The sequence below is a fragment of the Miscanthus floridulus genome, chromosome 10 (assembly GCF_019320115.1).
Source record: "Miscanthus floridulus cultivar M001 chromosome 10, ASM1932011v1, whole genome shotgun sequence".
Lineage (NCBI taxonomy): Eukaryota > Viridiplantae > Streptophyta > Magnoliopsida > Poales > Poaceae > Miscanthus > Miscanthus floridulus.
This window is the reverse complement of record NC_089589.1, coordinates 136,889,695-136,961,783: the sequence shown is the minus strand read 5'-3', so window position 1 is coordinate 136,961,783 and position 72,089 is coordinate 136,889,695. Positions and strand designations below refer to the sequence as shown.

Genomic DNA, 72,089 nt, shown 5'->3' with positions numbered 1-72,089 from the left:
TCGATGTCCTGGTCCTTGGGGGTGAGCGACAGGAGGTCCTGGACGGGGAGGTAGGCGCGGCCGATGAGCACGGCGTCGATGGGCAGCCGCGCCTTGATGGAGAAGACGACGTCCGTGCTGTAGTGCGCGCAGTAGATGTGGAACGATTCGTTCCACCGTGGATTGTCGGGGTTGCTGTCGTCGATCCGGGTGCGGCCCACGCGTGCATTGTTGAGGTCCACCGTTGCGTACATCTGTGGCAGCCCAGTGGGCCGGCCCTCGATGTGTGGCACCAGCCCCTGCAGAAACTGGACACAAAGCAAATACATTATTATACCACATCCTGTGAGGCTGTGTTTAGTTCCTGAATTTTAGGAATTTGGTTACTGCAGTACTTTCGTTTTTATTTGGTAATTAGTATTCAATCATGGACTAATTAGGCTCAAAACGTTCGTCTCGCAATTTCCAACCAAACTGTGCAATTAGTTTTTTTCGGTCTACATTTAATGCTCCATGCACGTATCGTAAGATTCGATGTGATGGCTACTGTAGCACTTTTTAGAAATTTTTTTGGGAACTAAACAAGCACGGAGACTGGTGAGCATATCACTCCCATCTGTCAAACAAGACCCATCAAATATTGCACACGAGTAGTATAACTGAATACAAATAATATTCGTTAGAGCATCTCTAGGTGTCTTGTAAAACAACTCCCTAATTTAATATTTTAGTAAAAAGAGAAAAAAAAGTGTCCTTCAACAGTTTTATAAAATAAAAGAGCTCTTTAAAAATAAAAAGTTATCAAATATCCTCTCTAAATTCTAAGTTTCTGCAGTTAAAAGAAGCTACGTATCTGCTCTCCATCTAGCCTTTTTTTGGGGGTTCGAAGTAAATTGGACGCTTGTGTAAATTAAGAAAACAAAGGATTAAAGATGAGAAATTAAAGCGGTAAGAGACAAAGAAACTATTAGAAGAGATTTGATTGGTTAGAATGAAACTACATGAAATTATTAATGTGATAATAATATCATTAGATTTGTCATACATAATATATATATTTTTAAAAGAAGATGGAGTGCCGGTTGAATCTAAGAAAGAAGAGGAGGTTAAGTGCGAAATGTGCTTGGCTGTCCGTGCTGACCAGGTCATTGCAGACTTGGCCTGCCACATGGCGCGCTGTAGTTGGCTGAAGTTTGTGAACTGGTGGTTGATTCAGACAGTGGACCGGTTCACGGTGGGCTAATTTCACAGATTGAAAGAGTATGACATCAGGGTCTTTGATCTACAGATGAACTTTAGCTTCAGCCTGCCTAGAATAAAAATGGGAGAGAAGGATATTTTGACAGCATATACTGGAACCAATTACCAAACATAGTACATTGTATTAAATAAAATATCCAATGCCTGTTAGAGTCTACTGAATATATGGATCTGTGTTTCTGATTCTTCAGGTAATTTTTATGATTTACTCAATCCCTGTCACTGTCACGTGTCATGAGGATTATCGTGAGGCTTCAAAAGGAGTCTCTACATAGTAATCGTAAGATATTAACTTGGCAAATAAAAACATTGTCGCACCAAAACGTGTAGGGTGTAGTTTTCACAAGCTGAAAAACATGCATGGCACAATAATGATAGTAGCAGTAGTAGTAGTAGTAGTAAGATATTAACTTGGCAAATAAAAACATTTTCGCACCAAAACGTGTAGGGTGTAGTTTTCACAAGCTGAAAAACATGCATGGCACAATAATGATAGTAGTAGTAGTACTAGTACTAGCACGAGTACTAGTAACAGTAACAGTAACAGTAGTAATAATAATAGTAGTAATAATAACAGTAGTAATAATAATAATAATAATAATAATAATAATAATAATAATAATAATAATAATGTGGCCGGTGTTTCGGTTTCATAAATAAAGAAATTACAGCTTCTAAATAAGTTGGGTAATTAACAAAGTGAGATTCTAGCAAAGGACGTGCGTATGCATACATGGGATGTACAGGCGTGAGGGATTAACTGAGCTCACCTTGCTAACTTGGTTGCTGTTGTTGAATTTGGCCTCGAAGATGGTAGCATCGAGGGTTCCATGCAGCAGTGGCATTGCATCAGCCATTGCTAGCTACCTCCTCCTCTCTGGTACTTCCACGACAGATCAAGATCAGGTGAGGAACGGTTGTAGTGAGCACTGCTACTACTGAAGCTTGTGGTGTGCTCGGTAGCAGGGATGGCTTGCCAATTTATAGTGACACGTACGGCGCCTGGTGATGATTCAGAGGAAGCTGCATGCCTTCACATACACTTGCAGTCAGGGAGCAAAATGATCTCATGTTTCTCGTCCGGCAAGCCGTGTAGCAAAAGGATCGAGATAAGGGAGTTGACATGGATCTAGTGGTCTGCACGTGCTATATACATGTGGATCTAAAAGCCACTTGCACCCACGCATACGGAAAGGTATCTACTGGCATTATTGAGATTGATGCTCTTCCTCTGAATTGCATCTGCCATTTGAGTTTTAAAAATTAACAAGTACTGGGGAGACTCAAATCAGCCAACTTTTTTTTCCTAACAATCATCATGCAACTTGGACAGCATATAAAAAATTATGATTGGCATTCCCATGGATCTGTCTGCAGCTGCACCTCTAGATTGCTGCCAAGCAATTGAGAATATTACAAGTTGCCTATTGAAATCTAGCAAGAGATATTCCAAACGGCAAGGCTACACAAGTTGCCATATTTTTTTAATTTCAGGATAAGGATTCTACACGTGAAAAATGCTCTGGATGAAATGAAAGGGACAATTTAGGGCTCGTTCGGTCCTCCCGAAATCCAGGTAGGAATTGTTCGAGAGAATGGTTCCCTAGGAACCGATCGAGCCCTTAAGCGAAATCCTCCCCATCCGACTGGTGGGATAGGAGTCTCCCGCTTATCAGCGCGCACGATTAGAGCATCTTCAAGAGATAAGCCAAAAAGACTAGCCAAATTTGTTGATTTAGCTACTCTCTAAACTAAATTTGACAAAAAAAATACTAGAGTATTCCAACAGACTCTGTAAAACTAAGAGGCTGGATGGCTAGTGAGGTACACTATCCAAAATTAGAGAGCGAATAAGATGAGATAGAGAGCTACTAAATTTGGAGAGTCGTTTACAGCTGTTGAAGAGATTTTTCTCTTTAATAATAGCCAAATTTACCTTTAGAAAACAATTTGGCTAATCTCTTGGAGATACTCTACGAAACAATTTGGCTAATCTCTTGGAGATACTCTACGGATGTACTCTTGGGCCTTATCTTGACAAGGGCCCAGCCTGTTGATGGCCTCAATGAAGACTCGCTTGAACGTGTGGGGCTCCTCCGCGGCCACGCCACAATGTGCTTTTTTTTTCTTCTTCCTTGCTTCTATTTCTTTTTAATTTTCTTTGGTGTTTTCTCATATTTTACTTCATTTTTTTTATTTAGTCTAATTAATTATTTTCTTTGTTTTATATTTTATTTGATGTTATTTTTTGTTTACCTTTATTTTCTTCTATTTTTTCCTTTATCTTTTGTTTTATGTTTCCTGTAGATTTTCTTATTTTCAAATTTTCCACCTTTTTACTCCAATTATTTTTTCTTTTTTTTATCATTGTCATGTTTTAATTTTTATTTTCTGTATTTGATGAGATACACATGATATTCACACATTGTATAGGAGATGATTTATGTTGTATTTTTGTTTATTCACAATATTTCTTTTTTGCATTTCTTCTTTGTCGATAGAATATCGTCGGCAGTCCTCCGAGGGATATCCCACGAAGGTAGATTGATCGGCAGAGAAGCGTGTGATTAAGAACAAGAAGGCAACAGAGACACACGAGTTAGACAGGTTCAGGCCGTCAGTATGACGTAATACCCTACTCCTGTGGTCTGTTGGTTTGTATTAGCTATCGTATGATGTTGCGTGAGTTTGGAGGGGGTCCCTGCCTGCCTTATATAGTCCAAGGAGCAGGGTTACAAGTCGGTTAGATCTAAGAGATAACCAAAAAGTAATAACAGATTACAGGAATCTTGGGATCATAGGTATCCTAACAGATCTCATAGTATCTTTAGGATATCTTCCCGGTGCCTTGCAGGAGGCGCCGAGCAGAGTCGTGCCCCGCAAGGCTTCGTCTTGTGGGCTGGGCCGCCCCTGGGGGCGCAACCCATGTGGTCTGCAGTGGGTATCTGGGGTCGTACCCCCCACAGCTAGTCCTCGAGCACCTTGTACCCGTTGTGCAACGCCGTCTTGAGCTTGTCCGAGCAGGTACGAACAAAGCTGAGCAGTTAGACTCATGGTCCGACCACCGTGATGAGTTGCCGAGCAGTTGGGACACTGGTAGAGAACCGTGCTTTGCTCCCGGTGGAGAACCCCCTCTAGTCCCGGTTCCCCACCCGGGAGCAAGCATCCGGGACTAAAGGGGGTCCTTTAGCCCCGGGTCAGGAACCGGGACTAAAGGAGGACCTTTAGTCCCGGTGGGTAACACCAACCGGGACTAAAGGTGCCTCCTGACATGCCACGATGGCCGGCACCTTTAGTCCCGGTTGGTAATGCGAACCGGGACTAAAGGAGGACCTTTAGTCCCGGTGGGTAACACCAACCGGGACTAAAGGTGCCTCCTGACATGCCACGATGGCCGGCACCTTTAGTCCCGGTTGGTAATGCGAACCGGGACTAAAGGTTTTTTTCTTTTTTCTTTTCTTTTCATTTTTTTGTTTTCTTTTCAAAATAGATTTTCGAAGTCGTATTGTACGCTGCTAATTATACATTTATACGCGCGTATAGTATGTTTCGGTTCAAGCACAATGAACGTATTAAATCACACAAATATATATTTACATGCATGCATGCATATGCATATTTTACATTATATTATTTCATGTGCATATATTACAAAAAGATTGCATTACAGTTGTTGTGATATAACAAGTTTCCTCTCATCCTCTAGCTCGGCTTCCATGGCAGTGTTGGGTCGAAGTAGAACTCGCCCTTGGAATCGATGACCTGCTCATTAAAAAATCCGGCTATAGACTCTTGAATTGCTTTGATTTGGTCTTGCCGTATGACCTTTTCCTCCAACCATCGAGTCTACAGGTTTGAATTAAAGGAAAATAAATTAATATATGTACATATATATATAAAGACATAGTAACACAATCAATAATAATAATTAAATGAATATATAGTGTATTTTTAACGTACTTTGAGTCTCTCTGTAGGAGTTCTTTGGGAGACCACCTTGATAAACTTGCAAACATAGTAACCACAGTAGTTGTTCCCTTGTTCCTGCCTCAGACACCACTTTACGAGAAAAAGATTTGTCATCCAATCTGGTGATCCGGTGAAAGCTATATGTTTAATTAATAAAGATGATACGGTTCAGGGGACTTACTTTCAAAGGGATTACATTCAGTGGCGCTTTGCATTTTTCCATGTGTTGCTTCTCAATAAAGGTTTTCCAAACACTACCCAATAAAAAATTTGCCACGTCATTAGATACAGTTAATCATCATGTTTGTGTGTATATATAGTTGCTAGAGATCCCGAAATTACTTCTGGATAATATCTATCATATCTTGGTAGTCTTGTTGTGGTTTTCTCATCGAGTCATAGATTATCAAGTGACTTTTCACCAGATCGATGTCCATCAATATCCAATGATTGCTGCATGTGTTTATAGGATATAACCCATAACACTCATTAATTAACTAGAATCAACATATGAGCCATTAAGGATGATCGATGTTATTAACACTCACTTAAAGTTATAGGGAAAGAGTATATCCTTCTTGTGGTGTTGGTTCACTAAGAAGTTCATGAGGTTACTCTCTGACTCAGACTTCCAATTTGTCTGCATCCTCTTGCACGTTATTTTTAGCACCATCATCGCCGGCAACTTGAGTGCCAGTGTTGATCAAATTCATCATCAACTCCTCCTCATCCATGTTTCTCGGGTCGGCCATCTAGCTTCAAAAAAACAAAACCAATATATAGTACGTCAAATCTTTGCTTACATGCGTAAAATCTATGAACAATATGCATTATTAAATCTTGCCCCTCGGTCACGGACGCAATTCGCCACACATGGGTGAACGAGGGCGGCGGTGCTCCGCCGTATACATAGAAACGCATGGGCGAATGAGGGCGGCGATGCTCCGCGACATATATATACATGCATATGAATACAAATGACGTATATATACGTGTCGGTGCGATGGCCGGTGTGCTGACGACGACGACGTGAGGCGGGCCGGCGTGCTGACTACGACGACGTGAGGCGGGCCGGGGCTGTGTCGGTGCGTGATGTTGTGATCCTATGTACCATGTGAACCATGTAGTCATTCATCATATGAGAAAATTCTATGCTGATAATGTAAGTATAAGTCATTATGAAATGTAAGTATATGTGTCTTATTGCTAATATAACCATTACTATTTCCGAAATGATAAGAATTTATCTTCTTTTTGGACTTTTCTTTCTTGTGGCCCAAATTGTCTTTAGCCATGCATGCAAGTCCAACCAAAACTGCTTACATCATCACATGTGATATTTTTTATAAACTAAAAAACGCTTAGTTTACAAACTGGGTATCCAAATTGAGTTCCTATTTGACCATTATATATCCTACAACAAATCCTTCAAAAAAAAGACCCTACATGAATATATTTGGATAAAATTTCGTTAACAAACATTGATCTATGAAGATAGAAAAAATTCTTGTATTGAGCAAAGGCAATGTTCTAGATTCATGAAACAATGTTCTACTTTCAAAAGAGAAATGTTTTCAGTTTAGGAGAACAAATTTCTACGTTTCAGATCTATTCGGTATCACAGCAAGAATGTACATTTTAAAATTGAATTTGAAAAACTAAAAAATTTAAAGCATAATTTTGGGGCCATATACTATTTTAATTGAAAATATCATCAAGTAAAGGTTGTACATGTCTTCTAGCTCAACAACTTCAATAGAAAGTTCTTAATCTAACTTGAAAGGGTTATGAACTTCATTGCGCTGTATTTCTTTTTGAGACCAGTCACATTATTACCAACTATGTCTACAAATCGATTTCAGGGTGATATACCCACCGTCTTTATAAATCGATTTATGGTGGTAACTTGAAACATCAATCGTAATATCTGTAACTATTTTTAAAGATAAATGGTGACTAGCCACTGTATCGTCGTACGCTTAATTTGCCGTTTTCGTTGGTGTCGCTGGATGACACGCGTCGGTTATGCAAGCTAATGACGAAGACTACGCTTGTCGTCGTCGTTAAGGAATGGCCTGGTGGCCGACAACAGCTGCTTGTGCACACTCACGGACGACGAACTTAACATTTTTACAACATAGTACACATCCAAGCAGCGAGGTCGTATCAGCAGCAGCAGAGCAGCGAGGTCGTCGGCGCGCGATACACATTTTTACAACACCAAGCAGCGGCTGGCGAGGTCGTCGGCGCTAATGACGAAACACATTCAAGATCGCATCAGCAGCGAGGTCGTCGGCGCTAATGATGAAACACATTCAAGATCGCATCAGCAGCGAGGTCGTCGGCGCTAATGACGAAATTAACTTACCAAAACTTACCAAGCAGCGGCTGGCGTGCGTTGGGCCGGGGCGGGCAGCAGCAGCGAGGTCGTCGGCGTGCGGGGTGGCATGGGGACCACGGACGCGCGCGAGGCGGTGGTGACGACCGGGGTCGGGCGGGGTGGCGGCGGCGTCCTCGGTGTGGCATGGGCGCAGGGGAGAGGAATCGGCGAAGAACGCAAGGAAGAAGATGGCCCTGGTATATATAGGCTATACCCCTTTACTCCCGGTGCCATCCCCCCACCGGGAGTAAAGGTCCTTTACCCCCGGTGCATATTACCAACCGGGAGTAAAGGTATACCTTCGGTTGGTAACACGCACCGGGAGTAAAGGGTTTTTTTGGCGGGCCACGAAACTGCAGCCCACCTTTACTCCCGGGTGGGCTTCCCACCCGGGAGTAAAGGTGGCCTGCAGTTTCGTTTCCCGCCTGTTTTAAGCAATAGTCTTGTTAAATACAATAGAAATGCAATAGTTTTTGTTAAATACATAGTAAATTAAATAAAAGTCATAAAATTATTTTGTTAAAAATATGGATTTTCTTTTTCTTTATTGCACATAGGAAAAAATCTATAACCTAACTTTTTTTATTTTTTGTTACAATTATAAAACATAATGTAACTAATATTTATTATTTCGTTAATGCAAAAATGTAGTGTTTAATTAAAATTATTAAAACTATTGGTTTTGGACAGGAAATTTGTTTTCACATCATTTTAACGTTAATATTTTAATTTTTCATCACTCAATATCCTAATTTACCTTTTTGAGAGAGAAATCCCACCAAATCAAACATTGATTTAATTTGAAACATGACATAATAAACATCTGAATTCACAATTATTACATAATATCTCAAACACACACTACATTAAATCACTATATCATCAAGTGGGCACAACAGTGAACTTCTTCTTTACGTATGTCTCTTGGTTATGATCGCGTCGTAACCATGGAGTGTCCTCATCATTTACCAAGATGCTAGGGTCTTTGTTCACTTTGAATGGCGGAATTCGGTCATCCTTTTCATAATCTTCTGACATGTCCGACTTGTCCTCAATTCCCACGATGACTCTTTTCCCTGAAAGAACTATGTGGCGCTTTGGCTCTTTGGTTGAGTCATTATCGTTTTTCCCTCTTTTTGGTTTGGTAGACATATCATTGACATAGAACACCTAATTCACATCCTTGGCAAGGACGAATGGTTCGTCTTTGTACCCAATATTACTAAGGTCTACTGTTGTCATTCCATACTCGTTGTCTACTGTTACCCCGCCTCCGGTCACCTTGACCCATTGGCACTTGAACAATGGGATCTTCAAAGTAGGTGCATATTCTAGTTCCTATATTTCATCTATGCGTCCATAATATGTCTGCTTATTCCCATTCGGGTCTGTGGCATCTATGCGGACACCACTGTTTTGGTTGGTACTCCTTTTATCTTGGGCTACTGTGTAGAATATGTTCCTATTTATCTCGTACCCTTTGTATGTGACGATATGCCATGATGGTTGCATAGCCAATAAATACAGTTGCTCATGGATGCTCTCATCACCTTGACATTTTTTTCGCAACCTACCGCCGAAAGTTTCCATGTGCTTATGCGTAATCCAAGCTTCAGTCTTCCCTGGAAACTCGGATCGTAAGAGATCCTTGTGTGTCTCAATATACGGATCTACCAAAGAGGAGTTCTGTAGAACTGTGTAGTGCGCTTTATTGAAATAATCATCATCCGTACCAATATATGTTTTCCTCCCTAGTGTCCCCTTTCCGCTTAGTCTCCCTTCATGTCTCGATTCAGGAACACCAATCGAGTCAAGGTTGGGAATAAAGTCAACATAGAACTCAATGACCTCTTCTGTTCCATAGCCCTTGGCGATGCTTCCTTCTGGGCGAGCATGGTTGTGAACATATTTCTTCAGGACTCTCATGAATCTCTCTAAGGGGAACATGTTGTGTAGGAACATAGGACCGAGAGTGAAAATCTCCTTGACTAGGTGAACTAGGAGGTGTGTCATAATATCAAAGAAGGAAGGAGGGAACACCAACTCAAAGCTGATGAGACATTGAACCACATCATTCTGTAGTTTAGCTAGATCAGTTGGATCAATTGCCTTCTAAGAAATTGCATTGAGGAATGCACATAGCTTCACGGTGGCTAGACGTACATTTGGAGGTAGAATTCCTCTTAATGCAACTGGAAGTAATTGCGTCATGAGAACGTGACAGTCATGGGACTTTAAGTTATAGAATTTCTTCTCTGACACATTTATAATACCCTTTATATTCGAGGAGAATCCAGATGGTACCTTGATGTTGTTTAAGCATTCAAACATGATTTCCTTCTCCTCTTTGCTTAGAGTGTAGCTAGCAGGACGTAAGTAATGGCGTCCATCATCTGTCTTCTCTGGATGCAGGTTGTCTCTTTCTCTCAAACAACGCAGGTCCTGTCGTGCTTCAAATGTGTCCTTAGGCTTTCCATACACACCCATAAAGCCTAGCAGGTTCACACAAAGATTCTTCGTCAGGTGCATCACGTCGATCGAGCTGCGGACCTCTAGGACTTGCCAATAGGGTAGGTCCCAAAAATATGGACTTCTTCTTCCACATGGGTGCGTGACCATTAGCGTCGTTCGGAACAGGTTGGCTTCCATGTCCTTTTCCAAAGACGACTTTCACATCATTGACCATATCGAGTACATCCCCACCGGTTCAGTTGCGAGGCTTGGTCAGGTGGTCTGCCTTCCCTTTAAAATGCTTTCCTTTCTTTCTTACGGGGTGATTTGCAGGAAGAAATCGACGATGGCCATGGTACATGACCTTTCGACATTTTTTCAAGAATACACCTCTAATATCACCGAAGCAGTGTGTGCATGCATTATATCCCTTATTTGACTGTCCTGAAAGATTACTTAGAGTAGGCCAATCATTAATTGTTACGAACAACAATGCTCGCAGATCAAAGTGTTCCTGTTTGTACTCATCCCACACACGTACACCTTCTTTATTCCACAAAATGAGAAGTTCGTCAATAAGTGGTCTCAGGTACACATCGATGTCATTGCCAGGTTGCTTCGGGCCTTGGATGAGCACATGCATCATAATGAACTTCCGCTTCATGCATAACCAAGGAGGAATGTTGTAGATACTTAGAGTAACAGGCCAAGTGCTATGACTACTGTTCTGCTCTCCAAAAGGATTGATACCATCTGTACTTAAAGCAAACCTTAAGTTTCTTGCGTCATTTGCAAACTCCGGGAATTCTCTGTCGATTGCTCTCCACTGGGACCCATCAGCAGTGTGTCTCAACATATTGTCTACCTTACAGTCTTCTTTGTGCCATCGCAACAATTTTGCATGTTCTTTGTTTCTGAACAGACGTTTCAAGCGTGGTATTATAGGAGCATACCACATAACCTTGGCAGGGATTTTCTTCCGCGGACGTTCGCCCTCAACATCACCAGGGTCATCTCGCCTGATCTTATACCGCGATGCATGGCATACCGGGCATGCATCCAATTTCTCGTACTCTTTGCCACGGTACAGGATGCAGTCATTAGGACATGCATGTATCTTCTCTATTTCTAGCCCCATAGGACAGACAACTTGTTTTGCTTCGTAGGTAGTGGCGGGCAATTCATTGTCCTTCGGAAGCATCTTCTTTTGGATTTTTAGTAACTCTCCAAATCCCTTGTCAGATACACCATTCTTTGCCTTACATTGCAGCAATTCTAGTGTGGTTCCCAACTTTTTCTGCCCTGCATCACAAGTTGGGTACAACAATTTCTTGTGATCTTCTAGTATCCGCTTGAACTTGATCTTCTCCTTTTCACTTTCACATTCTCTTTGTGCGTCACGAATGACCTGAGAAAGATCATCAGCCGGCTCATCTTCTGCGGCTACCTCTTCTTCAGCTTCTCCCATTGCAGTATCATTGAAGCACACACCATCGGGAATAATATCATTATCGTCCCATTGTTCTTCTTCACCTTCTTCCATTACAACACCGGTTTCTCCGTGCTTTGTCCAACAAATATAGTTTGGCATGAAACCCGACTTGAACAAGTGTGAATGAAGAGTCCTTGAGCAAGGATATTCCACCGTATTCTTACATATGGCACATGGGCAGCACATGAAACCGTCGCGTTTGTTTGCCTCGGCCGCACGTAACAAAGAATGCACGCCGTCAATGAACTGTTGGGAGCGGCGATCAGCATTATACATCCAATGACGGCTCATCTGCATTACATGACATAAATACCATATTAAAACCTAGATCATAATTAATTATTTATACAACATGCGTGCCACCACAAAAGATACAAATTTATGAAAGCATCGCTACAATGTAGATAATCCCAACTACCACTAAAAGAACTAAAGCTAAAATACATTTCAGTAGCACTAGGATTTCACGACCAATCTCAACTAAAACAGACAGATCCCCCGATTATGCAATATCTTTGGGCTTCTTCGGCTGGATCACTGCCTCATTAGCCGTCGTATCTGCCTGTTGTGCAAGATATTTTTGCACGAGTTCAACATACTCTTCCTCCCAGTAGAAGCCTGAACATCGTCCACTGCCATCCCACTGAAATTAAAACAAAAAATTAGAACTTTAATCACAACCATCATGAAAATAGGTATAAACTAACCATAATCATTAAATACGATAAAATAACTCACATTGCGATCCGGACACTTGTAGAAGATACGATCCTTGTTGGGACCCTCCTTCTTCACTCGGTACTCCATCACAATCTTCGTCTCATCACGACACTTGCCGCATGGAATGAGAGGGAGGCCCGGCCTAAGTCGCTTTGGAAACCCATAAGAGGCCGAGGACCCGGAAGCAGTTGCCATCTACTCTCTATACTCATTTTTTAATACACTATAAATTTCTCCTTTTATAAACAAATAAAATTAAGAAACTATAAAATTATCTAGATCTCTAAACAATGATATTTTTAATGGTCATTGTGTTCTCGTCTTTTACTGCGGCAGGTAAGTAATTCACATGATATTTCCGCAAATTAATAGAAGAATGGGAGTGTACACACATAACAGACTACTGCGACGATATCGGGACGTGTGAATAAATAACCATCCGTACTAGTTGAACTTGCTTACGTGATCATCTCGGCGAGCATTTCTCCACCGGACGGCACCGTACTTGCCATGGAAGAGCTCCGATTCTACAAGGAAGGGAACACGGTCTTCCACGACCGTTGCCGCTCTCCCTCGTAGAATCAAAGCTCCTCCTTGACGTCCGTTACCGCTCGGCAGAGAACATGCTCACCGAGATGAACACGGTCCACAAGTTCAACTAGTACGGATTTTCTATAATTTTCTAACTATTTTCTAAGTTTTCCATTTCATAAAAAGTTAAAATAAAAAGTACGGTGATTGACAGACTACTGCAACGATATCGGGACATGTGAATAAATAACCATCCGTACTAGTTGAACTTGCTGACGTCATCATCTCGGCGAGCATTTCTCCACCGGACGGCACCATACTTGGTCAAGGAAGAGCTCCGATTCTACGAGGAAGGGAACACGGTCTCCCACGACCGTTGCCGCTCTCCCTCGTAGAATCAAAGCTCCTCCTTGATGTCCGTTACCGCTCGACAGAGACCATGGTCGCCGAGATGAACACGGTCCGCAATATCAACTAGTATGGATTTTCTATAATTTTCTAACTATTTTCTAAGTTTTTATTTCATAAAAAGTTAAAATAAAAAGTACGGTGATTGACAGACTACTGCGACGATATCGGGACATATGAATAAATAACCATCCGTACTAGTTGAACTTGCTTACGTGATCATCTCGGCGAGCATTTCTCCACTGGACGGCACCGTACTTGCCACGGAAGAGCTCTGATTCTATGAGGAAGGGAACACGGTCTTCCACAACCGTTGCCGCTCTCCCTCGTAGAATCAAAGCTCCTCCTTGACGTCTGTTACCGCTCGGCAGAGAACATGGTCGCCGAGATGAACACGGTCCGCAAGTTCAACTAGCTACTTTAACCTTCTTTCATGTAAATATGCAAGCTTGAAGTGATTTTAAGCTCAAATTGCTTACAAATGAAAAAAACCACAATAAAGAACCATATATATATAGTGAACAAAATGAGATAAGACAATGGTGAGAAATGAGAGTATGAGATTGGTAACCTTTACAACTGAAGAATCGACGGAGAAATCAAAGAAATCGACGGAGGAATCGAAGAATGGATGGAGGAACAATGGAGGGAGGGAGGAAGCAAGAACACTACTGCAGTGAGCTTCAAAATGTGCTGAGCTCGGGCTCGGGGAGGAAGGAGACAGCCGGAATATAAAGGGGGGACCTTTAGTCATGGTTGGTGGCTCCAACCGGGACTAAAGGTAACTTTCCAACCCCGGGCGTAGCCATGGCCCGGGAGTAGACCTTTACTCCCGGTTGGAGCCACCAACTGGGAGTAAAAGTATACCTTTAGTCCCGGTTGGTGGCTCCAACCAGGACTAAAGGTCCCTGCCACCTCTATCTTGCGCAGTAGCCGTTGGGCAGGGACCTTTAGTCCCGGTTGGAGCCACCAACCGGGACTAAAGGTATTTCTAGTTCTGGGCGCAAAAAATTCTGGGACTAGAGCCCATTTTGACTGAGGATCAAAGGTCTGTTCTCTACTAGTGGGAGCAGTTGCCGAGCAGCGTAAACTATCGCCGAGCAGCGTGAACCGTAGCCGAGCAGTATAACCCAAGTATAGCTTGCCATAAGGGTGTAAGGAGCTCAAGTTCATAATCGAAAATTTCCTCACAGTGGACCAAGTGTGCCCACTTAGAGCCCGACGACGAGAAAAGGAGATAATCTTCTTCAGCTTCAAGAGGCGTAGAGTCTTCCAGAATAAAGCAAACACATTCACCGCGAGGAGAAGTGTGCCCACTTAGTCCCCGAGCTTGACAGTAGATGACGTAGGCATGTGGTGCCAGGGTCCAAAGTAGAAAAAATAGAAGACCAGCCGAGTAGGCGGCCAGTCCCCGGGCGTAGCCCCAAAAAGCACATTCACCGTAAGGTGAAGTGTGCCCACTTAGTCCTCGAGCCTAACAGTAGGTGACATAGTCACGTGGTGCTAGGATCAGAAACACCAGTCAACTTGGAGAAAACAAAATCGTGAAGAAAAAACCCAGGAGTAACGGCTGTACAGTAGCCGTAACGGTTGGCGGAGATGTCAGCAAAAATTCGGCGAGCCGTAACAAATTGCCTAGGTAAATCGGCGATACAGGCCAGGGCTACGCGAAGGCCTAGGTAATGGCCCACCTCCAATTGCGGAGAAATCAGAGAAGCACAAATCGCGGGAATGGTTTCCCAAATACCCTCGAATGCGAAGAGGTGGGGGAAGTGCTTTATAACTGCGTCGCCGCACCCTGCGCTCAAACCTTTTCCCTTTGCCATTCCATCTTCCTCCTCAGCCCTCACATTTCCAGATTCACATCCACACTTGCTTCCGCCGCCGAACCCTAATCAGATTTGAGAGATGGCACTGAAGAAGGGAGTTGCCAAATCGAAGAAGACGAGCCCCAAGAAGGCGAGCGCCAAAACCCGACATGACAAAGAGTGGGTGCCGTCGCGAACGGGAGAAGCGGAGCTCAACAGATTGGTGGAAGCTGGCATTCTTCCTGATCACGCTACCGCCGGATGGCGGCCGGCCTTCGGTTAGCCCTTCCCAACGCCTCATACCGATGAAGTAGTGAAGGATTATTTCTAGCGTGGGTTGGGATTTCCTGTTCATCCATTCCTAAGGGATTTGTTGGAGCTTTGGGTGGTTAGTCTGTGCAATCTCCACCCAAATACCATTTTACACATCTCTATCTTCATCCATTTTTGTGATGCATATCTCAGAATCCTTCCCCATTTCAACCTCTTCCGACACCTGTTCTGGCTGAAGAAGAGAGGCGGTGGTGGTTCTAAGGTGATCGGCGGAGTGTACCTTCAGCTGCGCGATGGAATGGGCGGGTGAGTACCTTACTGTGCTGTTGAACACGTCAGTGAAGGGGTGGAACGCCAGGTGGTTCTACATGAGGCAGAGCCACCCGGCCGTCCGCTGCGACGCCGACCACATCCCGGAGAGCCAGAAGAGCTGGTCAGAGATGCCAAGCAGCGCTGATATGAAGCAAGTGTGGGAGCTGCTTAGATTAATAAAGGGTGTGAAGACCAACGACGGATTGGTGGCGGCGAGCTTTATAGTGCGCCGCATTCAGCCATGTAAGGAGAGAGCCACCCCGCCTTTGAATTTAAGGGGGAAACCGACGGTACCCGGGAGAGGCCAGAGATGCTGTCGAGGGACGTTGTGGAAGAGCGGGCTGCAGAGCTATTCGCTCCGTTTGCCTCATTCAGCATGTCAGGGTATACGAAACCCTTTAACTACAAGAATCTACCCCCTCAGGTAAATATCTAAGTTGTATGTTCCTAATGCTTTTTACCTTTTGTCATTTCCGAGCATTAGACTAATTCACTTATGCGAAGATCCACTCACAGGATAGGGCGGTGCACTTCTCGGGCGTGCCGAGGAGCGAATGGCCGAAGGGAGTAGACGCCCGGCCACCGCCGCAACCTGAGGAGGGAGCGGACAGCATCTCGTCGGAGAATCCGTCCCTGGTGTCGGAGAAAATCCGGGGGAAGAGGGCAGCGGCAGATGAACCGGGAGGCATCTCGCTTGGTGGCGACCAGGCCACTCGAACGCGAAGGACCGCGGTGTTCGAGTGGTCGGATAATGACGAAAGCCCGGTGGCTCCTCCACCGAGCACTGAAGCACCTCCGCGCAGGACGCGCGCGGAGGAACAAGCGAAGAGAGGCGAAGAAGTCCCCGAGCAGCGGGCAACTGGAGTCCCCGCGCAGCAGGCGACGGGAGTCCCCGAGCAGCAGGCGGAGGAAGTCCCAGAGAGACGGGCAGAATAGAGGCCGACGGTGGAGGAGGCGGGACCTCCACCCCAGAGCACAGAAGTCGACCCCACGGCCGTGCCTGGGTGCTCGGGTAGGCGTCACCGGTTCAAAAAATTGTACCGGCAGACCAAACCATAAGTAACCTTGCCATGGAGTTTCTTTGTTGTCGTTTCTTAGCTTCTTTATCTTTCGTTTTATGTTTTCCGCATATTTTCTTATTTTAATTTCATTTATTCCTTTAATTTTCAATTGATATTATTTTTTATTTTCATGTTTTACTTCTATTTTTTTGTATTCCATGATATAAATGAGATGTTCACATAGTATATGTTTATTTTCAAACTCAACAATAATCATATGTTTTTTTTCCTTTCTTCTAGTTCTTTTCCCTTTTCATCAGCTAAGGGAGTTGACATGGATCTAGTAGGTTGCATGCGCTAGATACATCCGGATCTAAACCCACTTGCATGCACACGCATATGGAAACCTCTTACATAAATGAGCCAGTTAAACAAGTGAAAGCGACCTACTGGCATCATTGAGATTGATGCTCTTCCTCTGATTTACAGCTGCCGGCCATTCGAGTTTGAAAAATTGACAACTTGTGGGGAGACTCCAATGCAATGGAAGTGTCGGATAAGGAAATCTCAGATAAGAAAATTGAAAAACAGTCTGGTTCTTTGCAAGTTTTAGGCGTCAGGTCGATTTTGCGTACTCACCCTACGGATCTTGGGACTGAATTGATGTTTATGATTTTTAAAGTTAACACTGATGGGCTGGATGGAAAAAAACATAGCCAATTTGCCACGGTGAAGACAGCTCAGTTTACATATATATGTTTGTGCCTAATATAAAACAGTTGCAACCATGCATGTAATATATGGGCCTAACCAATCAGCCAATTTTTTTTTCCTACACAAACAATGCAACTTGTACAGAATATAAAAAAAAATAGCATTGGTGTTCACATGGATCTGTCTGCAGCTGCACCTCTAGATTGCTGCCAAGCAATTGAAAATTACAAGTTGCCCTGTTGAAATCTAGTAAGAGATTCCAACGAACGGGCCAAGGCTACACAAGTTGCTGTATTTTTTTTTTTAATTCCAGGATAAGCATTCAATAGAGTAGCAGCACACGCGTCACATGTATAAATGACGAGATGGGGCGGGCTAAATGGGCTGCATGAGGTTCATAATTTCGGCGTCGCAGTAAGCACGTCCTAACAAGACCCTAATATAGTGATCTTGGCTGGCACGGCTTGAGTCGTAGTGCTGCTTAGGCCTTGCTAGTGGCCCATGGGAGGAATCTGCACGGCTCCCATTAAAGGGCGTCCAATATAGCGGCCCATTACCCTCATCCAATATATATAAAACAAGCACCGACTTCCCCGAAACCATTCCCTAATCCTTGTCACCCACTACGCCAGCACCATAGTTGCCATGCAGCCCGAGCCCGTCGGCCTGGCCTGAGGCCCATTTTTTTGCCCCGGCCTAAGCCCGGCAAGGCCCGGCGGCTAGTGGGCCCAGGCTGGCACGGCCTGGAGGAGCAGGCTGTGCCTGGGCCTTACCCTAGGCACGTGGGCCGCCACGTCACGGCCCGCTCTGGAACCGGCAGCCTGCTGGCGGCCCGGCCTGCCGCCACCCCGCGGCCCCTGCCCGCGCCCCACTTCCCGCTCCCCGCTCGCCCCCTCCACGCGCCCCACTCCCCGCTCGCACCCACCCCCGATTACTCGAACCCTAACTTCCTTCCCCTCCCCCTCCCCGCCGCCCTGCGCAGTCCCCTCCCCACGCAGCCGCGCCACACTCACTCCTCTACGCCGGCAGCGCCGCACTCCGCCCTCCCACGCGACTTTGCTCCCCCGTCCTCCGCTCGCCGGCAGGTGGCGCCGTGGGCTCCTTCCCTCCTCGTAGCCGCGCCTTGGGAGCAAGTGCGCCGGCCCCAGGCTCTGCGCCACGGGTGCGCTGCCCGGCCTGCGAGGCCGCCGGATCTGGCTCAAGCAGCTGCCTGCCTCCCTCTCTTTCCCCACCTCTCTCTTGTCTCTGCGGCCTGCACCGCCGTCGGCCTCGAGCACGACAGCCGGCTTCGGGTGACCGGATCTGGCATCCCGTTGCCTGCTCCGACGATTGAAACTGTGGATCTGCCTCGAGGCCAGGGCGAGCGCGCCGGCGTCGACCGCTGCCACCGCGCTCCCGTGTTGCCCCTCCTGGTCTTCCCTTTCCTCTCTCTAATGCCGCCAACGCGGCCGGCGGCCCCCTCGACCTCGACGTCGTCACCACCTGCTGAAGCGGACCTTGGGCTGGCCCGGCCTCCCTGACAGGCCGTGCTTACCGGGCCGGCCCGACACGAAAAACAGCCCAGCAGGCCATGCCTAGGCCGTCGGCCAGGCATGAAGCCTAGCTCAGCACGGCCCGGGAGGCACGGCGTGCCGTGCCGGCCCGAACCCCATCGGGCCGTGCCTAGCACGGGCCCGTGTCGTGCCGGGCCGGGCCGGCCCGTTGAACATCTATAGCCAGCACTGTTTTTTAGGGACGACTCAGGATGATTTGTAGGGGCGGTTTTGGCAACAACCTCTACCACAACGTTGCTAAAATTCGCTAATTTGTAGGGGCGGCTCTAGATTCAGCCGTCCCTACAATTAAATATCTAGAAATTCGCGATTCTGGGTCTAAAAAATAGCAAAAAAAAACAATACAATTTTTTTAATCCAGGGAGGCCCCCGTCGGTCAGCCACTTACCTCCAACTATTTTGCAAGTCGCGCCATTATTCCGGCGTTGTGTGGCTGTGGGGTTTCGAACCCACGACCTGCAGCATGTGCGCAGCCTCCTCTACCACTGCACCTCACACTCACTTATTATAATAATCCACGTGGTTCTCCAAATATTATACTAAACCGAACATAAATTGATTGTTTGAGGCCGTAAACGAATTCAAATGAAAAAGTTGTCAACTACAAAGTTTTATAACTTTTCAAGGTCTAGAACGTTCATTTTGGTAGTTTCTCCATCCAAGGTCGTTTACAAAATTTGAATTTCAAATTTAAAAAATTCAAATATAGTTTTTCATGACAAGATGATTTCAAATGAAAAAGTTGTCAACTACAAAGTTTCATAACTTTTCGAGATCTACAACTTTTGTTTTTGCTGTTTGTCCATCCGAGGTCGATTAAATAATTCAAATTTCAAATTTTTTGAAATTCAAACATAGTTTTCCTTGTCAAGATAATTTCAATTAAAAAGTTGTCAACTACAAAGTTTCATAACTTGTTGGGATCTACAACTTTTATTTTGGTAGTTTCTCCATCCGAGGTGGTTTACAAAATATGAATTTCAAATTTGAGAAATTGAAACGTAGTTTTCCTTGATAAGATGATTTCAAATCAAAAAGTTGTCAATTACAAAGTTTCATAACTTTCTAAGATCAACAACTATTATTTTGGTCATTTATTCATCCGACGTAGTAGTAGTAACATTATTCATAAATGTTACATATTCTTTTATAGTTTATGAAACTATAAGAGAGATATGTAAATTTTAGAACAATGTTACTACCAATTTATCGGATGAAGAAATGACTGAAAATAAAAGTTTTAGATCTTGATGAGTTTTACAACTTTTATGTTCATGACTTTTTCAGCTGAAATTATTTAGTATTCCAAAATGACGTTTGAAGTTATCATTTTTTGAAATTCAAAATTCAAATAGATAAAACACAGTCACATGAAAAGATAGATAAAATAATAGCTGTAAGAACACAATAAATTGATAGAGCATGATTTTAGATTTTTTTAGAAAAAAATCATAAAATTTAAAGTTAGTATGAGGAAGAAAAATTAGTTACAAGTTTTATCCAGAGATTAAAAAGAGAAATCAGAGTTCTTCAACAATTTCAAAATTTAATTTCAAACAACATTTTAAAGTAGTAAATGATTTCAAATGAAAAAGTTATAAATAGCAAAGTTTTTCATTATTTTTTGAGATCTATAACTTTTATTTTAGTCATTTCTCCATCCAAGGACATTTGAAAAAATTCAAATTTTATTCCTTAATATTTATTATTCGGCGTCTATTTGTAGGGACGGCTTAATATTGAGCCGCCCCTATAAATTAGGTCATTTGTAGGGACGGCTGGTTTGAGCACCATTTGTAGGAGCGGTTCAATATTGAGCCGTCTAAAAAAAAAAAAAAAAAAAAAAAAAAAAAAAAGACGCTGCTACGAATCTTTTCCAGCCTCACCACTCGATGTACTCTAGTCTTAGACCCGTTCAACCTTCTCCCCAGCTTAGATGTGCCAGCTGGCCCCATTCTTGGCATGGCTCCCTCCCAGGCCCCACGCATGGCGGCAGCGCGGCACCCCACGGCTCATGCCGGTCATGGGCGGCATCAATGGCGCCCCACGGCCCTCAGCCACGGTGTCGACGGAGCTCGCTCGAACCTACGCCCAGACGGAGACAGAACCCTAGTGCTTGGGTTATCACGGCTTGAGTCATAGTGACCTGCTTAGGCCTTGCCATGGGCTCACTGGCCGATCTAATTAAATGAACAGGTTACAGTCGTTTTGGAGTGCCACAGCAAAGCATGCTTGAAATAGTTACGATCAGTGTCTTTGTGAGGGCTCCAAGAATGGCAATGGTGACTGCGACAACATCGGCCTGGAATACCTCCCCACCCTTCGCAAACTTCAGGTGTCTATCGACTGCGGGCGTGCATCGGCTGCAGAGGTGGATGAAGCGGTGGTTGCACTGAAAAACGCAGCTGACGGACGTCCCAACCATCTCGCTTTGGAAGTGCAGAGGCATAATGGTAGATGTCAAGTGGTCTCGGTTGTCCGGGACACAGAGGTACGACGATTATTGCCATCCTGCCAATTATTTCTTTTTAATAGTTTGTAGGTTTTACTACAAATTATATGGTGATGTTATTTTGTTTCTCCTTCTCGTATTTAGGGACCAGGACAGATATCGTTCTATCAAGACGACTAGAGCAATGCAATGCAACTCCTCGCCAAGTAACAATTGATGGCAGGTGGTAGTTTAGCAACCGGACTTTCTCGTCTTGATAACCAACTCTTTCTCTCACCTTATATTCTCTCTCCAAATAGTACTTGATAAGTCCCAAATATATGTGTCTCCACTCAATACTACTGTATTTCATCTGTTCTAAATTGTAAGTCATTCATGCTTTTCTTAGATATACATAGGTTTTACTATGTCTATAGACATAATGTAAATCTAGGTGCATACTAAAATATATATACCTAGAAATTCTAAAACAACTTACATTTGGATCGGAGGGAGATAGGTTGTTTGTTTAGATGGGTGTTAAGGTAGACTAAATGATCTTTTGGAAATCACACCCGGAGAACATTAGTGTCTAGATGCTGCCCCTTTCTTGATAATTTGTAGACTTCACAAGAAGTTGTATGTCCTGTTTCACGCATGGGCATGTTTGCTTTCTCAACCAAAAGATGCATGAGAAACTGTGCAAAGAAATCCAGAGCTGGTCCTCGTCGTTGTTGGTCAGAGTTGTTTGTCTTTGTTGATGGAATCTGTGATATCTACGATGGGTTAAATAATATCCCACAAGTCAGAGATCCGCTATAATCTATAAAGTGGCCTGAGTGCACATGACATTGGTTTCCCTGCGATTAAATTACATCCAACCAGGCAGAGATCCGTTATTAGCGCTGAAGCAGCGTGCTTGCACATGACATTGATTCCCTAAACCCTACTTGTAGTATATATATTAGTACTATAATATCAATGTACCATTCCAGCGATGGAATCATGATGAGGCCAAAACGAGGTGCCACATAGTTATCGTTTGTTTCATAAAGCCTGCAAGTTCTTACAATGGATATTGAGCTGATTGGTTTGTGATTCGGATTGCTGTAGTTTATGTGCTACCGATGAGCTTTTACCCATTTTATTCATTCATGTAATGTGCATTTCTTAATAGAAGGCCGGGTCTTAATGAACGATCATGGTGAGTTTTCTTTCTTTCTTGCCCCAACGCAGTCGTGATGGCAAGCACAATATAGTTGATCAATTAGGTAACAAGCTAGGAAGAAAAATTCAGCTGCAAGTGGTAGCCGAAACAATCTTTCCGAGCTGAGTCGTCAAAAAACTGTGTTCACATAAAGTTCAATGAAATACCAAAGTACTAAATTTTCGCGGGATTCAGACCTTCGGAGCAGGCCTTCGCCCACAAGGGGCTGTTGTTGGGCATTTGAACTTGGACATATGCAATCCTTGAAGCTTAATCTATCATTCTCAGACTAATGATTTCTTTATTAAGTGCTCGCCTCTCAGTAATGTGTTCCCCTAGCAAAACCAAAGAAGACTTCATATTACATGACAGGAACTATGCGAACGAGCCAAGTTACTTCATAGAAGAACGAAGACAAAGAACGAAGGACAAAGGCAACTAATCCACTTCGCTATCAAGTGAAGTCAAAAGCAAGCAAAGGAGAATTAATTTGTCTTCAGGTTACGAAGACTCATCACCGACGATCCTTCTTCCGGAGTTTTTTAGAACAAGCTGAAATATTGTATCGAAGATGTAGTGACCAAATTGCCCTTAAACACAAAAGGGGTTGTAATAAGTAATAACATTAGGGGTATTTTAGACATTGTAGTAGGATTAACGAAGGCTTAGTCCTTTATAAATACCCCCCGACATGTACCGTACATGGACATGAAGCGAATACTCAATTGAGTTTAGTCTATCTCATGATGCTTGTGTGATCACTTTCACCTAGCACACCCCTAAGGCGGTACACTAAATGGGGGATCAAACGAGCCCACCAGGGGATCGGCCGAACCGCCTTTCCCCTAGGGATCGCCTGATGCATTGCACCCATAGGCGGTGGATCCAACGCCCAAGATGCCCCCTGGCTTCGGTTGATGAACCGCCTCCGAAGCTAGGCCTCCAAGGTCGGCCTAGGGGTTCGAGCGAGCACCCCCCCCCCCCCCCCCCTCCACACGACATTTTGTTTGGGATTCCCTGGGCCAAAGAGATATAACTGTTACATATATTCCATGTGAAAAGACCAGCAGCTCCGCATACTATTGAATGCGTGTGGCAGGTTTCAATTCCACTTTTCCTGAGCAAACTAGAAAACATGTACCGATGTCAGGAGATGGAAGTCATGTTGACGTAGGATAAGGCTATTTGGTGAACCAGGCTTTGTCTATCTTAGAGATCAAATTGGATGGTATATTTTTCTTTTTTTTTTTGTTTGGAATGGTCAGAGCCTTTCATGGTTGAGCAAAACGTCTCGGGTTCGAAAACAGAGATCAAAGACTCTGTCCTCGCTTCGATAGCTTTAGGACTAAGATAAGATTACACTTAAAATGACATGAAGCGAGTATATAAGATAAGATTGCAAGATGTAACTGGACGATTACTCCCGAGAAGGGGAGCGTTTTACTATTCGAAGGAGGCGACTGCTTGGATAGTATATGCACAGTTTATCGATGTTGCTGCCCCGCCAGTCTACTAGCTGATTTAAGTCCTGGCGAGTTTTCCATTGTCACTCTTTACCTGACCACTCTCCTGTACAAATGGAAATTCACTGTAGTCTAGCTTAGACTGATCCTCGCTCTTAACCTGGCACTTTATGAATCGTCTGCATCTTTGGCCACCCCATGGAACTCCTCTGCAGCAACTCCTACGGTCTCCTTGGTGAGTTGAAGCATTTTTCATTTCAAAAATATACACCGGCGTAGATTTTTCTTCGAGCTAAAACAGAAACAATTTAACCTAGCTTTTTGAAAAAAAATTCGAGGTTGATGTCTTTGTTGTTGAGCTATAAACAATTGATGACCTCAAATCTTTCTTTACAAATCGCTCCAACTTAAAGTTTCTTTACCTTGTTTCAGTTTGATTTATGTGGCAGTCACTCAGGAAACATAAAACAAGTGAGGGGGAGCAACTGGAACAAACTAGGAGCACTTGCATTCCCACAACACCACCATACCACCACCTCAAGCCAAGAAGATACCTAGCAGAGTGATTGACTAATCTTGTGATACTGTGAGTATGGACCTGGTGACGGGTGCGATGGGCAGGCTTCCCTCCAAGCTGCTAGAGCTGCTCAAGGAGGAGTACAAGCTCCAGAAGGGTGTCAGGTTGAAAGCCCAGTCCCTCTCCCGAGGGCTCCAGTGCATGCACGCCGCCCTCCGCAAGGTGGCGGCAGTGCCATGGGCCAGCTCAACGAGCAGGTCAAGATCTGGGCACGCGAGGTTAGGGAGGCTTCCTATGATATCGAAGATATACTGGACAGCTTCCTCGTGCGTGTTGATGGCCATGAGCAGGCTGATCTGAGCAGACTCAAACGCGCCATGAAGAAGATGGGAGAGCTGTTCAGCAAGGGCAAGGCTCGCCGTGAAATTTCGTGCGCCATCGAAGACATCACGAAGCAACTTCAGGAGATGACAGAGCGGCATGACAGGTACAGGGTCGATGATCTTGTGACCAAGCCTTCTGCCACAACATGTATCGACACTACCCCAGTTCTTCTCATCACTGTCGGTTCAAAAACCCCATTCACTGCCGGATTTTGAACCGATGGACAGTGGCATGTCAGCAGTGATGTCACTTGGCTATCAGTGCCGGCACTTCACCCGGCAGTGATAAGCTTTAAAAAAACAAAACAAAAAAAAAATACAGCAAGCATGCTCGCGGGCTACTGCCGCCACCGCCATCTCGTCGTCAAGCAGTTCATCCAAGAAACAATTCACACATCACATACAAAGGAGGAGGGATTCAACACATCACAAATCAACTCATCAACAAATCGAATCGATTCATACATCACACAGAAGGGTTCAACACAGCGGCGGATCCAAAGGGGGGGCTGGGGGGCTCCAGCCCCCCCTAATGGCTTGATTTCAAGCCTAATCACTGTAGCAAAAGCTTGATTTCACCATTAAATCTTCATGCAAATCAACATCTCCATTGTTTTAGCCCCCCCCCCTTATCCCGCATCGTGCATCCGCCACTGGTTCAACACATCACAAATCAACTCATCCACAAATTGATTCATACAACATAGAGGGAGGGGAGGGGAGGCCAGGAGGGGGAGAGAGTGAGATTCCGCCGGGAAGGGTGAGCTTGGTCTCACGCCGGAGGCCGTCCCTCGCCGCTCCAACGCAAGATCTGAGACCGCGCCCCTGGTCGTCGCCCCCATGATAGATCTGAGGTGATAGAGTGTGTGAGAGAGGAGAAAGAGCACATGGAAGGGAAGATTGCCGGGGAGAGAGAGTACCGTGAGCCGTGAGGAAGAAGAAGCCGCTGATGCTTCTCGCCCGCCCGCCACCGAGGTGGATCCGCGTGAGCCGACCGCGGTCGCCCGCCCGCCCGCGCTTGCGCCGGTCCACGCCCGAGCCGCGCTCGTGCTGGTGGCCGGTTGCCTGAGCCGTGGGGCCACACCTGTCGCGCCGATCGCGCAGCTTCCTCATGCCTGCGCCGGTCGTGCCGCTTCCTCGTGCGCGCGCCGGTCGCCGGCCGCTCACGCCGGTCGCGCTCGCACGAACCGCGGGGCCGAGGACATGGCGGAGGAATTTGTGAAGTCTGCCGACAAAGAGAGAGAGAGCGGAGAGAGGTATGGGTGGATGGACGTGAGTGATGGGTTAACTAGGCTGTATAAAAATTTCGGGTCAGGGAGATACGGATCAGTGCCGGTTGGTAGTATAGGCCCGACACTGATAGACAATCACTGCCAGAATATATCACCAACTGACAATGGAAATATACATCACTATCGGTTCTTAAGACAATCCGACAGTGATAGGATTTTTCCTTATCAACCGGCAGTGATGTGTTTATCAGTGTCAGTTTTAAAATTCCGGTAGTAATAGGGTCGACAGTGATGGTTTATTCTGTAGTAGTGCGATCCACGACTCTCGGCTCTCTAAACAAAAGTGTCACAGCTTGTTGGCATCGAAGAACCAAGGGATAAGGTCATAAAAATGCTGACATCAGTGGGGGAAGGCATGGAGACGAAGATATAGTCTCTATTGTTGGGTTTGGAAGGATAGGCAAGACTACTCTTGCTAAAGCTGTATATGAGAATCTGACAAATGATGTCCGTTTCAAAGCTTTTGTTCCAGTTGGTCAGTCCAGACTTCAAGAAAGTGTTAAAGGACACTCTCATTCGTCTTGACAGGTGGCATTATTCGAAGGAGTTCAATTTAACTATATGGGATGAAAGGCAGCTAATCGATGAACATCGGGAATTCCTCAAGGATAAAAGGTAGTCATATTCTTACTCAGAGCCTTTTTGTTAAGATTTGCATGTTGAACAATCATTTGGGGAATCTATAACCTGCAGAATGAATCTACTAAAAAAATAAATATATTAGTTTTCATTCTTTTGTTCTTATCTAATCACAGGATAGTATTTTCTAATGTTTTTCCTCTATTTAACTGTTTGTGTCATCTCGAATGATTTATTCCATATTTTTCATTTAACTATATGACACCTTCGTTTCCATGCATATAGGTACATCATTGTTATAGATGACATATGGGACGTACAATCATGGAACATAATAAGATATGCTCTTGAGGACAACAGATCGATTGGCAAGCAAAATAGTCATAACTACCCGCAATCATGATGTTGCCATGAAAGTTGGTTGTTCTTATAGCATGGAACCCCTTCTCTATGAGAGTTCTAAAGAATTCTACGGGAGAATATTTGGCTCCGAACAAAAATGTCCTAAAAATTTTGTGGAAATATCTGAAGAAATAATTAAGAAATGTGGAGGTGTGCCATTAGCTATCATTAGTACATCAAGTTTGTTGGCAAATAAGTTGGGAAATATGAAAGAGTGGTATGAGTTTTGTGAGTCTATTGGTTCGGGACTTGGAAGCAATCCTGATATGGAAAATATGAGAAAGATATTATCTTTGAGCTATTATGATCTACCAGCTCATCTGAAGACGTGCTTATTATACTTAAGTGTATTTCCAGAAGACTATGAGATTGAGAGTGATAGGATGATATGGAGGTGGATAGCTGAAGATTTTGTTCCAACTGGAGAACGGGGCAAAAATTTATTTGAGCTTGGAGAGAGTTACTTCATTGAGCTTCTAAATAGAAGCCTCATCCAGTCAGTATACATGGACGAGGAAGGTATACCGTGGGCCTGCCGTGTCCATGATATGGTGCTTCATCTCATTTGTTCGCTGTCAAGAGAAGAGAGTTTTGTTGCAATTATATTTGGTGACACCAAGCAAAACACACCTTCTTGGGGAAGCAAGGTTCATAGGTTGTCCCTCCATAATGTTACTTCGCCTACGATGGACATGTCAAAACTAAGGTCACTTACTATCTCCAATGATGCTATAATTAATTTGGTTTCATCCCTTTCATGTCATGGTCTTCTTCGTTTATTGGATCTAGAAGGCTGCAATCTTGGGGACCATAAAAATTTGAGTTTTGTTGGGAACTTATTTCACCTGAGTATTCGATATACTAGATATGCTGGTGAGCGCCCATTAGAGATAGGGAAGCTACAGTTTTTGCAGACATTAGACCTGTTGGAAACTAGTATAAAAGAATTGCCATCGAGTATTGTTGGGCTAAGACGACTAATGTGCCTGGGTCTTAATTGGACTATATGTCTGCCAAATGGATTGAGGAATCAAACATCCTTAGAAGTGCTATGGTGTGCAATTGTTGACTTTTGTGAACATTGCAAAAGAGCTAGGCCATTTGACGCAACTGAGGATCCTTACTCTCCAACTAAAATTGGACAAGGAAGCAGGATGTGATGATGAGGTCATTTGTAAAGCTTTAGTGGAGTCCCTAGGCAAACTGCAAATGATCAGAAATCTAATAGTAGTCTCGGAAGACGTGGTGATGAATCTTGAAGGTTCGCCGGAGTCTCTTGGCAACCTGTTCTATCTTCGTATCTATAGAACTAGTTTGTTGCCCACATGGATTAATCCTGGATTGCTTCTCCTCCTCTCCTCCCTGGACATTACGGTGGGTCAGGTGCGAAGGGAGGACATCCAAGTCCTTGGGATGCTGAAGGCTCTTCGCATCCTGAAAGTGAGTATGTCTGAGGATAACATACAAGTGCTGGGAAAGTTCGTGGTTGCCCCTGATGCCTTCCCATGTGCAAGACTATGCAGATTGTACGGTTTGAAAACTGTGCCGTCTATGTTCCCACGAGGAGCTATGCCCAGGCTTGAAAATTTTCATTTCCGTATCCACCTGCTGGATTTCGCTAATGGTGAATTTACTACAGATGGCCTGTCCTTGGACCACCTCCCGTCCCTTCGGAGGCTGTGTGTTTTCCTACATCTTGGAAAGGAAAAGGTCGACAAAGATTTGTCAATGAAACTTCAAGAGAAGCTGAGGCACGAGGCGGATGTCCACACCAACCACCCGTCCCTAGAAATATAAAAAATAGCGCCGATACTGATCGGATCGGATTCGACGTACGTGTCCCTGCCTGGAATACATGTACGCACTCCTTTCTTCTCCTGTATACACATGCGTCTTCTCCTGCTGTTTGTCCACACCAACACTCATGAGTTGTTCACTGCATGCATGCTTGCTTTCCGTAGCAGTATCTAATTTAACTGAGCAAATTAATTAATCTGTCAGCGGGTTTTCTTTTGTGTGCAGGGGCTTCAAAATGTCCTCTGCAAGTGCGTACCGGCACTTTGCCGAGTGTTGGAAGCTTTGCCGAGTGTATTTTATCGGACACTCGGCAAAGACGGTCTTTGCCGAGTGCCAAAAAAAATACACTCGACAAAAAAAAAAAAAAAACACTCGACAAAGATGGCTTTGCCGAGTATTTTTTTTCGGCACTCGGCAAAGATGTATTTTGCCGAGTGCCATTTTTCGGCACTCGACAAAATACGTCTTTGCCGAGTGCCTTTTTTCTGGCACTCGGTAAAGATGTATTTTGCCGAGTGCCTTTTTTTGGGCACTCGGCAAAATGCGTCTTTGTCAAGTGTCTTTTTTCTGGCACTCGGCAAAGATGTATTTTGCCGAGTGCCATTTTTTGGCACTCGGCAAAATGCGTCTTTGCCGAGTGCCTTTTTTCTGGCACTCGGTAAAGAGACATTTTGCCGTGTGCATTTTTTTTTTGGCCCTCGGCAAATTATTTTTTCAAAGCAATTTTTGAGGCCCTAAATGAATTCAAATGAAAAACTTTTTAACTACATAGTTGTATAACTTCTCAAGATCTACAAAGTTTATTTTGGTCATTTCTTCATTTGACAAAGCGACAATAACGTTGTTCATAAAATCTACATCTCTCTCATATCTCTCATATTAGTTTCATGAAAGTAGAAGAGAGATATACAAGATTTATGAACAATGTTACTACCACTATGTCGGATGAACAAATGACCAAAATAAACTTTGTAGATCCTGAGAAGTTATGAAATTTTGAAGTTGGCAACATTTTGATTTGAAATCATCTTGTCATGCAAAAACGACGTTTGAATTTAAAAATTTTAAAATTTGAATTTTTCAAAAGACCTCGGATGGAAAAACTTCCTAAATGAAAATTGTAGATCTCCAAAAGTTATGAAACTATGTAGTTGACAACTTTTTGATTTTAAATCATCTTATCTTGCAAAACTACGTTTGAATCTCTGAAATTTAAAATTTGAATTTTTCAAACGACCTCGGATGGAAAAACTTCCTAAATGAAAATTGTAGATATAGAAAAGTTATGAAACTTTGTAGTTGACCACTTTTTGATTTGAATTCGTTTAGGGCCTCAAACAAGCAATTTACTCTCGGTTTAGTATAATATATGAGGATAGATAACGGAATCTAGACACAAGTGATAGTGTAGTGCAGTGGTAGAGCAGCAGACACGCGAGGGAGAGGTCATGAGTTCGAATCCCGCCGGTCGCGTTAGCCGCAAAATTTGCACAAAAAATGCAGCGACTTTGATGGAGACGGGCGGGCGCTGGCCGGTGGCCGCCTCCCCTGATTTTTTTTGCTATTATTTTGGGTTTTTTTTTTCGTATTTTCATTTTACCGAGTGTAAATCTTTGCCGATGGCTTTTCCGGCACTCGGCAAAGGCTTTACCGAGTGCCTGAAAAAAAACACTCGGCAATGGCTTATTTGCCGATTAATTTTTTGCCAAGTGCTCTTTGCCGAGTGCGGCACTCGACAAAGCCTTTGCCGAGTGTATTTCAGGCTTTGCCGAGTGCCGTAGGTGCGGTCAACGCCTACGGCCACGCCTGGTACTCACGCTGTACGTGTTGTTGTACACGGAGGAATAACAAATTAAGGAAACTATGATGTGGTCACGCAAGGATAGACCTTAGTTCTTTTTCCACTTCATGTTAGACATTTATGTATGTATGTCTGTCTGTCTGTCGAGAATATTAAGGAAACTATGATGCGTGCAAAGAGGAGGTTCTGCACTACAAATGCTGCCAATAGTTCTCGGTATACAGTCAGTATTTTAATTTGTATAGTCTAGAACACTGTTCTAAATTTGAAGCCTGAGATCCTAAAATGTGCCGCTACAGTCCTGCTTTCCATCGAAACAGAGTAGATAACATCAAGCTGAACACTATTGCTGAAACCTACTTGAACCGAGAGGAGGTGCTGTTTCTCACGAGCAATGCAACATGTACAACAACCGATTTATTTTTGCAACATCCTGATGAAACACTTGCAACATACGTCCGAAACAGCTGAAACACTTGCAACATACGACTGAAATACTCATAAATTACGATTATTCTGTCGGTTCCAAAATATCCCGACAGAAAAATACGAAAACCCACATAGTAATTGTATGATTTTTCTGTGCGTGACAATACACACACAGAAAAATCAGCACTCACAGAAAAATACAATTTATTATGTCGGTTCTTTAAAAACACACAGAAAAAATATATGCACGCATAGAAAAAATATATGCACGCATAGGATAAATAAAAAAACAAAGAAGTCCTAACCCTAACGCACCGGCCGCCGCCCCCAAACACGCTCGCACACACGCACTCGCGGACTCGCTTGCTCGGCTCTCCTCACGCACGCATGCACACGCTGCGCTGCCGCCGCAGCTACGCACGCCCCCCTACCCCGCCGCCTTCTTCTTCCCCGGTGGGCGGCCGCCCTCCCCTCCCCCTTCTTCACCCGGCCCCAGCGCCCCTCCTCCCCCGCCGGTGCCCCGCCCCTCCCCCTTCTTCTTCCCCGGCGGGCGGCCGCCCCTCCCCTCCCCCTTCTTAACCCGGCCAGATCCGGCCCTCCCTCTCCCGGATCCGACCGGTGGCTGCGGTGGTGGTGGTGGTGGCCGCCCACGGGGCGTGGTGGTGGCGGCGGCCCTCCCCTCACCCTTCTTCTCCCCCGCCGGCGCTCCTCCCCTCCCCCTTCTTCTTCCCCGGCGGGTGCCCCTCCCCTCCCCCTTCTTCACCCGGCTGGATCCGGCCCTCCCTCTCCCGGATCTGGCCGGTGGCTGCGTTGGTGGCGGTGGTGGTGGGCGGCGGGGCGTGGTGGTGGTGGCAGTGGCCCTCCCCTCCCCCTTCTTCTCCCCCGCCGGTGCCCCTCCCCTCCCTCTTCTTCTTCCCCAGCGGGCGCCCCTCCCCTCCTCATTCTTCTTTCCTGGCGGGTGCCCCTCCCCTCCCCCTTCTTCACCCGGCCGGATCCGGCCCTCCCTCTCCCGGATCTGGCCGGTGACTGCGATGGTGGTGGTGGTGGCCGGCGGCGGGGCGTGGTGGCGGCGGCCCTCCCCTCCGCCTTCTTCTCCCCCGTCGGCGCCCCTCCCCTCCCCCTTCTTCTTCCTCAGTGGGTGCCCCTCCCCTCCCCTTTCTTCACCCGGCCGGATCCGGCCCTCCCTCTCCCGGATCCAGCCGGTGGCTGCGGTGGTGGTGGTGGTGGGCGGCGGCAAGGCGTGGTGGTGGCGGCGGCCCTCCTCTCCCCCTTCTTCTCCCCCGCCGGCGCCCCTCCCCTCCCCTTTCTTCTTCCCTGGTGGGCGCCCCTCCCCTCCCCCTTCTTCTTCCCCGGCGGATGCCCCTCCCCTCCCCCTTCTTCACCCGTCCGGATCTGGCCCTCCCTCTCCCAGATCCGGCCGGTGGCTGCGGTGGTGGCCGGCGGCAGGGCGTGGTGGTGGTTGTTGGTTGTTGTATTTTTTATGTGCAATCTGTGATGCAAATTCCCATTTCCTAAATCACTGTGATTATTGCAACAAAAATCACCATCTTTCGGCTCAGATTGCACCACAAATTTAGTTTTATTGCATTTAGAGTATGTTTTCTAGTGTAATTTGTTGTAGTCAATGCCATTTGGTATCTGACTTGCTGTCATTCTTTGTGATTGTGTGTCTCGAAACATGGCAGAATACAAGGGGGAACGGATCTTGCGACACTGGTTGCTTATTTATGAGTTTCCAGTTACTATATGCCCATTTACATGTTCTGATTGTTCTAATGATCATGACTGAAAAAAACTGATGATTGTTTTTTCTTAGCTAGTTAGCCAGCTAGGTGTAATTTATTTTCTGAATATAGTTTTTTGTTTTTCTTAGCTAGCTAGCCAGCTAGTGTAATTTGTTTTCTGAATACAGTCTTGCTATTATTATTGGAGTTCACTTGATTGGCCTTTCTGCTAGTGGCATCTTGACTGAAAACTGATGTGAATATACTATATATTCACATCATGGAAGAAGGAAGTATACCGATTCCTAAGGGCCCTGGACCTCCTTGTCTTGTTTCATTTCCGCCTTTTGAAAAAAGAACATTCACTTCAATGGCTAGATGCTAGTCAAATGGTGATGCAAACTGTAGCTTTGGGTTTACCTGTTGCTTGATGCTACCACTTTCATTGTGCACATAAATTGCCTAATGTTACATTATCGGGTCCAAATCCTGCTATCATATAATTTTGGGTTGCTGAAAGCAATTGCTTCATGGAAATGGTTTCATTTAATGCAGCTTTCATATGTCATCATTTATCTGTAGCAAACTAGGAACTAGCACCTTCTTTTTTGGTTTGTGTTTTAATGACTACTGGGATCAATGTATTAGTTAGTTTTCTCTTTAAGAAATGACCAGACACTGTGACACATCATTGTGCTGTCTATACAAGTTTATATCATATATAGTACATCACAATTTATGTTATATGCCTGGGTCACTAAATTTGTCATACAAAAATTTGAACACTGTGTAGTAGAAATGTATAATTAAGCACCAGCTACTTGTATGATGTCAAGCTAACAGTATGGTACAAGGGTGTATGGAATTGCTGTGCTGCTGCTACATACTCTGTCTTAACTTACCAACAGATTGCCTCCATGCTCCTAATTGACATCTTATGGTTTTCCCCACTCAAATAATGCTGGGTCAACTAGCCACATGTATTTATCTCTGTATTTATCTGTATGAAGTGAGTATGACATGACCACAGGTTATATTCTATTTATTTCCTTAAGTACTTTTCTTTCTAACACTTGTGTATCTTGTAGGGATTTGGGTAACTCAAATTTGTCAGGTAGTCTTGTTCGTGAACTAGGTCACCTTGAGCACCTGCAATATCTATGAGTATGACAAAACACTACTTTTTATTTTTACAGTCAAGGTGTGCATAAAGTTGATTTGCAAAATAAAATAAAATACAATAAAAAAAATGCTATGACAACAGATAAACAAGAAAATGTCATGGTCAATTTGCATTTGATGGTGAGTGACGAATATAGTTTCAAATAGTTTCAATTCCTTGACATGTCAGAAGGTAACTAGCTTAATCCTTCTTCCATGGTTTCATTTGTATTTCCCATTTACTACCTAGAACAAAGTTGTGCTTACTACCTGATGTATGCCAAGTTGATATTATCTTGCTTACTGTGCTTTATTTACAGGTCGATAGGAGCAGCAATGAAAGAGCTAAGAGATGCTCATTTTCATTGGTAGCAACATCGATCTGGTTGTCAGCATAGTAGTGCAATAGTTATCAGTAGTGAAATTCATGAACTGCTGAGATAAGATGGTAATGCTTTTGAATGTATTGATGCTGAAACATTTGGACATCATCTACATGTAGCCCGGATGCTATGAATGAATGTGCTGAACATTTGAACTCCATCTTTATATGTTGTTATGAAATTACTGTATGGACAGTCCATATTTTAATATGTTGTTGCTATTGTTTCCAAATAATTATTGTATCCAATTTGCTGCATGGGTAAGTGTATATTATTCTGTCAGTGGTTTGTTAACTCCTGACAGAAAAATACAATTTTTCTGTGGGTTCACCTAACCTGACAGAAAAATACAATTTTTTCCTATGAGTGCATCTCTGCAACTCTGACAGGACAACACTAACAGAAAAATAATTTTTCTGTCGGGTTTTCTTTTTTCTGTGAGGAATAATGCACAGAAATTTTATGTTTAATCTGGCCGAACACAATTTTTCTGTGCGTGTAACACCCACAGAAAAATTGTTTCTGACGGCGAACTCACAAAACAATTGAATTTTTTGTCATTATATTTCTGTGTGTATTTTTCTGAGAGTACACCGTCAGAAAAATATTTTTCTGACGGTATTCGTATTTTTCTATGTGTTTTCGCACACACAGAAGAATGCGAGTTTCCAGTAGTGTATATAGATATGTAACAGATGGACTTGCTTTTAAGAAATGATTGATAATCAACCAAGACCAGAGTTCATATCCGAATCTTATTATTGGAGGCTTCAACCGAGGCATCACGTTAATTCTCATCGGACGTGCTAGAAAAAGAATATTCCTAAAAATTATTACAATTATCAAAAATATCTGGCCTTTAATTTCATAGATTCTAATCATCATCGATGATAATAGCCATTAGATATATTATAATTTATAAAAGAATTAAACTCCTATGTTATTATGAAAAATATATATGGTAACATCCTAATCTTGCACCTGAAAATTGGAGGATTTAACTAACGCACCACGTTAATTTTAACATACGCGCTAGAAAAAAGAGAAATCCTAGATATTCTTACAATAATCAGAAATATCTAGCCTATAATTTCATAATCATCATCCATTATAATAGTCAATGAATCTATTATAGATTATAAAAAATTACACATCTCCGCCATTATTAAAGATAAGTTAAAATAACCATCTAAATTTGTACATAAATTACCCATGAATGCTATAATGGAAAATAAATCATACTAACCCCCTAAATTATCATAAAAAATACCCACGGTTGCCATTATCTATATCTATATCTACGTCTATGTCACTAGTAGAGAACAAACCTTTGATCCAAGGGCCAAACTAGGCTCTAGTCCCAGAAAATATTGCACCCGGGACTAGAGAGACCTTTAGTCCCGGTTGGTGGCTCCAACCGGGACTAAAGGTCCCTGCCCAACGGCTCCTGCGCCAGGCCGTTGTGGCAGGGGACCTTTAGTCCCGGTTGGAGCCACGAACCGGGACTAAAGGTCAACCTTTACTCCCGGTTGGTGGCTCCAACCGGGAGTAAAGCTCTTGTCTCGGCTAGTGGCATGGCCCGGGACTAGAAAGTGAGCTTTAGTCCCGGTTGGATCCACCAACCGGGACTAAAGCCCCCCTATAAATCCTGCTGGCCGTCTTCTTCCTCCCCGAGCCCGCCCGAGAGCTCCAGTTCAAATTTAAGCAGTGTTCTTGCTCTTTCTCCATCCATTCTTCGATTCCTCCATCGATTTCTTCGATTGCTCCGTCGATTTTTCGGTTCTAAAGGTTACCAACTTCATACTCTCATGTTTCACCATTGTCTTATCTTATTTTGTTCACTATATATATATGGTTCTTTATTGTGGTTTCTTCATTTGTAAGCAATTTGAGCTCAAAATCACTTCAAGATTGCATATTTACATGAAGGAAGGTTAAAGTAGCTATTAAAAACTAGTATTCACCGTTCATTTGTAGCATGCATAGCACACTTCACTGTTTAGAGATATAGAGAATTTTAGAGTTTTTTTAATTCTATTTGTTTATAAAATGAGAAATTTATAGTGTATTAAAAAATGAGTATAGAGAGTAGATGGCAACTGCTTTCGGGTCCTCGGCCTCTCATGGGTTTCCAAAGCGACTTAGGCCGGGCCTCCCACTCATTGCATGCGGCAAGTGTTGTGATGAGACGAAGATTGTGATGGAGTACCGAGTGAAGAAGGAGGGTCCCAACAAGGGTCGCATTTTCTACAAGTGTCTGGATCACAATGTGAGTTATTTTATCATATTTAATGACTATGGTTAGTTTATACCTATTTTCATGATGGTTGTGATTAAAGTTCTAATTTTCTGTTTTAATTTCAGTGGGATGGCACTGAATGTTCAGGCTTCTACTAGGAGGAATAGTATGTTGAACTCATGCAAAAATATCTTGCACAATAGGCAGATATGGCAGCTAATGAGGCAGTGATCCAGCCGAAGAAGCCCAAAGATGTTGAACAAACGGGGGATCTATCTATTTTAGTTGGGATTGGTCGCGAAATCCTTGTGCTGCTGAAGTGTATTTTAGCTTTAGTGTTTTAGTGGTAGTTGGGATTGTCTACATTGTAGTGAGGCTTTCTTAAATTTATAGCTTTTATGGTGGTATGCATGTTGTATAATTAACTAATTATGTTCTAGGTTTTAATACGGTATTTATGTCATGTAATGCAGATGAGTCGGCATTGGATGTACAATGCTGATCGTCGCTCCCAAGAGTTCATGGACGGTGTGCATTCTTTGTTACATGCGGCCGAGGCAAACAAATGCGATGGTTTCATGTGCTGCCCATGTGCCGTATGTAAGAATACGATGGAATATGCTAACTCAAAGACTCTTCATTCACACTTGTTCAAGTCGGGTTTCATGCCAAACTATATTTGTTGGATGAAACACGGAGAAACCGGAGTTGTAATGGAAGATGGTGAAGAAGAACAATGGGCGATGATGACATTTTTGCTGAATATGGTGCCTTCAATGATACTGCAATGGGGGAAGCTGAAGAAGAGGTGGGGGCAAAGGAGAAGCCCGCTGAAGAAGAGGTGGGGGCAGAGGAGAAGCCCGCTGAAGAAGAGGTAGGGGCAGAGGAGGAGCCCGCTGATGATCTTGGTCAGGCCATTCGTGACGCACAAAGAGAATGCGAAAGTGAAAAGGAGAAGATCAAGTTCGACCGCATGCTAGAGGATCACAAGAAATTGCTATACCCAACTTGTGATGCGGGGCAGAAAAAGTTAGGTACCACATTGGAATTGTTGCAATGGAAGGCAAAGAATGGTGTATCTGACAAGGGATTTGCGGAGTTACTAAAAATCCAAAAGAAGATGCTTCCGAAGGATAACGAATTGCCTAGCACTACGTATGAAGCAAAACAGGTAGTCTGCCCTTTAGGATTAGAAATCCAGAAGATACATGCATGTCCTAATAACTGCATCCTCTACCGTGGCATAGAGTACGAGAAGTTGGATGCATGCCCTATATGTCATGCGTCACGGTATAAGATCAGGCGAGATGACCCTAGTGATGTTGAGGGCAAACGTCCCAAGAAGAAAATCCCTGCCAATGTTATATGGTATGCTCCTATAATACCACGCTTGAAACACCTTTTTAGAAACAGAGACCATACAAAGTTGTTGCGATGGCACAAAGAAGACCATAAGGTAGATAATATGTTGAGGCACCCTGCTGATGGGTCCCAGTGGAGAGCAATCGATAGAGAATTCCCCGAGTTTGCAAGTGACGCAAGAAACTTAAGGTTTGCTTTAAGTACGGATGGTATGAATCCTTTCGCGAGCAGAGCAGTAGTCACAGCACTTGCCCTATTACTGTATGTATCTATAACCTTCCTCCCTGGTTATGCATGAAGCGTAAGTTTATTATGATGCCGGTGCTCATCCAAGGCCCAAAGCAACCTGGCAACGACATCGATGTGTACCTGAGGCCACTAGTTGAAGAACTTCTACTTTTGTGGAACAAGCCAGGTGTACGCGTATGGGATGAGCACAAGTAGGAGCACTTTGACCTGCGAGTGTTGAGACTGGCGGTCTCAGACAGTGGGGAATTGGTAGGGGCCTCCGCCCGATCAGTGCGGTAATCGGGCGGAGGCTTTGGATGGGTTGGCTCGGTGAGTGGGCGTGCAAGGGAGTGACACGCAATGCAATGGTTTCATTAATACATTCACCAACCTCTTGCACTGTTACAAGTGTTCCCTATTTATAGGACCCAACTACTTCTTGACAGAATTTATTACAATGCCCCTCAACTGCTACAGTACATTCCTGGAATATTCCGCCACTAGTCTCTTGTTTACGGGGCAATCTTGACACTCCGTCTTCAAGTAATGGGCCTCCATAAGTGACCGGCCCACCGTGCCTCGGTCTTTGGCCCAGAGGCCTGTGCGTCTCCGATGCTGGCCTCCGTCTTCAGGGGCACGCCGCTTCCTACGCGGGTCTCTGCCGGTTCGGTTGGAGACCTCATCCGTAAGTCTCTACCCGGCCGTGCGGGGGTCATGCTGGCGCGCTCGCGCGGACCACGGGTGCCTGCGCTTAGGTACCTGCACACACTTAGGCAAGATTGTTTGTTTGATTAGTTTGGGGGTAGGGCGGCCTCCGCCTCTAGCGTTGGAGACGCCCGTCAGCCGAAGCAGGGCGGCGTCCGCCTGAGCGGCCGAAGATGCCTGTGCCCGGCCCGGGCGGAATCCGCGACACGCTCACCGAGCCTCGTGCAGCGCCCTACAAGAATGGCCAGGAAAGTTCCTTTAGTCAGCGCCAGATCTCCACCCTAAGACAGTCGAAGACGCCTTGGTGACACCTCGCCGTCGGAGGCCTTCGCCACCCGCCGAGGCTGTGTTACAATAGTTCCCCCCTTTTGAGACCACGGTTCGCCTGAGCGTGCTGTGAGCTCAAAACGCCATGACCAAAAGGCGTCCTCGGGGGCGGAGGCCACACGCATTGGCATCTCCGAGCGAGGCCCCGCTGCTTCCCCCCTAGCCCGCTCTGGCGCGGCCGCTAGTCTCGTTGAGAGTAGCCGTTGGGCAGCAAATCTAGCCGTTGTCCTATGCTGTGGCCGTGTTACACCATGTCAGTTTCTATTGTATACCTTGCGACTTCTTCAGAGATGACCGTTGTGCGGCAGGCGAATTCTCCAGAGATGACCGTTGTATGGCGGGAGCCGGACCGCCCACCCGCGGCCTATATAAGGGCGGGGTTGGTGGCAGGGTCCCCCCCCGCATTGCTCATTCACTTTCCTTGCCTCTGAGAAATCGCTCTCTGCTCTCTTCTCTTTCGCCTTTGCTGCTTTCGTGCGTTCCGTCTTTCTGCCTGCGTCTTGCACCTAGGCTGCCACCGCGGTGGCTTTCTTTTCCGCCTCCGCCCATACTCGTCGGCCCGCCTTCTTCGGACCCTATCGTCACCTTTTCGGTGTTAGGGCCACCGGCTGGGGTGCGCGTTTTGAGGAGTGCATGCTTGCCTCCGCCTCTGCGTTAGAATTTGAAAAGCTAGTGGAGGAGGATTTGGGGAGTGTCTCTGCGTCCATCGGAGACCTGATCGCTGCGGATTCCAGAGACATGGCGATAAAGTCATGGGATTTCGGCCCTTCCTCCATTACTGAAGAGGCGGTCGCGGAGATGGTGAAGGAATCGTGTTTTCCTTCTTCGAGGGTAAAAATCCCTCCGCCTGGCCAGACTATTCCGGAACTGGAGGAGGGATATGTGGTGGTGTTTCGGGATTTCTTCACCTGCAGCCTTCACCTTCCTTACGTCCCCTTCCTTCATCCGGTGTTGGAGACCTTTAATGTCCAGCTCCATCATCTGACTCCTACTGCCTTCCTTACGCTCAGCAAATTCTACTGGGCGTGTGTTTCTTATGGTGCCGAGCCGGATGTGGACACCTTCTGCGCATACTGCGAGCTGCAGAAGCAGCCGAAGAAGAAGAAGGAGGTGTGGGAGGGCAAGGAGGTGGAGTTGACCTACCAGTATGGTAGTTGCACCTTTGTGTCAAAGAGGAACCAAGGCGTAGACCGCCTGGAGATCTCTTTTTGCCAGAAGGGCAAGTAGGACCACGGCTGGCTTGAGCAGTGGTTCTATGTGAAAACCTACGGGGTCCGCGGCACTACCAAGGATGGTGTTGAGGTCGCAGAGTATCCATTGACTTCAAGAATGGAGGAGATGGCACCGCATACGCGCATGGATCCACCGGAGGAGGTGTCTCCGTCGAGGGAGGCTTGCGACCGGGCTTTTGCGGCAGCGTGCCGCTACTCCGGGGGCCACGACCTGGTGGAGGAGATTATGGCCTCCAACTACTGGCCCCTGGGCAAAGACAACCCAGCCTTTCGGCTGGAATAGGTGAAGGTTCCTATTTTTGGGACGGAGGCCGGGATCATGTTCCCCCACTTTGGGTAGTCTTTGGGGGAGGGGGTGATGGAGGATAGTTTCATCTCCGAGGTTGAGGAAGCAGCCATCGGATTGGTTGGCAAAATTTCCGAGCATGAGTACACATTTCGGAGAGCTATGGCAGGCACCATGCCGCGGCTCAATTGAGTTTTTGAGGAGGTCGGGATCGTCTACTAGGAGCGCGAGGTTCCCGCTGAGGTCCTAGCTTCAATTGAGAAGAAGAAGAAGAAGGCCTTCGTGAAGAATGTTATGGTGGAGGCCGAGTCCAAGAAGAGGAAGGGCGCTGTTGCTGCTTGGGCGCCTGCGAAAAAGAAGAAGAAGAGCGGTACTCTAGTGATCGCGCCGGCCGTGTCTTCTGCCGGTAGTGCTGGCGTTGCCTCTTCCAGCAGTGAAGACGTTCAGAGCTCCTCTGTCCCGTCAGTGGACGTGCGAGTCACGAGCGAAGAGGAACGCGGCTCGCCTAGGGCTCCGGTGGGCCCTGTGAGCGACGTTGTGAGCGGTGCTGGGCGCCCGAGAGCCAGCGCTGCTCTGGCGCGCACCTTGCATGGTGCTGCGAGTGTCAGCGAACAGGCTAGCACCGCCGATCCTATGCCCGACATTCTTGGCGGGCTATATTCAAGTTCTGAAGAGGGCGCGGAGGCCGCCTTGCAGCACGCCCCTTTGTCTCCCGCCATTGTTGCGCCTTCGCCCACGCCAGCGGCCGACGTCGGGCAGCCAGAGGCCGTGCTTGCTGAGCAGTCCCCGGCAGTTCGGTCTTCTTCAAGCCCTCCGCCCGCCAGGCCGCTGGCTGAGATCGGGCCCCTTGGGCCTTCACCGCATGATATGGCGGAGACTTCTGCCCAGGGGGCTCGGCAGGCGGCCCAGCCTGGGCTTTTTATGAGTAAGTTTGTTTGGTGCACATTTTTGTGTTTACTGTCTTCACCCGGTCTGTTTGTTTATGTATTGTACCAAGTGCTAATACCGTGTACTTGTTGCTTTGTAGGTGATGTCATGGCTAGACTCCTCACCCCGGAGGAGCGAGCGGCTGCTGCCGGCGTCAGTTTTGGTCCAGGGCAGCCGAGGCTCATGGCTCTGGGTCCAAGTGAGTGTAGAGTGTTTTTATTTTACTCGTCTTTTGGCCTGTTGTTATTGTCTATTTCTGATCGGCTCTCTGACCTGAGTTGTTGTTGTTATTGTTTTATGCAGGCTCCTTGGACACTTCTATCTCAGGGTGGGAAGAGTGCTATCTTGGGGTTCTTGGAGACATCGGAGGTGGTCTCTGGCAGTTGGTGTATGTATTGTGAGATTTGCTTTTCTCACCTTATGGTCTTGTGTTTGTTTGTTCTTCTTTGGATAGATCGCTTCAAACAGCATCTGAGGGACATGGATTTCTTCCAACTTCTCCGTGTTCATCTGGAACACCAGAGCTTGGTGTGTTTTTGGCTATTTCCCTTTTTTGGTGTATGTTCGCGTTTAGACTTGTTTTTGTTTCTATTGCTGATCGCCTTGGTCTTCTTCTTTTATAATCGCAGGGGTATCACACGGCCGTTGTTATGGAAGAGCGCTACACTCATGAGGTCTCCGACCGAGATACTGTGATTGAAGCGCTAAAGGCGGAGAAAGAGCGCCTGGAAGGTGAAAAAGGGGGTTTGTCCAACTCCCTTACAGCTCTTTGCCTTTCTCTGGTGGAGAAGGAACAAGAAAAGGAGGCTTTGAGGGCCGATCTCGCCAAGGCCCACGATGCGGAAGCTTTGTCCGCTGAGCAGGCCCGCAGGGCAAACGAGTTGATCGAGGGTCTTCGGTGAGAGCTGGCCTCCGAGAAGGAATCCGTGGCTGCAGTGGGGGAGCCGCTGTCTTTGACGACGAGGCGTTTGGACTCGGTCAAGGGGGTCCTTGCTTCAACCGTTGGCCATTACCGGGCCATCGTCGCCGAGTTCGGAGGCGAAACCTCCGCTCCTCCGGAGGAAGACAACGTCTACGCCCTCGCCTCCTGGCTGAAGCATCACCTTGCAAAGCTCCCTGGTCTGATCAATGGCTACACGAACTATGGGGCGCTGGCAGGAGTATCGAATTACGCCAAGCTTTTGGTGCGCGGCGGGTGTACGCATACCGAAAGTATTCCAGAGGGAGCGCTTCCGGGTCCGGAGGAGCTTGGTGAGACTTCTCTTGGTTTGCGAAAAACCTTGAGAAATTTCATTGGGTACTTTTGGGCTCCATTTGGGAGACCTGCCACCCGGAAATTGGCGAAGGAAAAGAGGGCGAAGGTATTTCTAGTCTTTGTAGCCGCTATTTTTGTCTCCTTGCTTTTTGCGAAGCTGTGAAGGCTTTCGTTGCCTGTGCCCCTGATACTTTAGCCTGTGCTATAGGATGCGCAGAAGAGTCTTACGGGCAGGCCTCCGTCAGTTCCGCGCTCGTCGACCGCGGGCGCTGCCTCCGCCACCGCTAGCGCTGCTGTGGGCACTACGATTGGCGGTGGTGATGGTCGGAGGCTGCAGGCGCCGTGCCCGCCCACAGTTGATGCGGGCTCCGTTTCAGGGACTTCTACCGCGGTCGATGCGCCGGAGGTCTAGGCTCTTTGTAGCACTTAGTTGTTTTAACTTGTATTTTGAAGTCCAGTTAGACTCTTGTAAATAAAGTTTATTTTGTTCTGAATGGTTTTGTGGGAAATTTTAACCTTGCGCAGGTTCCGAATCGGGAGCCTGCGCAAGATGTTGCACCTTTGACTCTCTACAATGACGGTATTTATGTGAGCGGAGAACTTTGGGAGTATTGGCGTTCGGCCTTTCCCCGCAGTGTTGCGCGCGACGTGTTTGAGTCAGTTAGGTTTGACATAGACGACGAGCGCGCTGGGCTTACTCGCGTGCTTGCTTGGCGTGGACCTCCGCCGCAGTAGTTTGGATTTTATTGCCAGTTTGTGTCCTGTAAGAATGCTACTTGACATTTTATGGAATACAAAACAGGTTCACTTTCTTGATTGTTTGTGCGTGGGCTTGTGTCTGTTGTGCTAGTTTACATATCTCGTCTAGTCCCGAGCTTGCACACCGTGGGCCTTTGCTTGGGCAAACGTGTGCGATATAGAGGTGGTGGCCAGGACCTTTGCCCCATGTTCTCTCCTTCTCTGTCATTGCTTGATGGCCGGGGTAGAAGTGTTGACAGTTTTTTGGCTGGCGGAGGCGTACTTGAAGTCCACCTGGCGAGGCTTGCTGAATCGGTGTGTGATCCGATAGGAGGTTTGGCGCAGCTTGTGCAGACGGCGGAGACTTTTGGTATTTATTTAGCTGGGTGTTTTAGCTGTCTGGTGGTATGGGCCTCCGACGCTGCACACCTGTGGGACATGTTTCATTTGTGGAGATGTCAGGTTAGGTCTCCGGCGTCAGGGGATGTTACAATATTTCGTGCGATATCCCCCTTCTTCCGTAGGCCTGCGCTGTTCATCACCATGCCATAGTTCCTGTCCCTTTTCCCACTGCCTCCGACCGTCTACTGGTGGCTCCGACTTTACAAGTTTTCGTACAATATCTACGGCCGACTTAGATATCTAAGGAGACCCCTGCCTCCATGGCCGTTGTTGTGGCTTGTGCTTGTGCTTTGCCTTCTTCCCCCCTTGCGCCTTATGCTGACTGAGGTTTTAAGGGCGTTGGGGGAACCCGTTTTATAGTGGTGTGGTGGCTTTTGGTTGTTAAATTTTTGGTGCATTGTTTGTTGGAACGTATCTTGGCTTTAATGGCCTATATCTTGGTTGTATTATTCGTGTCTTTTGAGATCTTTTGAAGTAAATAGGCCTAGTGCCTAAGTGACAGGGTTTTGTCAGAACTTGTCCTCGTTTTGCTATTTTCGATGGCGGAGACCTTCTTCCTGGTTGTAGCGCCATAATGGTGTTGCCCCTGATGCTTGGGTTGGTTTTTTGTTAATTTCGGAGGCCTGTTTTGGCCAAGGTTGTTTTTGCCTTGCTGCCTAAATTTGTTCAGGTCTTCATCAAGGTCGAAGGCCTGTTTGGCCAAGGTTGTTTTTGCCTTGATGCCTGAATTTGGTCAGGTCTTCGTCAAGGGTCGGAGGCCTGTTTGGCCAAGGTTGTTTTTGCCTTGATGCCTAAATTTGGTCAGGTCTTCGTCAAGGGTCGGAGGCCTGTTTGGCCAAGTTGATTTCTGCCTTGATGCCTGAATTTGGACAGGTCTTTGTCAAGGTTGGAGGCCTATATAGCCAAGGTTGTTTTTGCCTTGATGCCTGAATTTGGTCAGGTCTTCATCAAGGGTCGGAGGCCTGTTTGGCCAAGTTGATTTCTGCCTTGATGCCTGAATTTGGACAGGTCTTTGTCAAGGGTCGGAGGCCTGTTTGGCCGAGTTGATTTCTGCCTTGATGCCTAAATTTGGATAGGTCTTTGTCAAGGGTCGGAGGCCTGTTTGGCCATAGAGGTCATTTCAAATTGCTAATGCCTGTGGCCGGCGCTTTGAAAGGACCTATGCTTTTTTTGTCACCGAATATTGTGGCGCCAGAGTTGGCCGCTTTCGGTTTTGTACTTTTCAAGCGTTCTTTTTGAGGAATTACCTCTTTATACTTCTAGAGGATTTTTACATTGAGCCTGCCTTGTTAAAAACCTCACCTCCGCTTGGAGTTCCCCTGTGAGGAAAAGAGTACAGGCTCTTTTACATTTTTTGGGTTGAAGAAAAAAAACTGAAAGGTAAATGAACGTAGGGCCCTCCGCTTATTATTTGCGGAGGTTGCCCTTTGGTACATTGCCTAGATGTAATATCTGCGGAGGTTGTCAATATTCCAGGTGTCGGTTGTCATGACACCTTCGCTGTTGGTCAAGTGGAAAGAGCCCAGGCGGCCTGCTGCCGTTGCTGTGTATGGGCCTTCCCATTTTGGCTGCAGTTTTCCAACAAGTTGTGCATTGGGTTTTCTTGAGAATATGTTTTGACTGTCAATGTTTTTGCCCCCAGGGCCTTTGCTTTACTGAGCGCTAGGATCAGGCCTTCATATTCTGCTATGTTGTTTGTTGATTTGAATTCTAGCCTTGCTGTGTATTTTAGTCTGACGCCGGAGGGTGCTGTTAGGACGGCGGAGGCTCCTGCTCCTGCTCTGGCTTGGCCCCAGGCTCCATCCGTGAATGCTATCTAGCCTTGATTGGTTGGTTGTGCCTTGGGCTCTATTGAGGTGTCCAATCTGCTACAAAATCGGCTAGTGCTTGTGATTTGATTGCTGTTTAGGGGACATACAAGATACCAAACTGTGATAGCTCTGTAGCCCATTTGCCTATTCTACCGGAGGCTTCTTTGTTTCTGAGCAAGTCTTGCAGTGGTAGCGATGTTGGAACTGAGATTTCGTGGGCTTGGAAATAATGCTTTAGTTTTCTTGATGCCATCAGCACTGCGTAGGCAACTTTTTCTACCTCAGTGTAGTTTAGCTTGGCTCCGGACAGTGCTTCTGAGATAAAGTAAACTGGCTTTTGAGTTTTCCCTGATTCTTTTTCCAGCTCGTGAACTAAGACTGCGCTGACTGCATGGTCGGAGGCCGCGACATACAGCAATAGGTGGCTGTCTGATTCTGGGACGGAGACCACCAGTGAGTTTGCCAGATACTCTTTCAAGTTATGAAATGCCTCCAACTACTTGGACCCCCACTCGAAGTTGCCTCCGCCCCTTAGGGCTTGGAAGAAGGGTAGGCCGCATTCTGCTGATTTTGAGATGAATCTATTGAGCGCTGCTATTCTTCCCGTCAGCTTTTGCACTTCTTTCTTGTTTTTGGGCTCTGCCATTGTCATTATTGCTCTGGTTTTGTCTGGGTTCGCTTTGATGCCTTCGCTGCTTATGATATATCTGAGCATCTTCCCTTTTGTGACTCCAAATATACATTTTTCTAGGTTGAGGCCGAGGCCAGCTATCCTGAGGTTGACGAAGGTCTCCTGTAAGTCAGAGACATGATCATCCTTGTTCTTGCTCATGACCACTATGTCGTCGATGTAGGCTATGATGTTTCTATCTAGTTGTGAGCCCAAAACTTCCTTTGTCATTCTGGCAAAGGTTGCTCCGGCGTTTTTGAGGCCCTCTGGCATTCTGGTGTAGCAATATATCTCGAATGGAGTGGTGAAACTTGTCTTGTCTTCGTCTTCTTTTTTCATCTAGATTTGGTGATACCCAGAGAAACAGTCGAGGTGAGAGAACCTCTGGCATCTGGCTGCCTTGTCGACGGAGGCATCTATTCTTGACAATGGGAAAGGGTCTTTTTTGCAAGCTTTATTCAGATCTGTGAAATCTATGCACATTCTCATTTTGCCATTCTTCTTTGGTACCAGTACTACGTTTACAAGCCATTCTGAATACTTGACTTCCCTGATGACTTTTGCATCTAGCAATCTTTGCACCTCCGCCTTTGCTGCCAGGATTCTGTCCTCCGACATTTTTCTTTATTTCTGCTTTCTTGGTCTTATGTTTTCATTGATATCCAGTTTGTGCTATATGATGTCCCTGCTGACTCCCTAGAGGTCGGAGGCTGACCAAGCGAAGATGTCTTTGTTTTTTACTAGAGTTTCCATGAGCTCTTCCTCCTCTGCCTTGCTCAATTCTGAGCTGATTGTTACTTTTCTGTCTGGTAACTCCTTTTCTAGAGGGATCAGCTTTGTCTCTTCTTGACCTGCCATATCTGTTTTTCCTCTGGGCATATTCGGAGGCTCTAGTTCTTTGTCTGCCGACTCGACTGCATTGATGTTTCTTTGGGCTCTATAGATTGCTTTTTCTATGTTTCTTGCTTCTTTCTGGCTGCCTCGGACTGTGATAATACCATGGAGTGCTGGTATTTTCATGCATAGGTAGGCCATATGCGTTGAATTTGGTTGTGAATCCTCTGCCCAAGATGGCATTGTATGGGTAATACAGATCGACGATGTCGAAGGTTATGTACTCGGTTCTAGCATTTGCTTGGGTTCCAAATGACACTAGGAGTGAGATTTTTCCTAATGCTTGTATTTGCTTGCCTCCGAATCCTATTAAAGGGGATTCGGAGGGCTGTAGTTGATTTCTGCTGAGCTTCATTTGGTCGAAGGTATTTGCAAAGATGATATCTGCTGAACTGCCAGTGTCAATCAGTACTCTGCTTATCTCCCATGCTGCTATGTTGGTCTTGATCACCATTGCGTCTGCGTGAGGGTAGCTCTCTAGCTGGTGATCTTCTTCTATGAAGGTGATTGGGACTCTGGACCAATCTGTGTATTTCACTGGGCCTTGGACTGCTATGTTGTTTACTAGGCGAAGGTGATCCTTTTTATGTTTTTTTGTTTGAAACTCCATTGACGATCCTCCGGTGATTGGTAGTATCATGCCTATTGTTGGTAGCGGTCCATGGGGGTTGACTTGGTTTTCTGGGTTTGGCTCATTTTTTGGTGCTAGTGGTTGGTTGTGAGGTTGCGGTGGAGGCAGTTGCTGCATGTGGTGCTATTGCGGCAGAGGCTCGAACCTGATTTGGTTTTGTGCCTGTGGGTTTGTTTTGAGGTAGGTTATATGGGGAGATTTTGGGTTTATGTAGGTCAGGCTTGCCTCCGACCTGTAGTTACCCGCCGGAGGCTGCTGCAAAGGCGCTGGCCGCCATGCTGGTAGGAAGTTTGGGTAATAGCCAGAGGCCAGTGTGGAGGGATGTATTTGGGTTGCGTTTAGCACTGGGTACATTGGACAGTACTGCTGGTGGCTAGTTGTGTAGGTGGTGTTGACCTCTCTTGCGCTCTGCTGTGTCAGAGGTTGGGCAGTCTGCTTGTTCTTCATCCTTTCCTGTGTCTCTTTTGTCTCTAGACAATCTTTGGTGCTGTGTCCTGCGTTTTCACCGTAAAAAATGCAATATGGCCTGCGTTGTTTCTGGCTATTGTTTTTGTTCCAGTTTTTGCCTTGGTAACCTTGCCGACCTTGGTTCCTGGTCTGGGTCTCCGGCCGTGCTGGTGCTTCTAGTTGCCCTTGCTCGGGGTGAGGTTGACCCTCGATGCTGAGCACTTGCCCCTGGCTCGGTTTCTAATTTGATGCATTCTGGTTACTATAGGTTTTCTAGGAGTTTTTGCTGCTGTTTTGCTGTCTGTTTTGACCCTGCTCCTCCAGCCTTTTTCGGAGGTCATTGTCTGATCTGCAGTATTTCTCGAACTCGTCATACAACTGTTGTATGGAAGTTGGTTTCTTTCTTGCTAGGTGTGCAGCGAATGGCCCGATTCGGAGGCCTTTGATCGCTGCTTCGATGGCGATCTCGTCTGGGACGTCTGGTGCCTTCGCCTTTAGTTGCACGAATTTCCGAAAGTAGTCGTGCAGTGTCTCTCCCTGTATTTGCTTGCACTGGAATAGATCTGTGGAAGTCAGCGACTGTGCTGTTAGCCCCTTGAAATTTGCCAATATCTTGTCCCAGAGGTTTTCCCAAGAATAGACTGTGCTTGGTTTGAGCATAGAATACCAAGCCAACGCATCACCTTCGGCTACAATGACAAATGACTTTGCCAAGACGGCGTCGTCTCCACCGGTGGAGGCTACTGCTGCCTCGTAACTCACAATAAACTGATGGGGGTCTGTCTTGCCGTTGAACTTTGGTAGTGTGATTGGCTTGTACGCCGTTGGCCATGGCGACTGTTGTATGCCCTCAGAGAGTGGGGACTTGGGATCGATAGGCCTCCGCATCACCTGAGATGGCATCATGGTTGGGCTGATCACTGGTGGAGGTGTTGCTGTGGAGGCTAGGATTGCGGAGGTTGACGCTAGTACTGCATGCTGCATACTTAGCATCTCAGCATGTAGGACTGCCAACTGCTGCCTTATTTCTGCTGCTTGTGCTGAAGCTTGAGTAGCTTGCTGATTAGCTGCGAATGCTGCTACCATTCTGTCCCTCTCTTGTTGCGCTCTTTGAAACTGTGCTTGCAGCTGTTGCAGTTCTTGCTCGAGTGTTGTGCCTAGATTTGGTTGGGCCTCCGGATCTTGAATTTCTAGATCTTAGGGTTCCAGTGGTTGACCCTGGGCATCTGCTCTGGTGTCATCCTCCACTGGCGAGGTTGCGTAGGTGCTACGAGTGGTGCGCCTAGGCCTTCCTCTTTGACCCGTGGTCGTTGCTGCTCTAGTGGTGGTTTTTCTTTTCCCTGCCATCGTTGGTTTGCCTTGGCCAAACCACGGTGGGCGCCAATGTTGAGACTGGCGGTCTCAGACAGTGGGGAATTGGTAGCGGCCTTCGCCCGATGAGTGCGGTAATCGGGCGGAGGCTTTGGATGGGTTGGCTTGGTGAGTGGGCGTGCAAGGGAGTGACACGCAATGCAATGGTTTCATTAATACATTCACCAACCTCTTGCGCTATTACAAGTGTTCCCTCTTTATAGAACTCAACTACTTCTTGACAGAATTTATTACAATGCCCCCTCAACTGCTACAGTACATTCCTGGAATATTCTGTCACTAGTCTCTCGTTTGTGGGGCAATCTTGCCACTCTGTCTTCAAGTAATGGGCCTCCATAAGCAGCCGGCCCACCATGCCTCGGTCTTCGGCCCAGAGGCCTAGGCATCTTCGACGCTGGCCTCCGTCTTCAGGGGCGCCTCCGTCTTCAGGGGCGCGCCGCTTCCTACGCGGGTCTCCGCCGGTTCGGTTGGAGACCTCATTCGTAAGTCTCTGCCCGGCCGCACGGGGTCATGCTGGCGCGCTCGCGCAGACCATGGGTGCCTGCACTTAGGTACCTGCACACACTTAGGCAAGATTGTTTGTTTGATTAGTTTGGGGGTAGGGCGGCCTCCGCCTCTAGCGCCGAAGATGCCCGTCAGCCGAAGCAGGGCGGCTTCCGCCTGAGCGGCCGGAGATGCCAATGCCTGGCCCGGGCGAAATCCGCGACACGCTCGCTGAGCCTCGTGCAGCGCCCTACAAGCATGGCCAGGAAAGTTCCTTTAGTCAGCGCCAGATCTCCGCCCTAAGACAGTCGAAGACGCCTTGGTGACACCTCACCGTCGGAGGCCTTCGCCACCCGCCGAGGCCGTGTTACAACATGCGAGCATTTTTGTTCGTAACAATCAATGATTGGCCAGCTCTAAGTAATCTTTCAGGACAATCAAACAAGGGATATAATGCATGCATGCACTGTTTCGGTGACATGAAAGGTATATTCTTGAAAAAGTGCCACAAGGTCGTGTACCTTGGGCATCGATGATTTCTTCCTGCAAGTCACACCGTAAGAAAGAAAGGCAAGCATTTTAAAGGTAAGGCAGACCACTAGACCAAGCCTCACAACCGAACTGGTGAGGACGTCCTCGATATGGTCAATGATGTGAAAGTAATATTTGGAAAGGGACCTGGCAGCCAACCTATTTCGAAGGACGCCAACGGTCACGCACCCATGTGGAAGAAGAAGTCCATATTTTGAGAGCTACCCTATTGGCAAGTCCTAGAGGTCCGCAGCGCGATCGACGTGATGCACCTGACGAAGAATCTTTGTGTGAACCTGCTAGGCTTCATGGGCATGTATGGGAAGCCTAAGGACACAATTGAAGCACGACAGGACCTGCGGCGTTTGAAAGAACGAGACAACCTGCATCCAGAGAAGACAGATGATGGACGCTAGTACTTAAGTCCTGCCCGCTACACTCTTAGCAAAGAAGAGAAGGACAACTTGTTTGAATGCCAAGATAGCATTAAGGTACCGTCTGGATTCTCCTCGAATATAAAGGGTCTAATAAATGTGCCAGAGAAAAAATTTGGACCCTTAAAGTCCCATGACTGCCACGTGCTCATGACTCAATTGCTTCCAGTTGCATTAAGAGGAATTCTACCGCCAAATGTACGTCTAGCCACCGTGAAGCTATGTGCATTCCTCAATGCAATTTCTCAGAAGGCAATCGATCCAATGGATCTAGTAAAACTACAGAATGATGTGGTTCAATGTCTTGTCAGCTTTGAGTTGGTGTTCCCTCCTTCCTTCTTTGATATCATGACACACCTCCTAGTTATGTGGTCAAGGAGATTACTATTCTCGGTCCTGTGTTCCTACACAACATGTTCCCCTTTGAGAGGTTTATGGGAATCCTGAAGAAATATGTTCACAACCGTGCTTGGCCAGAAGGAAGCATTGCCAAGGGCTACGAAACAGAGGAGGTCATTGAGTTCTGTGTTGACTTCATTCCCGATATTAACCCGATTGGTGTTCCTGAATCGTGACATGAGGGGAGACTAAGTGGAATCGGGACACTAGGTTAGAAAACATATATTGGTAAGGGTGATGATTATTTCAATAAAACACACTACACAGTTCTACAGAACTCCTCCTTGGTAGATCCGTATATCGAGACACACAAGAACCTCCTCCAATCTGAGTTCTCAGGGAAGTCTGAAGCATGGATTACGCATCAGCACATGGAAACTTTCAGTGACTCGTTGCGAAAAGAATGTCAGGGTGATGAGAGTATTGATGAGGAGCTGTATTTGTTGGCTAGGCAGCCATCGTGGCATATCCTCACATACAAAGGGTACGAGATAAATGGGAATACATTTTATACAGTAGCACAAGATAAAAGGAGCACCAACCAGAACAGTGGTGTCTGCATAGATGCCACCGACCCTAGTGGGAACAAGCAAACATACTATGGCCACATAGAGGAGATATGGGAACTAGACTATGCATCTCATTTTAAGGTACCTTTGTTCAAGTGCCAGTGGGTAAAGATGACTGGAGGCGGCGTAGCAGTCGACAACTAGTATGGAATGACAACAGTGGACCTCAACAATATTGGGTACAAAGGCGAACCGTTTGTCCTTGCGAAGGATGTGACTCAGGTGTTCTATGTCAAGGACATGTCTACAAAACCGAAGAGAGGGAAAAACGACAACCACCCAATCAATGATGAGCCAAAGCGCCACATAGTTCTTTCAGGAAAAAGAAACATCGTCGGAATCGAAGACAAGTCAGACATGTCAGAAGATTATGAAAAGGATGACCGAATTTCACCCTTCATAGTGAACAAAGACCCTAGCATCCAGCTAAACAATGAGGACACTCCATGGTTACGGCGCGATCATAACCAAGGGACATACGTCAAGAAGTTCATTACTGTGCCCGCTTGATATATATATTGTTGTTCAATAGTGTGTATTAGAGATATTATGTAATAATTGTGAATTTATGTTTGATGTTGAATTGTCACGTTGAAATGATGTGAAAACAAATTTATGTTTGATGTTGGGATTATGTCACGTTGAAATGATGTGAAAACAAATTTATGTTTGATGGTGGGATTATGTCACGTTCAAATAATGTGAAAACAATTTCCAGTCGAAACACAAGAGTTTTTCTGAATTTAATTAAACACTATATTTTTGCATTATCAAAATAGTAATTTAAACACTATATTGTGTTTTAAAACTTGTTAAAAAAATTAAAACTTTAGGTCACATAATTTTCCTGTGTGCAATAAAGCAAAATAGAATCTATATTTTTAAAAAATATTTTTATGTCTTTTATTTAATTTTTTGTGCAATTAACTATCCTTTTATCTTTTGTGTAAAAAGAAATATATTAAAATCCTAATGAATTGGCGGGCAGCGAAACTGCAGTTTGGCTGCCCGCCAAAAACCTTTAGTCCCGGGCGCCACCACCAGCCGAGACTAAAGGTTAGTCCCGGGCGCCACCACCAGCCGGAACTAAAGGTGCGACCTTTAGTCCCGGGCGTTAACAGGGCCCGGGACTAAAGGGCCTTTAGTCCCGGCTGGTGGTGGCGCCTAGGACTAAAGGTCCTCTCCCTTATATAGCCTCTGTGCCCGCCCCGGCCCCTCTTCTTCCTCCTCCCCACTGTCGAGCCAAGCCCTAACAGACTCGCCGCCGCTCGTCCGATCCGCCGCCCCACCGCCCCGACGTCGCACGCCCCGACTAAGCGCACTCGCCGACGCGCCGCCCCCCGACCACCCCGGCCCGGCGCCCCGACGCCCCACCGCCCCGACGCTCGGCCCCGACGCGACACTACGGCCCGGCCCAATGCCACGCCGCCCCTGACGCCGCGCCACGCTGCTAACGCCGCCCCTGACGCCCCGCCGCCCCTGGCGCTCGACGCCACGCCGCCACTGACGCCGCGCGCGCTGCACTGACGACTCCACCCTGGCCCGGCCGGCCACGACGCTCGCGCCGCCTCTGACGCCACCCGACCCAGCCATCGACACCGCCCTCATCATCACCGCTCCGGACGCCCATCACCGCCGACCCCTACGTACGTCGATCGTCACCGCCGACCCCTACGTACGTCGATATGTGTTTGTATGTGATATATGCAGAGGAACGCCTCGTTGTGTTGTATGCGGAGCAACGCCGTCATTGTGTTGTATGCGGAGCAACACCGCTTCGTTGTGTTGTATGCGGAGCAATGCCGCCTCGTTGTGTTGTATGCGGAGCAACGCCGCCTCGTTGTGTTGTATGCGGAGCAACATCGCCCCGTTGTTGTATATGCGGAGCAACGCCGCCCCGTTGTTGTATATGCGGAGCAACGTCGCCCTGTTGTTGTATACCCTAGCGAGAACGACAATTTGCCCTAGCGAGAACGATGATTCGCCCTAGCGAGAACGACGATTCGCCCTAGCGAGAACGACGAATTCGCCCTAGCAAGAATGACGAATTCGCCCTATTGTTCTCGCTAGGGCGAATTGTCGTTCTCGCTAGGGCGAATCGCCGTTCTCGCTAGGGCGAATTCGTCGTTCTCGCTAGGGCGAATTCTTCGTTTATATGACTTGTTTATATATATGACTTGTTTATATGACTTGTTTACATATATGACTTGTTTACATATATGACTTGTTGACATATATGATTGTTTACATATATGAATTGTTTATATATATGACTTGTTTATATGACTTGTTTATATATGTGACTTAGATTTATTTTGTATATGACTTATTGTACATATATGACTTGTTTACATATATGAATTGTTTATATATATGACTTGTTTATATGACTTGTTTATATATGTGACTTAGATTTATTTTGTTTATGACTTATTGTACATATATGACTTGTTTACATATATGACTTGTTTATATATATGTGACTTAGATAAATTTGTATATGACGTATTGTATATATATGACTTGTTTATATATGTGACTTAAATTTTGTTAAATTTGTTAGATATGGCCGCCCCGGGAGACAACATGGAGGAAGAAATGATGAATATTATTGCCAATGCTGGTGAGCAGGATGTTGATGACGGAAGTCAATACCTAGCTCTTGAAAATGAGCAAGAAAATACAGGCGAGGTATATATACTAAATATATATTATATGTGAATATTGTATATATTTCTGTGTACAAAAGATATTTATTTATTATTTTTTTATATGTAGCCCTTTGGATCGGCGACCACAACGGCGAAGAGCAAAAATGTTCGAGGACCGAAGAAACCACTGGAGGGCCGGTACATAATATCGGAATTCAACATCGAGACAGGCGAACCACTTGGTCCACATAAAAGGAAATTCGTGGAACACTATGGGTACCTTGTAAGGGATAGAATTCCGATCAGTATCTGTGAATGGAAGAAAAAGATCAATGAGCCTGATGTTAGTTTTGTCTCTGATGTTGACAAGAATTTGCTCTGGAATGATATCCTTGCCCATTTCACGTTGCAAGCGGATGATTATGATGATATCAACGATGATGAATTGAAGGAGCTAGTTCGATCGTGGGCTATGAAGAAGATGGCCACACAATTCCAGACTTGGAAGAAACACCTATACAACACATACATCAAGAAGAACGAAACGCCGAATTTCAATACTGCTACAGGCCCGATCTCGAAACAGAGGCCCTATTGGAATGATTTCATAGAGTACAAGGCATTAGCAGAGGGTGAGGCACGGGTGAGAAGGAACCAAGAGAATGCCCGAAAAAAGGTATACCACCATGACATGGGATCAGGTGGCTACGATACTGCCATTCTGAAGTGGCAAAAAATGGAAGCGAACATTATTGCCAAGGGGATCGAACTAGAATCAGCCAAGTGGCCCCCACGCTCGAAGAATTGTTTTTTCGGTCATGGGGGAAGACTCGACCCACAGACCGATCTGGCAGTGTATGGGCAAAAACTCGAAACAGTAGCATGCCGATTGGCTTTTGCTATAGAAGCTAAAGAGATTGGTGTGTTCAAAACCAATAGAGAGAAGGATGAGCTGACGTATGCCATCAGGACTGCTGAACACACTGGCCGAACCAGAGGCTTAGGACGCAACACTCCATGGGTTCATGGTTTCCCTAATGATAGGGAAACCTACCGAAGTCGCCAGAGAAGCAAGGAGGAGCAAGCAGCGCGGATGACAATGTTGGAGGAAATGGTGCTTGAAGCAAAGGAGTGAGAAAAAGCAATGGAAGCAAGAATGCAGGAAGAAATCAGAAAGCAAGTGCAGATAGCAATGAGTGCCCAGAGGCAGGCATCAAAGCCAAGAATGAATGTTAATATTAGCCCCCTGGTCAGTTGAAAAGCAGCTACGCTTCCACTGAGCTGCCAAAGCAAGATGACACAGCGCTGCGCTTCCCCGTGGATGATGTCACTACTCCAATGACATCAACTGAGCTACATGTTCCAAGGGGGAATGACACAATCAAGGTCGCTGTCGGTGTTTTTACTCCTCCAGACCCTACCAAGACACCAAGAATCCATGGGGTACCAATACAACCTAGATATGCTAGGGTCGCAGTGGATAAAGTGAGCAAACGTTATGAGGATCTAGCTCTTGACATTCCTGGAGGTGATGGAGAGAAGACTCTAGGAGAAGCAGAGAAGGCATATATACTATGGCGCAAGCGCTACATCATTATCCCTGGGGCGTCTGCTCCACCGCCAGCAGACATTAGGTGCGGACAAAAGTTAACAAAACAATTTTTTGATAATTTTCTATGGGCATGACTAATAATAAGCATTTACTTATATCTCATTATTTTTTGTACTCACAAAGCAGGGCCTCCGCCAACCAAAGTCCAGTTGTTGCTTCTCCCGACCATCATAGTGCTCAGGGCAATGATGACGCCTTCGAAGGCATTGCTGCATCCCCACCATCTCCAACTCCGCCGCCTCCAAGGAAGTCCACAACTCCTCCGCCGAGGTCTCCAACGCCTCCGCCGCCTCCAAAGTCTACACTGCCTCCAAGGCGGTCTCCAACGCCTCCCCCGCCTCCAAGGAAGCCAGCCCCTAAGAGGTCTGCCCCGCAAACGAAGCCGTTGCCCTGCCCGCCGGCAAAGAAGCAGAAAGCAAATACTCATCCAGTTATTTTCCAAAAACTATCTTATGAGAAAAGTGAATAGGAATTAAAGGATGCAGTACAAAAAGAAGTGACAGATTTCTTTGAAGGTGCAAAACAGGCACGACGAGCGAGGGAGAACCCGGAGCCATCATACTTCTTCCTACCTCCAAATCAGCTAAGAAAGAAGTTGGAACAAAAAAAATAGGATTCTCTTAAGAGCGCCGTGAAACAACCGATATCGGACTATGACCGCTCTCTCACCAAGTCATATGAGGCGGCGCAAAAAAAGAAGAAAGTAGGGAAAGGTGTTGCACAACTCGGACAACAATCGCAACAATCAATCCCCCCCATGTCGTTCCTAACGAATATGGTTCAAACTTAAACTTAGTGGAGGAGGTAGGCGGCTATGAGTCGTTTCTTCGGTTTTATGAGGACACTGGTTTGAACCTTGCCGAAGTGCTCGCCGAAGGACCATCTGCTCCGGAAGTGGATCCTTACAAGAAATTTGTACCAGGCCAGAGTCTATACAACCCAGAGAAATTAGGTGAACTGGGTACGCAAATGTACCTGCTAAACGGGTGGTACATGTCGGCGTCTGATGTGGGACAAATCTATCTTTCTGTCAGAATTAGAAACCACCATTACTTCCGTGGCAATGACATTATCTATGTCGAGCTTCCAGAATTACACCAACTATGCCACCTGGACTCTCTCGACAAAAGTCTCATTAGCTGCTATTATCTGTAAGTGTGATTATTTTCTACTATATTCACAATTTCTTTATTATATATTCACAATATATATATTCACAATTTTCATGTATGCAGATATGAGATGACAGAACTTAGAAAGAGAAAGGATAATGATGTTGGGTTCGTTGATCCGTATGTCGTATACAAACACCCTAACCCCCCGAAGGATTATAAGCCTCAACCTGAGAGAAATCTTATGAATTTCTTAGTGAACCAACGCAACAAGAAGGAGATACTCTTCCCCTACAACTTCAAGTGAGTGTTATTATAAGTAATTAATGTCGATCATATATATGGGACATCAATATTTCCTTACTAGCTAGTTACCTCACACACACACACACACACACATATATATATATATGCAGCAATCACTGGATATTGATGGCCATCGATACGGCCAATAGTAGATTGAAAATCTTAGACTCGTTGAGAAAACCGCAAACGGAGTATCAAAACATGATAGATATTATAGAAGGGTAATTAATTTAGTTTCTCTATAACAACATATATATATATAATGGCGTCGATCTCTCAACAATTATTAAAGGTTAAATTATTTTTTTATTTTATTGGGAGCAGGGTTTGGAAAAGGTTCATTGAGGAACAAAAAATGAAACATTGCAAAGCGCCACAGGATGTAATCGCACACAAAGTAAGTACTATAACTACACATTTATATTCAATTAACACCATATGATGATTTCAATTCACCCTAATTGATTTTTTTGTCGTAAAAGTGGGTTCTAAGGCAGGAGCAGGGTAACAACTACTGCGGATACTATGTTTGCGAGTTCATCATGGCATACTCAAAGAGAACTCCTGAAGAGCAACTCAAAGTACGTATATAAATACTTTTTCCTTTATATTATTTCGATCGTATATTTATAATTTCTTTATTGCTCTCATTTGTATAAGTAATTACATGAGCAATACACATACATATATATATATTAATACTTTTTCCTTTAACTTTTATTGAAGACTGAATGGTTGAGGGAAAGAGTCATACGACTTGACCAACTTAAAGCAATTCGAGAGACTATAGCAGGATTTCTAAATGACCAGGTCATCAACCCCAACGGCGAGTTCTACAATGACCCGAACGAAACGTGGATGCTGGAGGAGTGAATTGCTAAGGACATAAACAATTTATATATCAAACTTTTGTAATATATATATATGCACATATTATATGTACATTATGCATGTACGCGTATATTCATTTGTTATTTATGTACAAAGTTCGAACGAAAACTTACGCGTGCGAAGTACACATATATATTACTATTAGCAGCGTATTCAAAAATGTATTTTAATATCAAAACAAATCATTAAATGAAAAAAGAAACCAAAAATAGAAACCAGAAAAAGGAAAAAAAAGGAACATTTAGTCCCGGTTGGTAACACCAACCAGGACTCAATGTCCTGCCCCGTGGCAGCCCCTGGCCAGACCTGGAGGCCCCCTTTACTCCAGGTTGGTGTTTCCAACTGGGACTAAGGTCCCCCTTTAGTCCCGGGCGTCAAGCCGGGACTAAAGGAGAGTACCTTTAGTCTCGGATTGGTGCTCCCGGTTGGAAAACCGGGACTAAAAGGGTTTCCCAACCGGGAGTAAAAAGCCTTGCTACACCAGTGTGTCCATATCTATATCTATATTTCTATCTTCTATAGCCAAATAGGATATCCCCATTAGCTTATTTTTCCTAGCAACTCCTTAAGCGACATCACCATTTTCCTTTGTACCCACTGTTCCTTGCGCACCAACCACACAGGCACAAAAATTATTGCAGCATCGGTTCCTCTACCACAGGGTGGTTTGCCAAAAAGGCCCAGGGCGGGTTTTGCTGTGTTCCAGCACCGCCTGCAGAAAATGGCCCAGACCGATTTACGCCCCAGTTTGCTAATATCTTTTCCATGTATTTCCTATAAAATTATATATCTTCCTTTTATATATTTCCGTGGCGAGTTGGATAGGCTCACATTTACTATTTCGGTGTATAGTAGGATCGAGCAAAGATATAAAATCCTGGCTTTGAGATATGCCAGCATTAATGTGGCATTTACACTAACAATTTGCCTCTATATAAACGGGTACAAGCATCAGGCCATTTGCATCCCGAAACAGAAGAATAGTACTTGCGAGTGTTGTTGATACGATGAGGGCGGTGTACTCCGTAGCTGCTGCCATTTGCGTCCTTCTCATGGTCATGTCCTGCACCCTCATGACACCCACCTGGGCAAAAGGTATATATACACATACACACGAATGAGGCTACTTTAATTATTTATTTTATTATATATATAGTGAGAGTAAATTCTTCCGTTGTTCAGTTGAATGGGTTAACATGCATGTATGTCTGCTGTTTTATTTTGGTGGTACAGAGGATTGCTTTCAGATGCCAGGATGCATGGACATCCCGTGCGAGCAAAAATGCGAAGACGAATTCCACTTCAGGGTCACCAGTTTCAGGTGCACGAGCCGTCAGCACATCGATCTTTGCTGCTGCACCCACAATTACGCGGGGACGACGACTGCGGCTGGCGATGGCAAGCGGCAGAGACATGCTTGAGCCATATATGCTGTGATCCAATAACCGCGCTGAAGATGGTTAGGAAATAGTATGTAGCAATAATAATTCTATATGGATATGTAACGAATCGACTTGCTCTTGCATGTAAGAAAAGATTGGCAATCAGCAAAAACCTGAGTTAAAGTTCAAATCGTCCTATTGCTAGTTAGATGCTTCAATGGAGGTCACTACGTTAATTCTCGCTAGATGCGCTAAAAAATAATTTTAAAAATTCTCACAATAATAAAAAATATCTGGCCTTTAATTTCATAGATTCTAATCATCTATGATAATACAGCCATTAGGCAAAATGCTACCGAAATTTGCAATTGAACGGGTTGTTTCTTGGTTCCTGAAAAATTCGGTTCCATCGGTTAGAACCAAAACAGAACCAAATTACCTAAAACCGAAATTTCTCGGTTCCGCATTTTCAAAGTAACCGATTGGTCCCTTCTTCTCAGGTAACCGAATGTTTACACCAGAATTTAGAAGAAGAGTTGCAGGGATTTGGAAGTTCCCGAAAATCATGTCATCAAGGAATCAGCTGCGTGGAGATCAGAGCTAGTTGATTCGGACGCACCAGAATCGGCTTTCTTCAGATAGCGCCGGCAGATGACGACAGAGGCTACGATCGGCGTTGGGGCGAGACATGCTGGACTCTACAAAAAGGGAAAGATTAGAGTCCAAGTTATCTTAAATTAGGAATGTTTTCATTATATCAAAGATTGTATTGAGTCGTACTCGAGTAAGGTTCGTTTTAGGCTCCAGGTATAAATACCAAACCCCGACTATTGTAAATCATCAACCAATCAAATACAAAGTCAATTACTTTTTTGGGCTCCGGCCACCCCTTAGGAGTAGGAGTAGAGTAGATCTCGGTGAGTTTTTCAGCAAGTACGGCTGCATTAATTCGGTCGACATCCACTGCTTGTCTGTAAGTACCGTCATGGTTTATACCTCTGTTCGTATGGCTGTATCGATCCGGTCGACCCCCACGATGACTCTGGTATAGGCTAGTTATCGACTCTTGTCTAATTCAAGTATGGCCTGTATGATTCTGCCTCACACCCACTGCTTGAATTAGATCAAGGTCAAGTTATCGGCTCTACCTTAGCATGGAAGTCTTTGGTAGATTCATTAAGTTACCGATATTGCTTATTGCTTTCATTGTTTATCTAATTATAGCAATATAATTCTGCCCGATTGAGATAGATCTGGATCGGCCTTACATCTTGTTTAACTCATCGTTTGCTAATTTAAAACTGATCTAATCTATATCTTAAGCGATGAGTTATGTTTTTATTGACTGTTTTGCGTCAATCTTAATCGTGCATAACGTGCGGTTAAGGCATGTCCGATCTTGAGTAGATCTATTAAGCTAATGAAAACCGTCCCATGGCCCGTCATCATGGCCTGTGGGATTCTGTCTCTCACCCCATTGTTGGCACCGTGGAGCGGGAATCGTTAGTTGGTAGACCTGTTCCTAATAAGGCATGACCTTAACTGTGCGCTATGCCTGAATCGGCACATGTTTAGTATTTCCTTGGCCTGTTGGATACGCACATGTTTAGTATTTTGGTGTATATAGTAGGAGCAAAGGATATCATATCCTGGCTGTGAGAGATATGGCAGCATTAATGTGGCTTTTACATTGACAATTTCAGTCTATATAAACGAGCACAAGCATCAGGCCATATGCATCCCGAAACAGAAGAATAGTACTAGCGAGTGCTGATACGATGAGGGAGGTGACTCCGTAGCTGCTGCGATTTGCATCCTTCTCATGGTCATGTCTTGCACCCTGATCATGATACCCACCTCGGCAGCAGGTATGTACACACCTGAACACGAATGAAGCTACTTTAATTATTTATTTTATATATAAAGAGAGTAAATTCTTCTGCTGTTCCATTAGATCGGTTAACAATTAAAAACCACGTGCACATATTGATCCATTGAGTTTTATTTTGGGGATATACAGAGGATTGCTTTCAGCAGTACCCAACATGCCAGGACGCCGCGTGCGAGAAAAAATGCAAAGACGAATTCAACTCGAAGCTTGAGAGTTTCAGGTGCACGAGCCATATGCACATCGCTCTTTGCTGCTGCGGGACGACGAATGCGGCTGGCGATGGCAAGCTGCATACATGCTTCAGCCATATATACTGTATGGAGCAATAATAATTCTATATAGATATGTAACGGATCTACTTGCTCTTGCATGTAAGAAAAGATTGACAATCAGCAAAAACCTGAGTTAAAGTCATTACTAGTTAGATGCTCCAATGGAGCCACTACGTTAATTCTCGCCGGATGCGCTAGAAAAAAAACTAATTTTAAAAATTCTCATAATAACAAATAATATCTGACCTTTAATTTCATAGATTCCAATCATCATCTATGATAATGTAGCCATTGGATCTTATTATAATTTATAAAAAAAAATACACAGCCCTCTAATTACAAAAAATACATAAAGTGAAACCTAATCTTGCATCTAAAAATTGGAGGCTCCAACCGAGGCACTATTTTAATTCTCACCAGACGCGCTAGAAAAAAAAATAAATCCTAAAAATTCTCATAGTAATTAGAAACATCTAGGCATTGATTTGATTGATTCTAATTACCATGATGATAATAGCCATTGGATCAAATATAATTTAGGAAAAATTACACAACTATGTCATAATTAAAAATATATAAAGTAATCACATAATCTTGCATCTAGATTAGTCACCTGTGCCATGATGAAAGATAATCTGAAATATCCCCTAAATTTTTATATAAATTACCCAAGCATGCCATTGTCTATATCTATATCTCTTATAATCCTATACACTCCATCAGAATTCTATCTTGACATGAGATCCATACACATGAGCAACCCACTAGTTCATGCAATTTATGACACGTATGTATTAAAGCAAGTTATCCACATAAGCGAGATCGACAGTTCATCCACTAAGATACATTTATTTATCTGCGTCAGTATACCCACCATCCACAAGAATTCATTCACGATTCCCGCATCAAAATGTGGTGTATGCACTACTGAAAACGCGTACTTTGCCGAGGGCCTGAGGCTTTGCCGAGGGCCAAATATCGGGCACTCGGCAAAGAGACTCTTTGCCGAGGGCCAGACCCAGGAGCCCTCGGCAAAGAACGGCCCTCGGCAAAGAGGCCTTTGCCGAGGGTACGGCCCTCGGCAAAGACAGGCCCACGACAAATCAAATCTTTGTCGAGGGCCTCAGCCCTCGGCAAAGATGCCCTCGGCAAAGTAGGCCCGTTGGGTCACGGCGGCCATTTCCCGTCAAACTTTGCCGAGGGCCACCCGTTAGGCCCTCGGCAAAGGTTCGGCAAATTTTTTTTTAAGTCTTTGCCGAGGGCCCCAGACCAGGCCCTCGGCAAAGATTTTTTAAAAACCAGTTTTCGGCCAAATTTTTTTTTATAAATCGGCTTTGCCGAGGGCCAGGATAGGCCCTCGGCAAAGATTTTTTATTTTTATTTTTAAAATTCTTTGCCGAGGGCCACGGGTCAGGCCCTCGGCAAAGAGCCCTCGGCAATTTTTTTTTTGGTTTTTTTAGTCCAGTTTTTTTGTGGTGCTACAATACATTGTTTTGAACTCAATTTTAAAATTTAGGCCAATTTTGATTTTGTTTTGTATATTTCCTTAATTTATTTCGATTCTTTGATTTTTTTTGAATATGTCAAATTTGAACTGCAGGTGCATGGAATATTGCAATGTAGTGTTTCGAAAAATGTTATTCATGTTAATTGGTGCATGTTGAGTCCCTATCCACGAGCTCGCATCAAATTTTCACGCATCTTGTTCGCGTAACATGGCGACCGACTTGCCGGGAAAGTGTTTTAAAATTATATAAAATCCATACGAAGTCCGAAAATCACGAAACTTGGCGAGATGTCATGTTATCACATGTGTAGGCTGTGGTAAAAATTTGAGAAGGCTTCGAGCGAGTTGCGACGTCGGATGCCTGAAACCCAGACATCTCCATGCCTGAAACCCCACCAGCGCGCCCCGCCGCCCCACCACGCCCAGTGGCGGCCGAGGTCGCGCCCTGCCTCCGTTCCCCGTCTCCGTCGAGCAAGGGGAGGTCGACCGCCCCGGCCGGCCCTCCGGTGGCTCCCCCTCACCGGCCTTCCCGCCCCGACCCCAGCCCCCAGGCCGCCCCAGTCGCCGGCTGCTGTTGGAGGGGAGGAGGCAGAGGGTGAAGTTGGAGGAAGAAGAGAAGGAGAAGAGGAGAAGGAGGAAGGGGAAGAAAAGGAGAAGAAGAGGAGAAGGAGGAAGGGGAAGAGAAGGAGAAGAAGGGGAAAAGGAGAGAAGAAAGGGAAGAGGGGGAGAGGAGTACTCCAACGCCGCTCGACCTCGCCGGAGAAGAAAGTGACCTCCGCACCGCGACGCCCGACTCCACCGCAACCCTAGGTAAAACTCTCGTTGTCGGCCTTCGTGCCGTATGTGGTTGTGTGGGCCTTCGTGCCGTAAGTTGTTATGAGGGCCTTCGTGCCGTTGTGGTTGTCGGCCTTCGTGCCGTTTTGGTTGTGTGGGCCTTTGTGTCGTAAGTTGATATGAGGGCCTTCGTGCCGTTGTGGTTGTCGGCCTTCGTGCCGTTGTGAATGTCGGCCATCGTGTCGTTTTTTTGCAGGTTTTGGAAATCTCCCCGTGCAGGGGAGGTGCTGCCAAAATTTTGAACAAAAAATAACCTATTATCTTTTTATGCAGGAGAAGAGTACGTCGGAGGGGACCCGGAGGACCCCGATCGTCTTCGTCGACGTCGCAGTTCTGCCGTCACTGCGTCGCCTCGCCACTGCGTCGATTCGCCACTGCCCCGCTAGCCTTACTTCACCGACACCCTAGGTATAAATAACCTCTTTTTGCGCATGTCTGTCGTAGCCCGCGCGTAACCCAGTTAGGCGTCTCCCGTCCGAAAGAGATACGGTCGTAGGTATGCGGATCTTTGCATATCTGCGACCGTATCTGTTTCGGATTGTCCACGTTTTTTGGACAGCCCGTGGATGCGTTGATGGGTTAGTTTCCATGGTCCGCTCCGGTCCGGGAAGGAGTTTCGGCAACACCTCCCTGTTGTTCTCCGGATACACACTCTCCCTTGCAGGACGTGTATCGGGAGAACAGTGGGGAGGTGCTGCCAAAATTCTGTCTCGGAGAGGAGCGGAGCATGGAAACTGACCTCATCTACGCATCCGCGGGTGGGATTAGGACCTATCCTCACCTATTAGAAAGTAGGAACACCGCGTAGATGCAATTGATGGTCACGATACTCTATGCTGTAAATGTTAAAGGATGGAGGACCGTTAGTGGATGTACACGGGCTGGAGAAGCGGGAGTGACTACGACTATGAATGGGTGAAGGGGACAGATGGTTTCTTGAAACATGCATTTGGCCCAGGAGCAGGAGGACATTCTCTAGTTTGGTGTCCCTGCAGCAAATGTGACAATAGGAGAAAAGTAGACGAGAAGACCATGGGTAGACATCTTGTGTTCAATGGTAGACATCTTGTTCAGGAGAAAAGTAGAGGAGCGGAGCAGGAGGACATTCTCTAGTTTGGTGTCCCTCGGCAAAGATTTTTTGGAAAAAATCCTGCCAATTTCTTTGCCGAGGGCCAGGGAGTAGGCCCTCGGCAAAGGGTTAAAAAATTCAAAAAAACCATTTCTTTGCCGAGAGCCGGCCCTCGGCAAAGAATTTGGTGGTTAAACGGGTCCGTCGGCCGTCGCTGTGCGACTGTACGACAAAGAATGGCATCGATCGACCATAGTATTTTATTGTCCGGAGTCCGGTCCGGGGTGCAATGCAACGCAATGACAATTGACAATGCGTTGCTAGGTCAAAATATGGTCATTTCTATGGACTCCGCGACTAAACATTTTATTTTAACTTTTTATGAAATGAAAAACTTAGAAAATAGTTAGAAAATTATAGAAAATCCGTACTAGTTGAACTTGCGGACCGTGTTCAGCTCGGCGAGCATGTTCTCTACCGAGCGGTAACGGACATCAAGGAGGAGCTTTGATTCTACGAGGGAGAGCGGCAACGGTGGTGGAAGACCGTGTTCTCTTCCTCGTAGAATCGGAGCTCTTCCTTGACCAAGTATGGTGCCGTCCGGTGGAGAAATGCTCGCCGAGATGATCACGTAAGCAAGGTCAACTAGAACGGATGGTTATTTATTAAAACATGTTTTTGAGCTATAAATCCTGCTGGACGTCTTCTTCCTCCCCGAGCCCGCCCGAGAGCTTAAGTTCAAATTTAAGCAGTGATCTTGCTCTTTCTCCATCCATTCTTCGATTCCTCCATCGATTTCTTTGATTCCACCGTCGATTCTTCGGTTCTAAAGGTTACCAACTTCATACTCTCATGTTTCATCATTGTCTTATCCCATTTTGTTCACTATATATATATATATATATGGTTCTTTATTGTGGTTTTTTTATTTGTAAGCAATTTGAGCTCAAAATCACTTCAAGCTTGCATATTTACATGAAGGAAGGTTAAAGTAGCTAGTTGAACTAGCGGACCGTGTTCATTTCGGCGAGCATGTTCTCTGCCGAGCGGTAACGGACGTCAAGGAGGAGCTTGATTCTACGAGGGAGAGCGACAACGGTCGTGGAAGACCGTGTTCCCTTCCTCGTAGAATCGGAGCTCTTCCGTGGCCAAGTACGGTGCCATCCGGTGGAGAAATGCTCGCCGAGATGATCACGTAAGCAAGGTCAACTAGTACGGATGGTTATTTATTCACACGTCCCGATATCGTCGCAGTAGTCTGTCAATCACCATACCCAAACGTAGTATATATATAAATATAAACGATAATCGATTGTTATGTGTGTGCACTCCCATTCTTCTGTTAATTTGTGGAAATATCATGTGAATTACTTACCTGCCGCAGTAAAAGATGAGAACACAATGACCATTAAAAATATCATTGTTTAGAGATATAGATAATTTTATAGTTTCTTAATTTTATTTGTTTATAAAATGAGAAATTTATAGTGTATTAAAAAATGAGTATAGAGAGTAGATGGTAACTGCTTCCGGGTTCTCGGCCTCTCATGGGTTTCCAAAGCGACTTAGGCCGGGCCTCCCTCTCATTCCATGCGGCAAGTGTCGTGATGAGACGAAGATTGTGATGGAGTACCGAGTGAAGAAGGAGGGTCCCAACAAGGATCATATCTTCTACAAGTGTCCGGATCGCAATGCGAGTTATTTTATCGTATTTAATAATTATGGTTAGTTTATACCTATTTTCATGATGGTTGTGATTAAAGTTCTAATTTTTTGTTTTAATTTCATTGGGATGGTAGTGGACGATGTTCAGGCTTCTACTGGGTGGAAGAGTATGTTGAACTCGTGCAAAAATATCTTGCACAACAGGCAGATACGGCGGCTAATGAGGCAGTGATCCAGCCGAAGAAGCCCAAAGATGTTGCACAATCGGGGGATCTGTCTGTTTTAGTTGAGATTGGTCGCGAAATCCTTGTGCTCCTGAAATGTATTTTAGCTTTAGTTCTTTTAGTGGTAGTTGGGATTGTCTACATTGTAGCGATGCTTTCATAAATTTGTACCTTTTGTGGTGGCACGCATGTTGTATAAATAATTAATTATGATCTAGGTTTTAATATGGTATTTGTGTCATGTAATGTAGATGAGCCGGCATTGGATGTACAATGCTGATCGCTGCTCCCAAGAGTTCATTGACGGTGTGCATTCTTTGTTACGTGCGGCCGAGGCAAACAAACGCGATGGTTTCTTGTGCTGCCCATGTGCCATATGTAAGAATACGGTGGAATATCCTTGCTCAAGGACTCTTCATTCACACTTGTTCAAGTCGGGTTTCATGCCAAACTATATTTGTTGGACGAAGCATGGAGAAACCGGTGTTGTAATGGAAGAAGGTGAAGAAGAACAATGGGACGACAATGATATTATTCCCAATGGTGCATGCTTCAATGATACTGCAATGGGAGAAGCTGAAGAAGAGGTAGCCGCAGAAGATGAGCCGGCTGATGATCTTTCTCAGGTCATTCGTGACGCACAAAGAGAATGTGAAAGTGAAAAGGAGAAGATCAAGTTCGAGCGGATGCTAGAAGATCACAAGAAATTGTTGTATCCAACTTGTGATGCAGGGCAGAAAAAGTTGGGAACCACACTAGAATTGCTGCAATGGAAGGCAAAGAATAGTGTATCTGACAAGGGATTTGGAGAGTTACTAAAAATCCAAAAGAAGATGCTTCCGAAGGACAATGAATTGCCTGCCACTACCTACGAAGCAAAACGAGTTGTCTGTCCTATGGGGCTAGAAATCAAGAAGATACATGCATGTCCTAATGACTGCATCCTGTACCGTGGCAAAGAGTACGAGAAATTGGATGCATGCCTGGTATGCCATGCGTCGTGGTATAAGATCAGGCGAGATGACCCTAGTGATGTTGAGGGCGAACGTCCGTGGAAGAAAATCCCTACCAAGGTTATGTGGTATGCTCCTATAATACCACGCTTGAAACGTCTGTTCAGAAACAAAGAACATGCAAAATTGTTGCGATGGCACAAAGAAGACCATAAGGTAGACAATATGTTGAGACACCTTGCTGATGGTCCCAGTGGAGAGCAATCGACAGAGAATTCCCGGAGTTTGCAAATGACGCAAGAAACTTAAGGTTTGCTTTAAGTACAGATGGTATCAATCCTTTTGGAGAGCAGAACAGTAGTCATAGCACTTGGCCTGTTACTCTAAGTATCTACAACCTTCCTCCTTGGTTATGCATGAAGCGGAAGTTCATTATGATGCATGTGCTCATCCAAGGCCCAAAGCAACCTGGCAATGACATCTATGTGTACCAAAGATCACTTATTGACGAACTTCTCATTTTGTGGAATAAAGAAGGTGTACGTGTGTGGGATGAGTACAAAATGGAACACTTTGATCTGCGAGCATTGTTGTTCGTAACAATCAATGATTGGCCTGCTCTAAGTAATCTTTCAGGACAGTCAAACAAGGGATATAATGCATGCACACACTGCTTCGGTGATATTAGAGGTGTATTCTTGAAAACATGTCGAAAGGTCATGTACCTTGGCCATCGTTGATTTCTTCCTGCAAATCACCCCGTAAGAAAGAAAGGCAAGCATTTTAAAGGGAAGGCAGACCACCTGACCAAGCCTCGCAACCGAACCGTTGAGGATGTACTCGATATGGTCAATGATATGAAAGTCATCTTTGGAAAAGCACATGGCAGCCAACCTGTTCCGAACGATGCTAACGGTCACACACCCATGTGGAAGAAGAATTCCATATTTTGGGACCTACCCTATTGGCAAGTCCTAGGGGTCCGTAGCTCGATCGACGTGATGCACCTGACGAAGAATCTTTATGTGAACCTGCTAGGCTTCATGGGTGTGTATGGAAAGCCTAAGGACACATTTGAAGCATGACAGGACCTGCATTGTTTGAGAGAAAGAGACAACCTGCATCCAGAGAAGAAAGATGATGGACGCCATTACCTACATCCTGCCAGCTACACTCTAAGCAAAGAGAAGGAAATCATGTTTGAATGCTTAAACAACATCAAGGTACCATCTGGATTCTCGTCGAATATAAATGGTATTATAAATGTGCCAGAGAAGAAATTCTGTAACTTAAAGTCCCATGACTGTCACATTCTCATGACGCAATTATATCTAGTTGCATTAAGAGGAATTCTACCTCCAAATGTACGTCTAGCCACCGTGAAGCTATGTGCATTCCTCAATGCAATTTCTCAAAAGGCAATTGATCCAACTGATCTAGCTAAACTACAGAATGACGTGGTTCAATGTCTCGTCAGCTTTGAGTTGGTGTTCCCTCCTTCCTTCTTTGATATCATGACACACCTCCTAGTTCACCTAGTCAAGGAGATTTTCATTCTCGGTCCTGTGTTCCTACACAACATGTTCCCCTTAGAGAGATTCATGGGAGTCCTGAAGAAATATGTTCACAACCGTGGTCGCCCAGAAAGAAGCATCGCTAAGGGCTATGGAACAGAAGAGGTCATTGAGTTCTGTGTTGACTTTATTCCCGACCTTGACTTGATTGGTGTTCCTGAATCGAGACATGAGGGGAGACTAAGCGGAAAGGGGACACTAGGGAGGAAAACATATATTGGTATGGAGGATGATTATTTCAATAAAGCGCACTACACAGTTCTACATAACTCCTCTTTGGTAGATCCGTATATTGAGACACACAAGGATCTCTTACGATCCGAGTTTCCAGGGAAGACTGGAGCTTGGATTACGCGTAAGCACATAGAAACTTTCGGCGGTTGGTTGCGAAAAAAATGTCAAGGTGATGAGAGCATCCATGAGCAACTGTATTTATTGGCTATGCAACCATCATGGAATATCATCACATACAAAGGGTACGAGATAAATGGGAACATATTCTACACAGTAGCCCAAGATAAAAGGTGTACCAACCAAAACAGTGGTGTCCGCATAGATGCCACAGACCCGAATGTGAATAAGCAGACATATTATGGCCGCATAGATGAAATATGGAAACTAGAATATGCACCTACTTTGAAGATCCCATTGTTCAAGTGCCAATGGGTCAAGGTGACCGGAGGCAGGGTAACAGTAGACAACGAGTATGAAATGACAACAGTAGACCTTAGTAATATTGGGTACAAAGATGAACCATTCATCCTTGCCAAGGATGTGAATCAGGTGTTCTATGTCAATGATATGTCTACCAAACCAAAAAGAGGGAAAAATGATAATGACTCAACCAAAGAGCCAAAGCGCCACATAGTTCTTCAGGGAAAAGAGTCATCGTGGGAATTGAGGACAAGTCGGACATGTCAGAAGATTATGAAAAGGATGACCGAATTCCGCCCTTCAAAGTGAACAAAGACCCTAGCATCTTGGTAAATGATGAGGACACTCCATGGTTACGATGCGATCATAACCAAGGGACATACGTAAAGAAGTTCACTGCTGTGCCCACTTGATGATATAGTGATTTAATGTAGTGTGTGTTTGAGATATTATGTAATAATTGTGAATTCAGATGTTTATTATGTCATGTTTCAAATTAAATCAATGTTTGATTTGGTGGGATTTCTCTCTCGAAAAGTTAAATTAGGATATTGAGTGATGAAAAATTAAAATATTAACGTTAAAATGATGTGAAAACAAATTTCCTGTCCAAAACCAATAGTTTTAATAATTTTAATTAAACACTACATTTTTGCATTAATGAAATAATAAATATTAGTTACATTATGTTTTATAATTATAATAAAAAATAAAAAAGTTAGGTTATAGATTTTTCCTATGTGCAATAAAGAAAAGAAAATCCATATTTTTAACAAAATAATTTTATGCCTTTTATTTAATTTACTATGTATTTAACAAGACTGTTGCATTTCTATTAAAAAATTTACTTAAAACAGGCGGTAAATGAAACTGCAGCCCACCTTTACTCCCGGGTGGGAAGCCCACCCGCGAGTAAAGGTGGGCTGCAGTTTCGTGGCCCGCCATAAAAACCTTTGCTCCCGGTGCGTGGAGCAAAGGACCTTTACTCCTGGCTGGTGGTTGGCACAGGGAGTAAAGCTCCCTGTTATATAAGCGGCAGTGCCTGGCGCAGATGGATCCCCTCCTCTTCTTCCTCGTTGAACAGCCACCCTTTCTCTCTTCTTCCTCGCGCCACTGCCGGTCTCGCCACCC

At 45.3% G+C, this 72,089-nt stretch overlaps 1 protein-coding gene, 2 non-coding genes and 1 pseudogene across 3 annotated transcripts in view; 3 read left to right on the top strand and 1 right to left on the bottom strand.

Annotated features, from left to right (window-relative positions):
- LOC136485808 (phospholipase D alpha 2-like) overlaps nucleotides 1-2,102 on the bottom strand; it is a 4,546-nt gene extending 2,444 nt beyond the window's left edge. Inside the window, exons 1-2 of the mRNA XM_066482641.1 lie at nucleotides 2,010-2,102; nucleotides 1-287 (exon numbers count right to left, since the gene is read on the bottom strand). The exon at nucleotides 1-287 is cut by the window's left edge and continues 1,676 nt beyond it. Coding sequence (XP_066338738.1) covers nucleotides 1-287; nucleotides 2,010-2,096 — 374 coding nt within the window. The 5' untranslated portion in view covers nucleotides 2,097-2,102. The remainder of the gene's footprint in view (nucleotides 288-2,009) is intronic.
- A 22,442-nt stretch (nucleotides 2,103-24,544) lies between these two features.
- On the top strand, nucleotides 24,545-28,922 carry LOC136489759 (disease resistance protein RGA5-like; annotated as a pseudogene).
- Nucleotides 28,923-32,635: 3,713 nt separating this feature from the next.
- LOC136490434 (small nucleolar RNA Z196/R39/R59 family) lies at nucleotides 32,636-32,717 on the top strand. The gene has a single exon (XR_010767721.1). It is a non-coding gene; the product is annotated as a small nucleolar RNA Z196/R39/R59 family (small nucleolar RNA).
- A 57-nt stretch (nucleotides 32,718-32,774) lies between these two features.
- On the top strand, nucleotides 32,775-32,914 carry LOC136490494 (small nucleolar RNA F1/F2/snoR5a). Its single transcript, XR_010767772.1, has one exon. It is a non-coding gene; the product is annotated as a small nucleolar RNA F1/F2/snoR5a (small nucleolar RNA).
- The last annotated feature ends 39,175 nt before the right edge of the window (nucleotides 32,915-72,089 follow it).